General features: G+C 34.3%; 6 protein-coding genes across 8 annotated transcripts in view; 4 read left to right on the forward strand and 2 right to left on the reverse strand.

The window, feature by feature from the left end:
• The first annotated feature begins 14,486 nt into the window (after window positions 1-14,486).
• Window positions 14,487-21,053, forward strand: LOC145568385 (uncharacterized). 2 transcript variants are annotated; one of them, XM_081627810.1, is made up of 7 exons: window positions 14,489-14,783; window positions 14,887-15,079; window positions 15,662-15,771; window positions 15,877-15,955; window positions 16,050-16,117; window positions 19,275-19,341; window positions 20,725-21,053. In XM_081627810.1, the coding sequence occupies exons 1-7, from the start codon at window positions 14,562-14,564 to the stop codon at window positions 20,835-20,837; spliced, it is 852 nt and encodes a 283-aa protein (XP_081483936.1). In that variant the 5' UTR covers window positions 14,489-14,561; the 3' UTR covers window positions 20,838-21,053. The 2 variants fall into 2 exon arrangements, with proteins under 2 accessions (XP_081483937.1, XP_081483936.1); XM_081627811.1 differs by lacking the exons at window positions 19,275-19,341; window positions 20,725-21,053 and adding an exon at window positions 17,350-17,451 and having other exon boundaries at window positions 14,487-14,783.
• Window positions 21,054-23,519: 2,466 nt separating this feature from the next.
• Window positions 23,520-24,843, reverse strand: LOC145568386 (protein JINGUBANG-like). Its single transcript, XM_081627812.1, has one exon. The coding sequence runs from the start codon at window positions 24,787-24,789 to the stop codon at window positions 23,563-23,565; it is 1,227 nt and encodes a 408-aa protein (XP_081483938.1). The 5' UTR covers window positions 24,790-24,843; the 3' UTR covers window positions 23,520-23,562.
• Window positions 24,844-42,055: 17,212 nt separating this feature from the next.
• Window positions 42,056-47,633, forward strand: LOC145567255 (aminoaldehyde dehydrogenase BADH-like). Its single transcript, XM_081626515.1, has 15 exons — window positions 42,056-42,265; window positions 42,550-42,692; window positions 44,237-44,317; window positions 44,402-44,550; window positions 44,998-45,090; window positions 45,187-45,310; window positions 45,401-45,466; window positions 45,545-45,611; window positions 45,759-45,835; window positions 45,979-46,092; window positions 46,174-46,251; window positions 46,658-46,809; window positions 46,948-47,008; window positions 47,111-47,217; window positions 47,319-47,633. The coding sequence occupies exons 1-15, from the start codon at window positions 42,157-42,159 to the stop codon at window positions 47,398-47,400; spliced, it is 1,503 nt and encodes a 500-aa protein (XP_081482641.1). The 5' UTR covers window positions 42,056-42,156; the 3' UTR covers window positions 47,401-47,633.
• A 1,707-nt stretch (window positions 47,634-49,340) lies between these two features.
• LOC145567257 (betaine aldehyde dehydrogenase, chloroplastic-like) lies at window positions 49,341-58,829 on the forward strand. Its single transcript, XM_081626516.1, has 16 exons — window positions 49,341-49,568; window positions 50,052-50,194; window positions 51,451-51,531; window positions 51,621-51,769; window positions 52,299-52,391; window positions 52,488-52,611; window positions 52,739-52,804; window positions 52,892-52,958; window positions 53,053-53,129; window positions 53,258-53,371; window positions 53,460-53,537; window positions 53,627-53,778; window positions 53,887-53,897; window positions 57,301-57,350; window positions 57,441-57,547; window positions 58,488-58,829. Exons 1-16 carry the CDS (start codon window positions 49,466-49,468, stop codon window positions 58,576-58,578), a joined length of 1,506 nt encoding a protein of 501 aa, XP_081482642.1. The 5' UTR covers window positions 49,341-49,465; the 3' UTR covers window positions 58,579-58,829.
• Window positions 58,830-60,983: 2,154 nt separating this feature from the next.
• Window positions 60,984-68,850, forward strand: LOC145568387 (uncharacterized). The gene is made up of 15 exons (XM_081627813.1): window positions 60,984-61,310; window positions 61,741-61,838; window positions 61,939-62,039; window positions 62,154-62,232; window positions 62,377-62,437; window positions 62,518-62,564; window positions 62,684-62,776; window positions 62,909-62,999; window positions 65,538-65,586; window positions 67,119-67,235; window positions 67,315-67,462; window positions 67,562-67,654; window positions 67,745-67,813; window positions 68,435-68,477; window positions 68,571-68,850. The coding sequence occupies exons 1-15, from the start codon at window positions 61,253-61,255 to the stop codon at window positions 68,669-68,671; spliced, it is 1,248 nt and encodes a 415-aa protein (XP_081483939.1). The 5' UTR covers window positions 60,984-61,252; the 3' UTR covers window positions 68,672-68,850.
• A 633-nt stretch (window positions 68,851-69,483) lies between these two features.
• Window positions 69,484-71,501, reverse strand: part of LOC145568388 (E2F transcription factor-like E2FE) — a 3,498-nt gene continuing 1,480 nt past the window's right edge. The window contains exons 6-11 of one of the 2 annotated variants that reach the window (XM_081627814.1): window positions 71,438-71,501; window positions 71,204-71,271; window positions 71,043-71,115; window positions 70,897-70,967; window positions 70,159-70,552; window positions 69,484-70,071 (exon numbers count right to left, since the gene is read on the reverse strand). The exon at window positions 71,438-71,501 is cut by the window's right edge and continues 30 nt beyond it. In XM_081627814.1, the coding sequence (XP_081483940.1) occupies window positions 69,983-70,071; window positions 70,159-70,552; window positions 70,897-70,967; window positions 71,043-71,115; window positions 71,204-71,271; window positions 71,438-71,501 (759 nt within the window). In that variant the 3' untranslated portion in view covers window positions 69,484-69,982. The remainder of the gene's footprint in view (window positions 70,072-70,158; window positions 70,553-70,896; window positions 70,968-71,042; window positions 71,116-71,203; window positions 71,272-71,437) is intronic. The other variant, XM_081627815.1, reaches the window with a different exon arrangement.

The following is a 71,501-nucleotide window of genomic DNA, read 5'->3' on the forward strand; positions in this document are numbered from 1 at the left end:
TTGGTGTAGTATATAATTATTGGATAGTCTAAGATGCGGTTGCAGAGTTGAAAACATTCTTTTTAAGTGTCTCAATAATAATAATCTTGTTATACAAATATTAATTGTAAGAAAAGGCTGTTTATGACTGTATATGCATGCTTTTATTAGAATATTGTTGGGACTTGGGAGTAGATTAGATGCTTTGGTGCTTTATTGGTTTTAGTTATGAACAACAAAATCATGGAACTTAGGAATCACAGAGGCCTTCACATAAATATATATTGATTGGAAAGTGAGAGATTAGAAAGCCTCTTTTTGGTTGTCCTTAACCAAGTTATTTTATGGATTCTAAGCTAGTTTGCAACTCGATCTACTTCACAATTCACCAAATTGAGCAACGCGTAAGTTAATATAACCTTGATCCAGTCGGTTAGAAGATCGATTGTGTTTTTCCTCCTCTATTAGGGTTATTCCATGTTATTTTGAGCTGATGTGGTCTACTATACTAAAATCTGCTCTGCTTTACTGAGTATAAATTAGTTGCTCTGCTTTGCTAACACCTATTCTGCTTTACCCTACCAAAAGCTCAAAAAAAAACACAGCTTATTATGTCTTGGGAAATTGTAATGCATAGCTGCGCGCATAAGTTAATTTTGATCTACTACTTGAAAAATATATTTGTTTTCGATAGTGTCATGACTTGAAAATCACGAGTTTGATTCTCAGCTCTATTATTAGGGACACAATGTCTTGTGGGAGCTAATAATTTTTAATTATTTTTATTGATTTATGTATTTACATCTCTATAATCCATTAATCAACTACTTCTCCCAAATAACTGAAAAATAATGATTAAAAAAAATGGCGAGATAGCCTTGTCCGTAGGACTAATTATCTGGCCATTAAATGTGCTTACTTCAAGACAAGGGCATGTATTTCAACAAGCTTTATTTGACTGCTTATATGTATGAGTGTGGCCTTGACTTCCTAAAGCATGATTAAGCTATTATATCTTTATTAACTTTATACTTCGTTATTCGAGATTATGCGTTCAATATGTCACAGGTACACTTCACTCCAAATTTATTTTACTATATACTTCTCCCTCCGTTACATATTACTTTACAACAAAGAGGTATTATTTGTGAAAGATTAAATATTCCTTAGTGACGAGTAATATATAACGGAAGGAGTATATATTTAGTTCAACTCTTCCTATTACATTTGTAACCCATCCATTTCATTGATTTTACGAATAGGAATAATTAATTTAGAGTAATACAATTATACAAGGATTAAATCATCCAAACTTTTAACATAGCAAACTCTAGTGCTCTACCCTTTTACTACACAATATTGCAGCCCTAATTAAATGTATGGAGTACTATTCTTAAACTATGACATGTTACATACTTACATAAAATAATTGTAACCCTAGTTCGTTGGTAGGAAAAAAAATCTAAGTCGGTCAAAAGAAATGTCATTATAACAAGACATGGAGAACAAAGGAGATCTAGTTAACGCCATTAAAATTTATGTTTTGATCGATACGGAGTATCTTGCATTTAAAATGCTCCATTATATTGAAAACTTCATCTATATGTAAATTTGCATTCGTCTACATGTTTTGATCATTAAGGATTGTATTCTTTGGGCTATGCTCCTAATCTCTCCATCATGGAGACATTGGAAGATTTAAAATTTGAAAGGTAATTAATTAAAGTATGTTTCAAAAATATTTACCAAACTTAATTTGACATTTAGGGTTTGACTCTGATAAAGTTTGATGAAAATTCTAGCCTTTTTGATCAACTTTTTTAAGTTGGTTAGCCAAAAAAGTCATTTTAGTGGAAAGACCACAAAGTAGGCATAGATGTCTAAAGATAAAGAAAAGTTAAGGGATTTTCTAATAAAAGATGGTCTTTTAATTTAACTTACATTACTTAGAGATCCAATTTTTTTATACATCAAAACAAAGTCTAAAATCTACAGAATAAAGATGATTAAGAAAGCTCACCAAATTTTTTATGTTCATCAATTAAATTAATTAAGTTAACTTAAATTATTACTTGTATTAAAAATGTTATTTAAAAAAAAAAAAAAAAAAAGGAAATAGTCTCAATGGAATCTTGAATAAACCTGATGATATCACATGGGCAATGTGCCAATTCATCTGATCTGTGTAAAATTTAGCTTTTCTCTTTTGCAGGGGTTCCCACCAAAAAGATCCCATATATCTTATATGCTAAAAGTGTTGTCATTTGCATCACAAAAGAATATTTCTGTTGATTAGAGTACATCTAATTAGATTTAATCTACCTAAGATTAGCTCTTTAGCAATTTAAAGAGCAGTATTGTTGAGTGAAATTTTGAATTTAATTCTCTAACAGCAAGATTTTGTATAAGGCAAACTAAAAAGAACTTATGTTGGAATATTAAAGGTAACAACTCATTTCCCCAAAGTCTTCAAACTTTGGCAGACCTTATTTTAGCCTAGTATATTCCCACTCGGGTTCTTTAAAAAAAAATCAAAAAATACTGCATCTAAAAAAAAAAAAAAAAAATGAGTAACAAAATTCATGTGCTTCTAACATTTGGAGTTGGACTGGAAACTCCAGCCGTCAAACATGGGCTTTTTTGTTGGGCCAGTCCAGACCACTTTTATAAGGAAGTAATGGCAATTAAACAAATCTCTTCGTATCTTAATTTGTATGGATATAATTACTATAAACTCACTTTGGCATTCCAACATTAGAGTTAGCATTAATTTAAAATGGTATACACCAAATGAGAAATGACTCAAGTTAAGGGGAGGAAAAGTATTTGTTGTGGATCCATACAAAATTCATAAATTCTTGTCTATAATGATTACATATGAGAAAGTTGGGACGTTGGATAGTGATTAGTGAATATCCATGAATACATAATCTTTGTCAAAATATAAACCACACGTCAAATGGACAAGCATTGGACACTTCCTTGTCTTCCTCCATGCAAGACTACCACTTAGAGAACGTGTCGTGTCGGGCCGTCGCGGGCCTCTCTCTGCCTAGTGGTGGCTCGTGTCGTACCGTGCCTGCTTCTTGGCGAGTCATGTCATGCTGGGTCACCATTTGGCACACTCCAACCCACAGCACAGCCTGACATACTGGGCCAGGCAGCGGGCTATCCAATTTTTTTATTTTATTTTTAAATCGATATATTTAAATATTTTATTAATTTTTTTTTATTATTATATTATTCTTCTTTTTTATTATTATAGTTCTTTACTTCTATATTATTATTTTTGTATTTTAAGTATTAATATATTATAATAATATATTATTATAATATTTTAATAATAAAAATAACATAAATAATCATAAAGAAGTAAATAATTTAGAAAAAAGATTGAAGGTTAATTTAGTAAATTTTAGAAGAAGTTTAATCCATCATACTTCTATAAAGTTTATAGCATTTTTGGATGAAAAAAGGTTAAAAGTTAATATTTTTAATTTTAAAAGAAGTTCAATCCATCATTCTTCTATAAAGTTTATAACATTTTGGGATGAAAAAAGATTGAAGGTTATTTTTTAAAAATTTTAGAAGAAGTTCAATCCATCATACTTCTATACAATTTATAGCATTTTGGGATGAGAAAAGTTAAAGGTTAATTTTGTTAATTTTAGAAGAAATTCAATCCATCATACTTCTATGAAGTTTATAGCATTTTGGGATGAAAAAATATTGAAGGTTATTTTATTTTATTTTATTTATTCATTTTTTTCAAAATTTTAGAAGAATTTCAATCCATCATACTTCTTTAAAGTTTATAACATTTTGGGATGAAAAAAGATTTAAGGTTAATTTTTTTTAATTTTAGAAGAAGTTTAATCCATCATACTTCTATAAAGTTTATAGCATTTTGGGATGAAATAATTCAATTAATGAAATAACTTTCACTTCCATTAAGTCCATCCACTTTCACTCTTATGACCTTCTAAACTTCTTCCTTACAAATAGTATGTAGAGTTTTTTATGCATTAAAACCACCACTAAACTCTCAAACCTATCTTCTCATAATTCTTCATTATCTTTAATCTATCTTCTCTCTATACTTCTCCCTCCCTTTCTCTCTCTAATATGTCCATTTTATATAGTGTTTTACCCCCGTCCCTTGGTCATAATTGGTAGTGTTTTTAGCTCTTTAGAGCCACTTTTATTACTAATTGGTGTTTTATAGTGTTTTCGTAGTTTTGGTTGACTTTTGTAGGGATTTGCACCTTTGGAGCATTTTCCCGAGATTTTTATGGAGCAACTATGAGCATTGGAGGAGCACGACCAGTTTTCACGGCCCAGGGCCGGTTAGAGTCATCGAACCGATGATTAGGGGCTTGGTGCATGTGATACCGAGTATTCAAGACCCGAAGAGGAAATCTGGATTGGGCCGAAGAATCGGAGCCCAATCGAGAAGTCCAAGTTGCAAAGGTTGTGGCACGGCCAAGATAGGCTCCGCCCGAAGGCGCGCCCGGCCGGGCGGGGTGAAAGAAGGATAAAGCAACTCTCCGCCCTATCTCGCGCCCGGTCTAGCGCGAGAGACGCCCATGATGGAAAAAGGCGGGCCCGATCGGGCGGTGTGGCGCCCGATCGGGCGCGTGTTTATGAGGAGATGACTTCGGCGATTTTTGTTAGTTTTGATGAGGATTAATTAAGTGTTTAATATAAATACGTTTGAGAGTTTTTTAGTGAAGGTATCTCTCTCTTTTTACTTCTATTACCTCTTCTCTTAGACTTTCTCTCTACTTAGTTTTAGATTATTTTCTCTCTTTACAACCTTGTCCTCTACTTTGTTCTTAATTCAACTCTTTAATTCCAATTATTTTGGTAACGATTTCTTCTACTTTAATCTCAGTTATTTACTTTATTTCTTTCATCATGTCTTGCTTAATTGCTTTGATTAGTTTAGTTTTAATTATTTCTGAGTAGTTTTCTTTCTAGGGTTTATGGGGATCCATAAATAACATGAAGGGGTAAATTATTGTTGTTGACTGTCAATAATTGATTAATTTCCTATTGATTGATTTAATGCTCTGCAACTAGATTAGCGCTGGTCTTTTATGTATGAGTTTAACAATATTAATTCGAGATTCGAGAGATGAGAATTGATATTTAGGCTTAGTTTCAATAGGCAGGTTAATTTATAAATGGTTAAGTCGAGATTCGAGAGATGAGGTTTAATACCAGTAGATTAATTCTGTGATTGTAATACGTAGCGAAAGCCCTTTATGATGTGATTAATTGATGATTGATTATTATGTTTTACCCTGGAATATTGTTTATTGGTGAACCTATACCCTAGTTTTTTATTAATTGATTTCTCCCTATTTTTATCTCCTTTAGTTTAATTTCATCATATCTATAATTTAGTTACTCTATAATCTAGATTATATTAAGTAATTAGGAATAGAAAGACTCGTTTCCCTGTGGATTCGACCCTACTTCCCTATCTATTTTAGTTAGGGGGTTTAGGAATTACTTTTGATTAGGTAATACGACTTTAGCCTGTCTCTCTCTCCATAAAAATGGGATACCGGATAATAAAATTATTTCTAGGAAATTTTGCAAAAAACCATCTTTTATAAGCAATTTTTTGCAATAAACCACCTTATAAATTTTTTTTTGCAAAAACACACCTTAATCAATTTTTTTTTTTTGCAAAACCATACCTTTATGCCGGAAAATAGGATCAAACCCTATTTTCCGACGTTTGACTACCCCAAACCCACCCACGAAACCTCCCTCTCCCCAGCCCAATTCACGAAATAACCCTCTCCTTCGCTCCACCCACGAAACTGCCTCCCCCCCTCATCCCCACCAATGAAATCAAACTCCCTTTTTTCCACCACCTCGCGAAATCTAGATTTAGGGTGGTTTGAGTGTTAATTTAGAGTTGGAGAGTGTGGGGGTGCCAGCGCTGATAATGGAGGGGATAAGGGTGGCTAGGGCTATAGAGGAGGGTTTAGGGTGGTCAACGTCGTTAAAAGGGTGTATTTAGGGTGGCCAATGCCGTGAAAGGGTGGTTTTGTGGGTGGAGTTAGGGAGGGAGGTGGTTTCGTGGGTGGGGCTGGGAAGAGAGGTGGTTTCATGGGTGGATTGGGGTAGTAAATGCCGAAAAATGGGGTCAAATTTCATTTTCAGGCATAAAGGTATTGATTTGCAAAAAAAAAAATTTGATTAAGGTGTGTCATTGCAAAAAAAAAATTATAAAGTGGTTTCTTGCAAAAAATTGCTTATAAAAGATGATTTTGTGTAAAATTTCCTTATTTCTAATAGTTTTTACACTACTATCATTAATACATAATGGGATGGCAAATTTGGAATTAATTGGGGAGCAAACACATTGGGTGGGCTGTCGCCTAAGAAGTCAATAGAATTATTGAAAAATAATCGGATACAAAAATTCAAGTTGTTTGACGTTGAGCGCAATATCCTCCAAGCTCTATGAGGAAGCGATATCGAGGTTATGGTTGGCATCCTCAACGGCATGCTCATCCGCCTTCTTTTTATGCGGCTCATTCTTGGGTTCACCGCAACCTTAGCGCCTATCTCCGCAGCAAAGATCCTGTTGGTATTAGGTAAGACTGTCAATCTTCATTACCTACTTTATACGTAGCTATTTTGTTGATTAAATTAAAACATCTTTCAAAAATTAAGTATACATATTAAAAAAAAAAAACGAACTTTATGGTTTCTTTTATTACTCCTCCCTCTATATTATATTATACATAAATATTATATTGGTTAAAACATCTCTTAATAATATAATGCTAGTACTCCATAAGAGGTTTGATTTTGATTCATAGACACATTCTGTCATGATGCCTTTAGTAATTGTTTATTACCAACATAGTGGAATTGACTTTGAGTTTCAATTGCAAATTTAATCTCTTTATAATTTTACATGCAACAACCTTGTAACATATCATACTAAGATAGTTTCTCTTATATATATCTCTATATTTTTTTTTATAGATATGTACTGTTGGAAATAAGCCATTTCTAAAGAGCTACTCAAACCAATATATAACCCATGTCGTGCCTGCCCTTCTAAACCTACAATGGTCATTGGTTAGGAAAAAGCTTGACGACTCCATCAAGCTTAGCTTTTAGTACTATGCAATGCAGGCACATATGGTGCAAACCTCCCGTCTCATGGAGTATTTAGACCCAAGTTGGTTCAAGTTATGACTCAACTAGTGTCTTTCCTAGTGGCCCATAGTTCTCCCTTTGTGGTGAACATTTACCCCTTCTTGAGTGTTACGTGGATCCAAATTTTCCATTGGATTACGCTTTTTTTTAAGGCACAGACCACCCAGTAATCGACGGGCCAAATACATACACCAACACCTTTGTTGGGAATTATGACACATTAGTCTCGGCCCTTCACAACATTGAATTTGGTGATGTTCCGGTAGTCATTGGGGAGGTGGGTTGGCCTACGAATGGGGTAGATAGAGCAAACCCCGAAGCTGCTAGTTCTTTCAATCAAGGCCTAGTCAATCACATATTGACGGGCAAAGGAACGCATATAAGACCTAATGTGCCACCTATATGGTTTTGTATTTTTTTGGTTTGTTCGACGAGGGTCAAAAGAGTGTTTCGCCCAGTAACTTCGAAAGGCATTGGGGAATTTTCACATTTGACAAGCAGGTGAAAGTATAAACTAGACCTTGGTTTAGGAGGTGGACAATTACAAAGCGCTAAGGATGTTAAGTATATCTTCCTCTTAAATGGTGCATTGCAAACCTCTCTATTGATCCAATGAATAGGCATGCCCGGGGCCATTACTACATAGCGCGTGTTAGTACTGATTGCACTTTGCTAGAGTCAGGAGGTTCGTGTAGTGAAATGGGGAAATCATATAGACATTTTGTCTCAAATCTCAATATTACATAATTAGTAAATGATATTTATGTTAGTTAAACATTGTGGGATCTCGTTAGATTAGTCTCATTAAATATTTTCACAATATTATATATTATATATTATACTTACTTCTGCTTTTTATTTTTAGAATTTTTCATTATTCAAAACTCAAGACGGTTATATTAGTGGATAACAAAAATCTAAGAGGATTCCTTCCTCATTTTCATCTAATAGTCGTTTAGAGATTTGTTTTCAATATGTATGTAACGGATATTTAAAGACAAATAAATATAATTGTTTATTATTGTTGTTTATGTATGAAAGCCAAAAACAATCCGTCATAATGCATTATATTGCTAATTCAGCAATTATATTCACATTTACATTTGGGTTGATTAAATCTTCGCAAAATCCACGAGCACTATTATCAAAATGATTAGATTTGCATCTTAAATCACAGCAAACGTTACTAAAATGTTTGCCACATTTTCCATCAGTTTCAAGACATCTTTTAGCTTCCACATCTATTGCCATATGTGCCATGACAACTGCACAATTCAATAATTATCAACATGAATTATACAAGTATTTACTTCATTAAATATCATACATATTATAAAATTTTCAAGTGGCAACACCAACAATCCTTATAGGAGGAATTCATTTGATTAAAGAAATAGAGAAACATGGATCTATGTGTAAAGCAATGAGATCGTTATCTTTCGTATTACAAACAATTAGAAAGTAAAAGATAAAAATATATTTTTTGAATTAAATTATTTAACATAGAAAAATAATATGACGACTAACCACAATAGGTATAATACCATTATTTTTTTCATTTTCCAATAATTGAATTATTTGTAATTTTGGATGATATTTGAATTAGTAGACATCCTATGTGGTTTATATTATTTTTGGAACGGAACCTATAGGGTTTATATAGTATACATTCATTGTTCATATCTATTAGGAAGATAATATTGTGAATATTGTCAAAAGATATCTTAGAATATTTTGTGATTATCTTAGGAATATTTGGTCTTACCCTTCAAGTATCCTACTCTATATATTTGTATATGGCCGTATTGGTTGAATGAGAATTACAGAACATAATTATTGAGTATATTTTAGCATGGTATCAGAGCCAGGTTCGGTTGTGTTGTAATATGGGCCAATATTATGGACAACTCACATGTGAGTGGGAGTGTCGAGCCCATGAGAAAACCCACATGTGAGTGGTGTGTTGTCCCACAGTGGTTGAGTTTATAAGTGAGTGTTTGTGTTGGGATGTGTATCCCACGTTGAAGAAATAAGAAAGTTGTGTCTAATTTATAAGGCTAAGGGGCCACTCCCCTCATTGTCATATGGTTTTGAGGTAGAACCTCCTTGGTCGTATTAAGTGGACAATTGTTATGGGTGTGGTCCAGAGCCGTTTATCATGATATCAAGAGCCTGAGTGAGATCCAAAAGTTTTTTTTTTTTTTTTTTTTTTTGCGTGATATTCATTGTTCGCGTACAATTTGTGTGAGGGTGAGAGTTCACTCCTTTGCAATTTTTTTTATTTGAGAATACATAAACACATTTGCGAGTTCTTGAGTTCGTAAGGGTTGACAAAATTTTTCCTTTATTTGTGAGGAATTGTGAAACTGATTGTGAGAATTTGTGAGAATCTTTATCTAACTTTACGTGACTATTGTGATGGCTAGAGATAGCATTTGTAGTCACTGCCAACGTGAGGGTCATGATGCGGCTGTGTTATTATTTTCCTGGATTGCCAGATTGGAGAGGTGAGAAAGGAGGACATGGAAAGGGCCAAGGCAGGCATTCCGTTGCCTCCATGCGTGTCTATAACTCCAACAACAGCACCGTTTCTTCAGCAAGAGATGGGGCAGCCCTTACGGGTCTTAATTCTCATCAAATTCAGCAGCTTTTAGATCATTTAATAGTCTTAAATCCAAGACTAATGGTACGCATGGTTTGGGCTGGATTATTGACACGGGTGCATCAAACCATGTGACTTGTGATCTTTCTCTTTTAACGAATGTGATGAATATGAGCCGGCCTAACCATCTATAATGTTCTTTATGTGCCTCAATTAAATTGCAATTTAATTTCGGCGACTCAATTATGTGATGAATCAAATTGTGTCATGCAATTTACTAATAAACTTTGTGTTATACAGGACCTAACGACGAGGAAGGTGATTGGAGCAGGTGAACGAGTAGATGGACTTTATTATTTTCGGGGCGTTCCTATGGTGAAGACCTTGAAGACAGATGGGGATCTATCCACAGAGTTGTGGCATCAACGGTTGGGGCATCCTTCGGGAAAGGTTCTACAACATCTTCCTTTTGTGAGTCGTAGTAGTAGTAAACTAAAATCATGTGATGTATGTCCTCGTGCAAAACAACATAGGTCTGTGGGGACCTTATAAGACTCCATCGTCCTGTGGTGCTCACTATTTTTTAACTATTGTAGACGATTATTCTAGGGGTGTGTGGACTTATTTATTGGACAATAAAAAGGATGTTGAATATATGTTCCATAATTTTGTTGCTATTGTTAAATGTCAAGTTTCTCAAGAAATCAAAGTTGTTCGTAGTAATAATGGTACGGAATTTAATTCCTTGAAAGAGTATTTTTTTTGAAAATGGGATATATTTTGAGACTTCACGCCTCAACAAAATGGGCGTGTTGAGAGAAAACATCAACATATCTTGAATGTGGCTAGAGCTTTACGGTTCCAAGCAAATTTTCCTTTGAAATTTTAGGGGGAATGTGTGCAAGCGGCATGTCATTTAATAAATAGAACTCCTTCCCGATTGCTTAATTTTAAAACTCCCTTTGACATATTATTTGACAAATCACCTTTTCATGAGTATATTCGAGTGTTTATGTTATGCTTATAATCAAAGGAGTAAAGGAGACAAGTTTGCTAGTCGTAGCCGAAAATGTGTGTTCATAGGATATCCTTTTGGAAAGAAGGGGTGGAAGGTGTATGACTTGGAAACCCGAGAAATATTTGTGTCGAGGGATGTGAAATTTTGTGAAATCGAATTTCCATTTATAACTCCTACTGTTCATGAGAAAAGGATGTATGACTCTTGCGTGGATGCGGGAGTTAGTGATGATGAATGGGGTGTGGAGACTGAAGGGGAGTGTGTGAATGAAGGGAATAATCATGAGGCAAGGGAAGAGATTGAACCAGAAAGGACCACGACCCACCCCGTGGCAAGAGGACACAGGTCACGGCCAGGCCGTGGCAGAGCCTGCCAGGCCATTTGATTAGGCTACTGGCTCTTCCGCGGGCACTGATGCTGCTGATTCTTGCGGCAGCTCGCAGGGGGGCCTGGCCAGCACACATCTCCTGCCCAACAGCAGCAAACAGAGCAAACAAATGGGCAGCGTGAGGGGAGTAGCAACACAGCAAGTGGTGATGAGGCCTTGGGTAAAGGCATGAGAACAAAAATTCCTTCGGTGAAGCTCTGTGATTTTGTGACGCACACCATCCGATATAAAAGTCCATCTACATCATCTCAACGTTCACCTGTGATATCGCTTTCCTCAGGTACTGTCTACCTGTTAACACATTTTATTGATTCTCACCGGTTTTCTGTGAAACATAAAACATACATTGCTGCTATTACAGGAGGAAATGAACCCAAAAGTTTCAGGGAGGCCATGAAACACCAGGGTTGGAGGAAGGCAATGGCAGATGAGATACAGGCACTAGAAGAGAAGGGGACTTGGGTGCTAGAAAAACTACCACCGGGTAAAAAGGCACTCGGGAGCAAGTGGGTGTACAAAAAAAAATATGATGAGCACGGGAATTTGTAGAGATAAAAGCGAGGCTAGTTATTTTCGGTCATTATCAGGTTGAAGGTCTAGACTACAACGAGATGTTTGCTCCAGTAGCAAAAATGGTGACAGTTCGAACTTTTCTTGCAGTAGCGGCGGTGAAAAATCAGGAAGTCTATCAAATGGACGTTCATAATGCGTTTCTTCATGGTGATTTGGAAGAAGAGGTATATATGAAAATTCCCCCCGATTTTGAGAAAAATAATTCTGACAAAGTTTGCAGGATGAAGAAATCGTTGTACGGGCTTAAACAAGCTCCAAGATGCTGGTTTGCAAAGCTAGCTACAACTTTGAAAAATTATGGCTTTAAACAGTCATATTATGATTATTCCTTATTTACTCTTACAAAGGGTAAAATGCAGCTCAATGTGTTAGTATATGTCGATGATTTAATTGTTGCAGGCAACGATAAATCTGCTATGCTCAATTTTAAATCATATTTGGGAAATTGTTTCAAGATGAAAGATCTTGGAGTGTTGAAATATTTTTTGAGGCTAGAGGTAGCCCGGAATAAACAGGGAATTTTTGTTTGCTAGAGGAAGTATGCATTGGATATCATAACCGAGGTTGGTTTACTAGATGCCAAACCTGCAGAGTTCCCTATGGAACAAAATCACAGGTTGGCTTTGGCGCAGGGAGAGTATTTTCATGATATAGAGAAATATCGTCGCCTCATAGGTCGACTGATTTATTTGTTTGTTACGAGACCAGATTTAGCATATTCTATGCACATTTTATCACAGTTTATGCAAAATCCCAGGATTGATCATTGGGAAGCAGCTCTGCAAGTTGTTAGATATTTGAAAAAGAGCCCGGGACAGGGAATTATATTGAGATCCGACAGTGCTTTACAGTTGGAAGGCTGGTGTGATTCAGATTGGGCAGGTTGTCCTCTTTCCAGGAGATCTTTGAGTGGTTGGTTTGAGCTTCTTGGTTTGTCTCCGGTGTCATGGAAAACCAAAAAGCAACATATTGTTTCTCTTTCCTCTGCAGAAGCAGAATATCGTTCGATGACTGCAGTGACTTGTGAATTAAAGTGGTTGAAGCGACTTCTTGGTGACTTAGGGGTTAAACATGAGAATGGGATGCACCTTTATTGTGATAGTCAGCCAGCGTTATACATTGTGCAAAATCCAATGTTTCATGAACGAGCAAAACATATTGAGTCAGATTGTCATTTTTTTCGGGATGCGATTACAGATGGGACGATTATACCTTCGTATGTTCCTACGACGGTTCAGTTGGCTGACATTTTTACAAATGCTTTAGGAAAAGCCAAGTTCGAGTTTCTTCTTCGCAAGTTGGATGTCCGAGATCCGTACTCTCCAACTTGAGGGGGTATTAGGAAGATAATATTGTGAATATTGTGAAAAGATATCTTAGAATATTTTGTGATTATCTTAGGAATATTTGGTCTTGTCTTCCAAGTATCTTAGTCTATATATTTATATATGGCCATATTGGTTGAATGAGAATTACATAACATAATTTGAGTATATTTTAGCAATATCCTAAATTTCTTGGCTAAGGAAAAAACTAAGAGATATGCTTAAAAAATAAATTAAAAAAATATATGATCCAGCCATGATTGATGCAAACATAGCTTTATTCAAAAAAAAAAAAAAAAAAATGAATATATACACCTATTGCAATCAGTAGCACAAGAGTGATAGAAATACACTTGAGTGAAGGAGTAGTCATCGTTACTTAGCTATTGAAAGCTTAATAGCAATTGATTGAAAACAATTTTTTTTTTTTTTTTATTGGTGAAAATTGATTACAATATAAGACAGGAAGATAGATGATACAAAGTTGGTGGAAGAATTGGAAGATAGATAATAGTACAAAATTTGATGGAAGATGCCTCTAATTTGGTTCGAATTTATATGGTCCTGGACGACACAAAGTTTGTTGATTAGAAAAGATTATGAAAATCAACATTGATTTCTCCATATTAGAAAAATGGAAAATTTCGAGAATCTGTATTGATATTCTATTTGATATATAGAGTATTAAGAAATTATAGATTTTGAAAATCCACAGTTCTACACTGATCTTTTATTTACATTGATTTTAGAAGATTTGAACAATCACAATGATGTTAAAAGAAAATATGGAATTTTCATAGGCACTTATTACGTTGGAGTATTTATTATAAGTTCTCAAATATATTGTCATATATCTATCCCTTTCAAAAAACATAAAAATAAAATATTGTCATATATCTATCCCTTTCAAAAAAAATAAAAATATAATATTGTCATATATCTATTGTACTAGATATTTTCCGAGTCATGCTCAGTTTTAAAATCAATGGTAAATAGGTTAGGTCTTGTGTTATGCACAGTTATTTAAATTGCTCCATTTTCTTTTGATAAATTAATTATAACATAAAAAATATAATAAACATGGAATATTACGTGAAATTAATTTAACATTCTTTGTTTTTAATGTATAATAGAATCTATATTATCTTAATATAGGGAGGGGTAATAATATAATTTGTTCTACAAAGATTTGCAGAATAGGAATATGTATATATTTAAGGAAAGAATATGAATATTGTTTATTTAATGTTCTTTTTTCACGAATTTGAAATAAAAAAGAGTAACAACGACAAACATTAGACAAGTTAAAGAATCCCACCCCTAAATTATCAGTTATCACTAGTGGAATTGTGACCGAAAAGGCGAAAACTACTGAGGAAGTGAGGATTTATCTTCAATTCTTTACTCCGATATGATAATATTTCACCATCTCCCCCATAATTAAAAAAAAAAAAAAAAAAAAAAAAACCGCAGCGCGGGAACACAATGTTGTGCTTGCGTAGTATGCTCATACTATCCCCATTTTCTTTCAGGACTTTCATCGAACACCTTCCGTACCACAAACCCAATTCCTTCAAATTCACTGCAAACACCCGCAAATCCCTAATTACTGCAACACCAATCAATTCTTCCCACTTTGAAACCCTAAATTCTCATCAAAAACACCAGATTTCTCTATATGTTGATACCCTTCTTGAATGGAATCAGGTCCCTTTTCTCCCTTTTTCTTCTTCAATGTTCAATGTGTTGCTGAATTAGTATTAATTTTTTTGTTTCTGTAATTGAATTGTGTTTTGTTTTTTTATTACAGAAGATGAATTTAACTGCTGTTACAGAGAGGAGTGAAGTAATGGAAAGGCACATTGAAGATTCACTCGCAATTCTGTCGCCTATGAATGAGTCTTACACTTCACATTGTGGTTCTTCGCGTGAAAGTGTGAGTCTTGTTGATGTTGGAACCGGTGCCGGGCTTCCGGGTTTGATCTTAGCCATTGCTTGCCCAGGTATTTGTTAATTTTTACTTATAATTATAAATTGTTGTGAAATTTGTGGAAATTAATGAGCTATCTTAGTGCTTACTTAAATTTCTCTCATGTAAAGTTTAATTGGTGTAAGGAATGCTACGAATGGAGTAATGTAGCCGCCTAGCCGGCAAACCCGAATACATGATTTGATTGCATATGGTCATCATGTATTTATGTTGTATATATAAGGAGTTAGATTATAAGTTCATTGTTTTCAGAGTGATTGTTCTAGTTGGTCTCTCAATTTCATCTTTGAAACATTTTTAAATACTTTGGTTTTGTTAGTATGAGACTATGAGTTGCTACTATTAGAATTTCATAAATTGTTAGTTTTCATACATTGGTAGAAAATTATGTCACAGTTTTGTAAGTTTAATGCTGAAAGTCAAACTATAGAATCATCTGTGTTCCTACACAATAATAGATGTGTTATAGCTACTAGGAAATGTTATTGCGCTAGACTGATGCTGATTTGAATGCCAACCAGTGTTGGGTTTTGATTAGTCATATTATTTGTTTTGTCTTATTACATTTTGATTTACCAGTGTTACTAATGTATAGGTTGGAAGGTTACACTTCTAGAGTCAATGAACAAGCGTTGCTTATTCTTGGAGCACGCAATTAATGTAACTGGTGTGTCCAACGTGAAAGTTATTCGTGACAGGGCTGAGGTATTTCTTTCGTAATTTCTTAGTGTTCTTTGAAAGATATGGGCATGTGTGATTGATTGATTTACTTCTTTATTTGTACACTAAATATCCTTGGTTATAGGGCAGAATTTTGGACACACATTGGAGTACAGAGAATCATTCGATATAGCTGTTGCTAGAGCTGTTGCAGAACTGAGAGTTCTAGGTGCTGATTAGGCTCTTTATTATAGCTGTTTATTACAACTGTGAAGCTCTTTATATCTTCTCATGCAATGTTTTGATTTTCTTTTAATGGTCAGCTGAGTATTGTATTCCTTTGGTTCGCATGGGTGGTCTGTTCGTAGCTGCAAAGGGTCATGACCCTCAGGTATCCAATGTTTCTTTTGCTTATATAGCCCTACTATTAATATTTTTGTTAGTTAATCCTTTTCATAATATGATGTGCTACTCTTGACTCAGGCAATAGCTCCTTTCTCTAGGATAGGGAAGTGAGCTATGTATATAACTATGCTCACAAAGTTTTCTGAAATAATCTCCATGTAAAAGGACTGCAACATTCAATGCTTTTGTTGAGTATGTTAGCATGTGACTGTTACTGCTGTTACCACTTACCAAACAAAATGAAAAATGAAGTATATATCCAAAGCTGGTAACCTTAAGATAAGACTATCCATTAAAGCCAATTATCAAAATTACTTCTCAGGAGTTATAGATGTTATGAACACTAAAATTTCAGATAGATGACTGGCTTTACTGACTATAGATGAGAAGGTTTAAATCATTGTGGAAGCAAAAGAAAATCTGCATCTATATTACAGTAGTATGTAGGCAGGAAAACCTTGCTACATAGCAAGTAAGATTCTGATTTTTTTATTTTATGGTATTATGGTCAATAGCGCTCACAAAAAATGGAGTTAATGGCTTGAAGTTACTGTTACTTTTTCACGTGCTATGATTATGTTTGAACTGCCATGCTCTTTGTGGAACTGTGTAATTTGTTGCTTTGTATTACATAAAAAGCAATATAAAACAAAACATGGTGAAAAACAAAGCCTGTTTATTATGAAAAGTGAATACTCGTAAATTTCCTGGCTTTGCAATTATGTCTGTTATACTGTTCAAGTATTTTTAATTTGTTTTCTACTCTAACTGGTTGTTATAAACAAACAATGATAAAAAAATACTGCGTCTAAAGCTGGATGGTGGAATTTGTCGAGTGAGGGGAAGCCTTGTGCTTTATTCAATCAGAAGTTCACAACATGCTGGGGTGAACTCTAAAATGCATAATATGAAGCTGTCTTGCACCTAAGAAAGAATTGTGTCAATTGAGCTTTTTTTCATCTGATGTTAAAATGGAACTACTCAACTACCCACTGTGTTGAGCCTTATTTTGACTTGATAAGAGCTGAGACTAATCTCTTTTGACCCCTGCACATTACCGAGCTAGGATTAATAATAGTGGGAATCATTTATTTAATGAACTGTACTGAACCAGCTGTCTAAGAGTAGCAGAGGCCACAGGGTGTCACTGTGTGTCTGTGTCAGCTTCTGACATGTGGTTTCTTAAGGTTAACTGATCTAACTTACAATGAACATCAGGGGTTGAAGGACGGTTTTTCATCTCGTTTGTGTGTTACGTTTCTATTATTTTCCTCCCCTGCCCAACATGCACATCCCTGAGATGGTGGCATTATTGCTGGTATACTTCTAACCCAAAAAAAAAAAAAAGAAAAAAAAAGAGTGCTTCTATTTTCAACATTATAGTTGAAGTAACTTGTCAGATTTCTATCTTTCATTTCTGTAATTTACATTTCGTCTTTATTTTTTTATAGGGCCTCAAGATTTGATTGCCAATAAATAGTGCATCCCTTCCCTTTGAGCCGATATTATTGTATAGTTTTTTGCACTGTGTAGTACTAGACAGTTTGAACTTAGTACTATCACACATTGGACATCCCCCCTACGTTTATTTGGCTTTTTGGGATGATTTCATTTGTAAATGTTCAGCTTCTTAACCACAAAATATTTGAGTGATAAAGATCTAAATGGTTATTAATTTAGCTCCTGCCCAATCTTGCTGACTTCCTGTAGCCCTTTGGACATATTGCTGGACCAAATTTTCTCCTTTTCAGCTGGCCCTTATACTATTCAATAAAAGCTTCATATATAAGTACATAACTGACTAATGCAGCATCTAATTGTGAATAACTGAATATGAATGTTCAGATTTGATACAGCACACATAAGACTTTTTAATGAAAAAATAATTGTATTAGCCTTGTTGATCATTAATGAATTTAAACCATAGTTATCTTACAATGAAGCTGATGCAATTGCCAATGCAGCAGTACTCTATCTCAAAGCTTCAAATGTTTGTTATGTTACTATCATTAGAATACTACCTATTCTGAGCACAAAACTAATTGGTGCTTCAACTTTAGTCTATAAATAAACATATGTGAAATATCGACTATATGATTTATGTCAGCTAGGTGTGAGTAGAGCAAACAAACACTGCTAGAGTCTTAACTAATACTCCTCAACAAGAGCATATTTTAGAAATGCTCACACCTATGTTCGTCTACTATATGTCTTTGGTTAGTGACTTATTGTTTGAGCAGCAATATATCTACTTTTTCAATGTCTCTACTTCCCAGTCAACCAATTTCCCTGTCATGTTGCTTTTCTGTCTTAATTTGCTCTTGCTTATCTATTCTTCCTGTCGCCATAGATACAAATACGTCAAATAGCATTATCCATTTAATATCCTTTTATAAGCAGTGATTCGATGACATACCATTAAATTCTAGAAGGATTTTGTTTTTGCTCTTATGCTGTTGTCTTAGGTTGCAGCCGTCTCAGCTGTGCTAAGATTTTTTTTATTTTTTATTTTATTTTTTATTTTTAACTTTACCTACTTAATTTAAATTAAACGTAAATATATAAATATCTTTAGAATTATTTATCAACTGTAGTTGAAATTTGACTTTCCATTCCAAACATAAATCACTTTTCAAAACCGCTGTCCTGCTCCCAAGTGGTAAGGAATTTTAAATTATGATAGATGTGTATACTAGGTTACTCTGGCCGTTACAAAGTGGGCGATGTTTGACTTTTGATAGATTTATAGTTTGTAAGGGGATGTTTATATATAGACGAGAGTTTTGAATGGATGACAAGTGTGAAGTTTGTGTTCCTAATACCTCCCCCCTCTTTCCCAAGGAAAGGGACAAGATAACATACATCAAGAAAGCGAAATTCTATGCTGTTACATATTCTGCAATCTGATCCATGATTTTGTCCTTCGTGTTTTGGGGGCAGTTGTGGCTGCACTCTTTCAGCATGACAGTTGTATAAGTGTATGACATGCCATACAATGAGCTCATGCCAAAAAAAAAAGTCCCTTTTCAAATGTCCTTTTAGCTCATATACTTTGCTTCAACAGAATACATCGATTACTGCATGCTTGTTTTTGTAGTATTCCTAATCATCAACTGATTGTAACATTTGCTATTTCTGAACAGGTGGAAGTTAGAAATGCTGAAAGAGCAATAAATTTATTGGGTGCTACTCTTTTGCATCAGCATTTAGGTATGCTTTCGAGGAACTTATCTTGTCTTTGTAGTATTGTTGCTTATCATTATTCATTCTTACTAAAAAAAATACAGTATAATCATTGCTATAATGTTTTATATAATATATAATAAAAGTTGTTACTATTTATTGATTCGAGAACTTTGTTCATCTGCACTTTTATGATCATCACCACAGTTCTATTGCTATACTACAGACCATAAGTAAATCTTATTGATTCAGACAAACTAATATAGGATTAAGTTTACCGATTTTGACAAACTTAGTCCTGTTATAAAAGGAGCAATTTAACTCAGTTTGATTAAGCCTTCTTATACGTCTTTGATTTAACTTGCTTAAGGTTGCCTTTTAAGTCCTCTTAAAGATATACTTTATATAATGCTAATAAGTATAACTCGAGTTATTTATGTCAAAAATGGGAGATTACAACATTCCCTCTTATTATGCAAGAGTAGCCTATTGTTTTGGCTAACATCCAACTCGTGCTTTACTTCATCAGGTTTTACTGATTTTATTCTTTGTTCCCCGCCTATGTTTGATGAAGAACATATGGTGATTCCTCTTTGACCCTAAAAATGGCGTACATTGTAATATTGTATATTTGTACTAACATCAACATTATTCCAAGGTAGGGTGGCTGGAAATATGCAGTCTTGCCTTATTATAATAAGTGGCACTGTAATAAAGGTTAAGACACTCCAAGGTTAGGTAATAGTGTTAATACAAAGTGCATAGGAATGCCTCACTAAAATCGCCTCACCTAAGAGTTTGTTTCCTTGCGACTCTTGATTGATATGCAACAATTGTTGCTCCTGCATAGCAATTCAAAAGCTGATGAATAAAGAATCTTTGTCTCCTTTTGAACTTGTCATACATCAACTTGAAAATTGTAAGCTTGGTTGGAAAATCTTAAAGTTGTCACAATGCAATTAATAAATAGTGTTCAACTAGTTGGTTTTAAAAGTTTTGGTATCGAGGTTAAATTTAAAACTGAAATTAAAATTACAAACTCCATTTAAGGGGCACAAATAGCTTCCAACTGTTGGAGTATGCTCACTAGTTGACTAGAACTCAGATTTGTTGGGTTATGTGAATGCATGTTTTTAAGTTGATGTCGTTTTAACTGATAAAGCTAGAAGAATTAAAAAAAAAAAATAGAACACACATACATACGTCACGGTGGTTTAGATATCATGCCATGTATTACCTTGATGATTGTCTCATTTTTCCACGTTTATTGAGATGAGAACATCTGTCTATAGATACTATGTTTGCTATTATATTTAAAGCAGATGCACATTGCTCATGTGTAAACAACTTTTTTGCTTTTTAATTAATAAATGAAGTGAGCAAATGACAATTTATTTTTTTCCTATTCAGTGGAATCACATGGCCCTTTTGGACAGCGAACTACTATCATATGTTTTAAAGACCGTCCTACCTCTAGAAAGTATCCCCGCTCTCCAGGTACACCAGCAAAAATGCCCTTATGAGTGATCCAGATGAATGACTTCTAATCTTCTATTTGTTTCTACTATAGTCTGGCAACTTGCCTCTGTATTGCATCTTGGAGTTTTTATTATCATCTATACTGCATAATGTAGCCTGATAATATACAGTCTTTGCGCTATACAAAGATGTTGGCAAGAATCAATGTATCACAAACTTGAATAACTGAAATAGGCTTGGTTTGATTTGGTATTTGAAAATCTATAATGTTGCAATCCACATACAATCCGTGTCTCTTTCCCTCTTCTTTAGCTACTAGTTAAAGTTCTGTTAAGTTAGATAGTGAAAATTTTGGAGTAATTTATTTCAACAATTTCAAGTTTTTGACCATAATGCATAATGTAACATAACTCATATGCTGGAGCAAGAGCTGCTTTTATTAGCTCTTTGAACTCTTTGCAATGTTGCAAGTCATGCGTGACTTGTCTTTTTCTACTTCTTCTTTCTTAACTAAACATTGGGTTCTGGTAGGCCAGTGAGGTTTTGTTTCTCTGGTGAAAGATAAATTCATTTGTTGATGAAATAGTGTCTAGCAACATCTCAAGTAGCACCATTTTGTATAGAATACAGTCTTGTGATCTCTTTCAGAACGTCTGATACTAAATAAAATTTTATCGAGAGAATTAGAAGTTGAGGATTCTGCTCTCGGGTTTTATAAGATAGCATATAATATTTTTGATGTCAAATTTTGATCGTCTATTTCTCACAAAATATATTGGTTGATTCTAATCTTAAGGAAAATAAACGTGAAAGTACTATAAAATAATCATATAGTACAATAAAACTTGTGAAATGTTTTTAATCAAAAGGGTTTAATTTTGAAAGTTTGACCTTCACAACATGCAAGTGTCAGAGTGTTAAATTTCTTGATAAATTAGGGAATACAATTCAGAGAAGGGTTCCCTAATTTTATATAGTACCTTTTTGGAAAAACAAAATCTACATAATAATTTAATTGGAGATCTGTCAGTAGGAATGTAGGAACCATACAGAAAGTGCTTGGACTTCACGTTTTTTTCAGTGTAGAGCATTATATTGATTGCATTAGAGGGCTGATGTGAAGTGCTTCTCAGACTGTGCAATTAATATCTGCAATTTGCTAATGCATCTGCCGTCTAGTGCAAACTTAGCACTATGATCAGCATAAAATTGTTAATCATTGAGTAACTTTTCTGTTTTTGTGCTGAAACAATTGGCCAACATGCTTTTTGTCTAGATCTTTGAACACTATACAATAATACAGAACTTCGTAGATTTGTTGTAAAGTTTGTTTACATTTTTTAATTTTTCTATATTCCCCGACTGTTAGAGGAGTCTTTTTTATTAGCAGTGGTTTGCGAGTGCTTAGAAGTGCTCAAGGGACCATATTATTTTTAAAGGCTTGATTGCTAAAGTGTGTCACTTTTTTTTTTGTTGGGGAAGGGTAGGGGGTGTGCATTTGGCTGCTTCCCTAATATTTTGCTGGTTGACTTTACTCTGGTGGTTGTAGCCAATGAGTGTGGTTATGTGTCCAAACTATGTCTGGGACTTCAAAATAACAACTTTAGTTGTGGCTGTTTGAGTTCTAGCCACTAAAGGTGCTCCCATGAAGGGGGTAAAGTTGATGAATTACACTGTTAATGGTACTAGTAAATGTGACCCAAGTTTTATTTTTGGAAAACAATCAGAAGTTAATTTGTAGAAGATGAACTATGAGTACCAGACACCCACGGGGCCACCTGCTAAGAAAGGTGTCCCTTAGAATGGTTTTGCAAGCAAAACATCATATTCATAGACTGATCTTATCTTTCAACCTTCATAGACTGATCTTATCTTTCAACCTTCCTAGCTGAGATCTGACCTGTCCTAATCTTCTGCTCATCTCCGATAATTGTGAGAGTCAGGTCTACATATGTTTATGAAATATTGGTTGCTTTTTTGTGAATTGCGTAAATGATGTCCAAACTTGTAAATTTTAGGTGGATTGCTGTAGGTAGATGCATTTTCCATTTTTTAAGTTCTAATTGGTCGGAAAATGTAGAAAATGTTGATACAGATTGAATGAATTGCTTCTGGAGACATTGGCCAAGTGAACACATTTTTTCATGTTTTGCTTGAGAATCCTTTTTGTTGTTTCCGCTTCATATGTATACTTTTGTACCTATAATATATTAATAGGTAATAGTTTTAATGCTTTGGTCAGTCAAGATGAACACAATTATGTTCTGTAAATTTTGTATGTTCAATGTTGCACCTGAATCTGCTAGTTTGATAAACTGTTAGCCACCAATATAAAGAAAAAAGTTGTGTTTTCCTGAAACTCAAGTTTTTAGCCTGTAGTTCATTAAGCAAGGACCAAATTAGCAAACATTAAGCTTTATAGAATTCCTTATCCTATAAATATTATATTATTTATCTAAGTGACGTCACATTTGACCTGACTCCAGGGCATTTATGTCATATCATGGTTTAATGTTGATCTGTTTTAGTGCTTGTTTTTTCTCCTCCCCTTTCCTCTTTGTTTGGAATTGTTAAAACCTATAGACTGATAATTACCCTGTTTAGGAACATTGGAGATGTGCAATATTGGAAATTTGCAACATTATCTTAAATTTATGCATCAAACACAAAAGTGCTCATTGCCAATCTGCAATTTGTTGAACTTAAATTTATAACTAGCAGGGAGATACTTTGCTATCTGGTACTAGATTTTTATGCATAGATGATGAATCAATTAGATACCAACACCTGCCATACTCGAATATCACAATCTAAACTACCACTATAGACAAGATAATTAGACGATGGCATGCTATTATGAGGGTAGTAAGCATCAGCTGCTGCAGTCAAGCACTTGACTGGACCCTGGTGTCCTTCCAGTACTGCCAGACAAACATAGCTTCCTTCAACCCTTCTCCAAACTCGTACAGTTTTATCAGCTGAACCACTGAAAATCAAGTCATCAACGGTGGCCAAGCACAATATGGCTTTGGTATGGCCCCTTAGTGCTCCTAAAAGTTCCATGCTATCATCATCACAACTCTTTTCCCACACTAATATTGATCTATCACACGCCCCTGAGTACAGAAACAGCCCATCAGGACTAAGTGCTAAGGCGTTTATTCCTGAAATGTGCTTCTCCAGCGTGTTGACCAGAGTATGCTTCTTGTCTCCTGGGAGTTTCTTCCATACTTTGATTTTCTTATCTGCTGATCCCGTGTAAACATATCCATCATAGGACACTGCGATTGCATTTATTGCATCATCATGTGCATTCGTAACTGACTCCAAACATTTGAAGTCTGATGTTTGCCAGATTTTTAGTGTTCTGTCCCATGAAACAGAATAGAGCAGGGACTGGTCTTGCGATAAAGCTATCGCAGAGACAGTGTCAACATGATGTACCCATGTACATTTCTTATGTCTACGAATCTCAACTTGGTTGTTTGGGTTTAGAAGTTTCTTAGTACGATCACCAAGTGTGGGTAGGGTAGCGACTTTTTCATATTTTATGTTCTTAAATGGTTCCTGGGCTTTTATCTTCCATATCCGGATTTTGCAATCTTGATGTGCACTGAAGAGCTGGTTAGCTAAAACAACCAGAGACTTCACTGCAGTTTTTCCAACTGCCACCACGTTATCAGCTAGGTTCTCTTCATCAGCTTCATAGCTGAAGGGGTTGCGTTTCCATACTCGAATTTCATTGTCGGAGGAGCCTGTGTAGAGATATTTTCCAGCCAAAGTAAGAGAGAATATGTAGGAGGTATGTCCTGTGAGAGTGGTTATGCACTGGCTTAAGGCGCTGGAAAGATGGTTTAGTTGATTGGGATGCACTGTAAGGCTTGGAACTCTTGGGAGGCTTGGGAGTGAAGAGAAGGAAGCTGACCTTGAATCATAGTGGTCATGCTCAGAATCTTCATTCGAGAAAGAACTTGAATGAGATGTTGAAGTCTGCATTTTATTGCAGAAAGAAGGGATTAAGGAAAAGATTGAGAGCAAAGATGGGATGAGTTTGTGGAACTAATAGCTGAATGTGAGAATATTGAATGAATGAATGAATGAATGTGAGAAAGATGAATGATTGAATAGGTTATGATTATTTGGAAATGCATAAAAAAATTGAATATCTGTTGATGGTAAAGAGCGGAGAGAATAGATATCCTGATAGAGGGTATGCCTTATATAGAGGTAGCAATTCTTTGGGTAGAGGGGTCACGGAATTACTAGTTTTTGACGTAGACTGTTGATTTTGATTAAGTAGTTCACACCAAACTTAAAAGTTAAACCCATCTCTAGTAGTAGATTTATACGTCCATTTTTTAAAATATTAGTTACAAAACTTTCCTAAATATCCTTACACATGGCAGTAATTAATTTTTTATGCATAGTGTATAAAAAATCATTCAAAATATCGGTTTTCTTATGTGGATGATTAACTACCTTAATTAGTTTAAGTCTTTAGAAGTGGTATGAAATCAAAAACTCGTTTACATTCTTTGTCTTTATCGCTCTCACTTACTCCCGGAAAAAAAAAAAAAAAAAAAAAAAAAAATATCAATCTTCTTATTGGGAGTAGAAAAAGGCATCCTCCACTATTTTAGTTATACAAATACGCAGTTGTATATTTCTACTTGCCAGTGTTTTAATAGTTTTTCCAAATACTTTAAACCTTTAAGCAGATTATCCATATTGTTAAATTGTAATTGTCTGATCTATGCCTGCTAATCAGTTTTTGTTTTTATGCTTTGCTTTCATTGGATGATTGGTTGGCACAATATTTTAGTTGCTAAACAAAGATTATGACCTTGGTAATTGGATAGAAATTCGACACTTTGTTTGGAGTAGTTGAAACCAATGGTTATTGAAGGAATCTAATCTTTAGTTTAGTCAGATGTATTCTTTTATCTTTTTGTGTAATATAATTTTATTACTCTGTATAAGACTTGGTTTGATAGTTTATATCTACTCTGATACGAGTATATCTTTGTGTGGTATGATTTTTTTTCGTTGAGTTCTGTGGTTTGACTTTTTTAATATATACTTGAATATACATTTTTTATTATATTTGCCATTTGTATAGATTACTGGGTAAGCACCAGAGTCAAGATAAAATATGGTCAGGAAACCAATAGCCAATAGGCATCTTCTGATATTATAAGGCCGAGTTCAGATTAATTTCCTTAAAGTTTGTGAATGGTTCTTTTTTAATGGAGTACAATGAGCCTCAAAATCGATGTCACATTGTTGATATTTGATAAATCCCTTAGGCTACTAGGGGAGCCTTTAGGCGTTCTGGAGTTTCCTAAACCTTGGCATTTCCATTAATTCAGGAATCTGCTAACTGATGGGTTATACTGTAATACTATACTATTCATTCTTCCATGATTGTCTACCACACTCGTAGTGCCATGAACTTGATTATCCTATTAGTATTGTTTTTAGGCAAATTCTCGTGTGAGATCGTCTCATAGTTATTTGCGGTCTACTAGGCTTGTAACTGTAATGTTGTGCGATTTTGCAAGAGTAGTATGCTATCTAAGTTTGGTATAACCGCTTAACCTTTCAGTATATGTTTTGATTTATGCATTTCTATCACCACTTCTTTAGAGAAAATGACCTAATCAGCAATGGAAATTAGTGAAGAAAGGAGTAGAGTTCATAACAGAGTTGATATTAGTATAGACATTCAAAATGGGTTTTTTTTCTTATGATTACCCATATTCTATTGCCTTTCATTACTGCTTACCTAAGAAGTCATTAAGGCTACTTCCTATTTTTTGGGTTAACTTTTAAAGCTTCATAATAAGTTAATGTGCTCGTATATGTAGATGGTAATTTGTTACATAAAGTTATGGCCTAATATTTGAATTTATATTAGTAGTGTCTGGCCAGTTTGCTCTAAAGATCTAGGTCCCTTTTTTAATATTTTGGTGTAGAAGGTAATCTTTTTTTAACCCTAAAAACCCTTAGGAGTTGACCTTTTCTATGGTGCTTTGACAGAATAGTCAGTCATCTCAGCACTAACCATTAGGGTAATGTGGCCAGTTTTGTATTGTTAGATTTTTCTAATCAAGACACATGACATGAAATCAAGCAGCTAATATTCTGCATTTGTTAAGAAGAAAAAGGAAGGAGTTTCATGGATGCCATGATGGCAAAGTGATGCTTTTTAAAAATTTTGTCCTAGCTATTATTATTAAGGCGTTCTTGTAATTAGTTATTGAAATAACCGCATGGGGTCCTAATTGCTCCTCTTTTCTTTTTGCTTGTTTATCTTCTTTACTAGTCTAAAACACATTGATGTTAAAGGCAATTAGTGAGCTTGGAGGATGTTATTTTGAAATAGAATGTAGTTTAGTCTTCCTTTATAAACTCTTTGCCAATCAATTTATAGATGACCATCAAAATCTGATGGTTGAAAATAGATTCTAAAATGTGAATAGAGTCCTAGATCATTTACAATTATTGAGTTTATTGGTCATTTGTAAAATAATTATCATCAAAGAAGTAGATAAAATTTAAGTATTAACCTGTTTCTTAACTCAATTTTAACCATTTACTTGACTTAAATGCCCCTCGAGAATGTATAATTTTGTCCAATATCAAAGAGTGATAAGTACTCTGTATGCCATTTTTCCATCCCACCCCACATGTCTAAGCCATGCCTACCTTCTTTAGGAACCTTGAATCCAGAAGGACAAAAAAAGAGAATCTTTACAATGTCATTGGTTATATGCCACTCAAGTTTTAACCAATGTATCTTTTCTTGATTATGTTAACATGGCTACTTGTGAATTGTATCATTCCCTGTAACAGTGATGGCTATTCTTGTTGTTTTCTCTGGTTTATGTTTATCAGTGATTAGTTTTAGTTGAACAAATGATTTAGAAATTGATTGTATTTAGTGGTTAGAAAGTGCGCCAAAAATAGCAAATAATTTAACTAAGATCCGTTCTACTTATATACGTACTATTAGAAAATTAGAGTAGGCCGAAAGCAGCAGCCTTTGTCACTTATGATGGTCGGTAAAAATTCAATTGGCTACCTTAATTTGATATCAAATTTTCATATTTCTTTGTTTTATTTTGGTAACTGCTGTCTTGTGTTTGGTTGTTCATAAAGTTAACCTTTTTAAGTAATTATATTGTGTTTTTTTCTGTCCTAATTCAGAGCAAATAGGCTATATGAAGGTAGTGGTCCAAACAGCAGCTTTTCTTAAGCATTATATTCCCTTTTTTTTTAATCCGCATTTTAAATTTGTTTGCTTACATTCTAAACTGTTACTTTAAGATCGAAGATGCAATGTGTTATTGTTGCACCTTCCAAGATCCTGGCATTTGGACTAATAAATAATTTTTTCCGGGATTGCCTTGCTTATCAGTCAGCATGACAACATGAATCATCATAATACATTAATACTCTCACATTATGTATAGTTTGTTGCTACAGTTAAAAAGGTGATGACTTTTCTATCTATCCTAAATGACATAAGTGACTATTAATTCCGGACAAAGAGATTATGTTTTAGCTTTTGATTCTTCTTAGAGGATGGTTTTCATTTATTGTGCAGTAAATGCTTTGGATCAGTAAAAGTGTATAACCATATTGCACGTCTTATACTTTTTTAGAGTTATCTGATCACATTCACGCTTTTGATTTGGTGGAAGTCTCTTTCTTGAATAGTTTCTTTTAAAATAAGATGTTTATAGTTTGGCATCAACGCGACAATGTCCTTAGATTAGGCTTTAAGACCCCTAGATGGAAATTCGAATCGACCCATGTGCAATGTAGATTCATAGACCTATTTTTTCATGGTCTTTTTGTTTCATCCTTTAATTCTATTTTTCACAAGATAACTGTTTTTTTGCTAATTTCTTGCATTTGGTGAGAATACCATCATCTTGACCTCACTTGATTAAGTTTCGGTTGGTTTTGGCCGTTGGAAAGTGATCAAATATCAACCGTTGAGGAGTCTTTGAGCTAGTACAATTGGTTTCGAAGTCTGACATCTGTACCACTCAAAATAGCATGGTAGGAAACACCTAACCTGAAAGTCTAATGTCCACAACTAGAGAAATGAATTCTGATGCTGCATCTAAAATCCTTTCTGTTATGTTAATGGTAACATTGCTGTTGCATGTTCTTTTGGTTCATTATTTTCCTGCAAGAAATCAGAAGATTTTCAGGAAATACAAGTGTGGAACTTCACATCGCACTCTTAAGCCCACGAGGGCCATGAACTATTATCAGCTTGGTTTGGTTGCTGCTGTAATGCTGTTAAATGTGCGAGACTGACAGTCATGTTTTTGTATAATGTTAGTGTACATTACAGTAAATATGTTTGCCATTAGGTCTTGTTAAAACTGTTTATCTACGATTCAGAACAAGGGGTGATAAATGAGTTGACCATCGTATAGCTCGAGCTGAGTTTAGAAACTTTTCAGACTCAGAATACCAGGTTTAACTTATCTACTCAACTTGACCTTGAAAATCGTGACAAGTTTATACTCTTCTATATGTTAGAACTTTCCTATGACTCTGATTTGGCTAATGTTTTGAAGTAGTCCTGCTTGGCTCATGAACTTCTTAGGTTGAGTTTTAAGTAGTTCGCAACCCTGCTAAGCTCATTACCAGTTTACAACCGCATGTTAAGGGAAGGCTTCTAGAGTCTGATTGGAAACGTAGCAAATATCTTGCTGATAATCCATCCCTTTCGCTTTATTATTGGTTACTTGTCGTCGTGCAACATACAAAATACATTTGGTAGATTGACATTGGTGACAGGTAAATCACCTTATTATAGCCTGAATCACGTACTGTAATTTAAGGAAACTTGAAAGCAGCCCTCTTTTTACTGATGTCTTTCCATTTTTACCCTTTCTTTTATCCCATACAAGCATTACAGAAGGTGGATGTTGAAGTGCTCCTAACTTCTGATTGAACATTTTTGCTTCAGCTTACCATTGTCGTGCCCTGGTTGTCACTAGAAAGCCAATTTAAGACAAACTGTGAACATGCGCGCGTGTGCTTGTACGTGTACTCCAGACGTAATGAATTGACCATGAATCTTTTATATTTGCTGGTATTCTTTAATGCTACTTTTATTATCTTGTTTAAGATCTTTGTATGGAGATGTTTTTCTGGGACCCTGAAACTCGTTTCATGGGAAAGGAAAGCAGGCAACTTGGTTTTAATTAAAACATTAGTAGCCCAATTTGTTGTTAGCTCTCTTATTATATGGGTGTATTAAGATGATGGAATGATTAGATATTCCAGCTTAGCCTTGATAATAGAGTTGATCATCAAGATATTTTCCCAAGACCTATGTTACTCTTGTGTAATGAGTCCAAGTTTCGGCCTTGGTTATTAGATAAATTTTCATGCTTTTGGTTCAAAATAAAGTGTCACGGATCATATCGATGTGATTACGTGAACAAGGTAGTGAAGTTAAGAATTTAATCTCCTTAAAGATGCAACATAATGATTAATTTGCCAATGTTAATTCACTTTTGTATACCCTAGCTCAATCTGCATTTCTCATGTTTTATGTATATTTTTGATGTTAAACATCAAATATGTTAGCTGTTTATGAGTAGAATTTTCCGACTCAAATGCTAAGTATGATGTCTTGATGTTAAATACTCCGTACATATTATGTTAGGCTGTGTTACTTGTGTATTGAGAATTCATTTGGTAAATAGTACACGGAAATAACACACTTTACTTGCTTCTCTAAGCTTTTATGGAAAGAAATCCTTTTCATTGTTGCTTGCATATGGAACCCTATCCTCCTAACATGTTCTGGACAGCTTTTGTTGGAGGTACTCTTCTATTTTCAATTTTTATTATTAAGTTGTTTTTTTTATGATTAGAAGGTGTTCCTTCCATTTCAAAATTCTTCACAAAAGTTTGTCTTTTACAATATTCATATGCAACATTCATTTTCGAAAGTTATTCCTTTTATTTCACGTTAATGGTGGCAGTTTAAACTTTTATTTTATGTTTCAGAATTTTAATTTCTATATGATGTTTACGAATACAGAATCTATACTTACAAATATTAATGGTCAAACTTATATACTGACGAGTGTTTCAATTAAGTTGTCGCAAATACTCTGAAATGAACGGAGTACCTAGCCAGGGCAATAATGTGTATAGGCTAGGAGTAGGTGTTGAATTCATTGATGAATGAAGATAAAAAAAATGGGAATCGCTCCATGTGCTAACTCAATCATGATTTGATTTCTTAACACAATTGTTGATACTTCTTTTCAGTTTATAAGTTGTATGTTTGTGTATATTTGGCCAAGTTTCAACTTTCTTGAGATGGTGTTTCATTTCTTCTTTCACCTGAATTCTGGAAATAAAATCTTACGATTCATGCCATGTTGCCACGTCTCAAACCTCCTCCAATCATCTTGCAACAAACCTAATTATTAAGATCATCTTACTTTTGTGTAGATTTTTTCTCATTTTTGTTTAGATTCTTTTGAATGTCCATGAAAGGTGTATGTTCTTTACTATAGTATTAAGTTTTCGAAAGTAATTCCTCTCCCTTTGGTCTTTGTTTTCAAAACCCAAAATGTTTTCCAAATATTGCACATATAAGTACGATTTAGGATGTTCAAGAAAAGTTATACAATTTTTAAACTAATATGGACAAACATTTATTGGTTTTTGATTGATTTACCGGTTACAAAAATCATGCATTTCTTACCATAAATTTTATTAATCGGCAAAAATAAATTAATTAAGTTTCAAAGAACTATTAAAAATCCGAATAAGTTTAATCCATAACTATGATAGTTTTAACAAGTTCATATTATTGGTTTACACAAATTTAAATAAGTTTTGATCAAATTGTTTTTAACTCAAATTTAGTTTAATATTTGTAGGGACGTTATAAATGTAATATTTCCCTTCAAATTGATGGTTGATTTGTTAGTGTTGCTTTTATTAAAGGTACTTTGGTGATTTGGTCTTTTTACTTAGAGCTAATCATCTAATAACTAATTAATACTTTTTTTTTTTGTTTTTGGGGGTTTGATTAGGAGATTAGTGAATCTTTTGTAAAGTCACAAACATTGATCATTACAAACATTGAACATGTATAACTTGTGACAATTTTTTTTGTTTAAGTAGTAATACATAAATTGATTTAGATTATTGTATGATTGCCAATGAAATTATTGTAATATTTAATGTAGATAGTTGTATACGTGTCAAATTCAATTCATGAAATTACTTTTTTTTTTTCTATTTTAAATATTGAAAACTCATAAAATTTTCGATAGTTGATGATTGTAAATTGACTCTCTGTATAGGCGTATCATGATTTGTTTGTTACAAGTGTTCAGAATCTTCAGATAATGGATGTATACTTGTATTCATTCAAATTTGTGTATAACATTCAATAGATAATAATTGAATCTAGTTTTTATGTAATGAATGTTTTTAAGGTTCATGGTTGACTAATGCATATTGCTAATATTACTAAGAGTGTCTTTTTTAATAATGTTTGAAGTTAGGTATGTCATCCATTTGATCATATCAAAAGCTTTATTGTGTATATGTGACTACGAAGTCTAATATTTCTAGGATTTGGAAAAAAAAAAAAAAAAAACAAAAAACAAAAAAAGAAGGAAAGATGTATATGTGCTAAAGTGTAGATTGATTATTATAATGATTAATCATCATGGAAAATATGTTGTAAGCTAGATAGCCCGATATCACAATATTTATATTAAATATTTGTACTACTTCGTAACTTGTTACATAAATTAAGAGTATTGATATTTAAGGCAACTCGTGTAAGATGTATGATGATTAAAGAGTTATATATATATTTTTTTTTCTTCTCTATTTCTTCTTTTTCCAATTTTTTTTTCAAAGCTTCCACTTTTTATGTTTTGAGAGTAACATTGTTGAGTTTATGCATGTTACAGACCAAGAAAATAGAATTATATGCTTGTTTTTTATGCAAGAGTGGGGCCTAGGGAGTGGGCATGGTGCACATGCACATAACACATAAACACAAAAATCATATGAACGATTAGAAACCAAAGTTAATAATAGATCGTCAAATCATGTTTGATTAAGTATTACCTATAAACAAACCACATAAATGGTAGTATTAGGTTGATTAACACCTTAAAATACTCAGATTTAACCCTAATTATAATTAATAATTATTTTCCTATTCACAAATCATCCTATAATTGCATGTTTCTACTTTAGGGTGTAGTGGAAGGTTGAGTGTTGCAGCCACTTTTTATTCATGGAAAAGACGTAGTGCAAATTGCTTAGGATTGCACCTTTTTTTTTTATTTCATTTGGTGGGATTTACGCAGACAAATTATTTTAGTTGAGATCTTATAATATATGAATGAACAAATCATGTTATATGACATCAAAAATCTGACATCCAACATGAAATCATTCTTAGAGAATAATTATTTTGAAGAAATAGGTCTATGATAACTGATAAGACGCTCCTCGTTTGTTAATGAAGGTCTAGGTCTCTAGGGGAATTCATGTGATTATGTGATGGTTGGTCGAACATGAATGAAGCAATTACAAGGTGACTCATTGTTTCACAAGCTAAAAAATTTATGGGGTGGAGTCGTGGAGAGGGTACATTTTCTTAAAGAGAGCCACATGTGCCTGTAAATAGAGACCGTACATCAAATAAGATTTCACCTTAAAACTAAAGATCAAGTTATGGACAGGACTTTTGATATCATGTTATGTATGTGTAGGTGTTGCACACGTTATTAAGAGCAAGAGAAAGTGGAGAACTAACATCTTATTCTCACTAAATGTTTAATACTCCTTCCGTTTTTCATATATGCATCATTAAAACTAACACATTTGTCGAGATATAATTTTGACCATTAATATCTTTAATTGTCTATTAGTAAAAATTGTACGTACTAATATTTAAAAAGTCAAAATAGCGCAAATATAAAACACTCACACGTGACTTTTCATGGGAAAAAGTATTAACTTTATGAAGTCCCATGTGAATTCCTTTATCGTAGAGGATATTGAAGTCATTAAAGGTTTCAATTTAACTTTGATACCATGTTAATTATTAAGTAAGCCACACTATCACATGACTTGATTGTCATACAAATTTTATGCTACTAGTTAAGGGAAATATAATATATCTTGGTGAAATTTATATATAGAATTATGTGAAATTATTAGTTGTGTGAAATTATTTAGTAGTGGCTGTAAGAAGCATAGTTAGTTTCTTTAATGTCATAGGTTTCCCTTCTACACAAAAGTTTGAACTTGTAAAAATATGCTTATGATATGATCAAATAAGAAAAAAAAGCTTTACAATCAACCTATTACCCTTAACTTATCATACTTTTACGTCCAAATTTTTTTTTCTTCCAGAGTTTTAATTAATGACTTTAATTTACAAAATGCAAGATACATGTAAATTTAAGAGTAGATATACTTGGGTTTATGAAAGAAGATTCGTGTAATGATAGACCAAACTGAATACATTTATAATTAAGGTCGTCCATTGTTCACAAGAGATTCCAATATATATGGATGTAAATAAGCCAAGTCAAGTCAAACAAGTATTATTTAGATTATAGTAAACTCATTAAAATTAGTCAATGGCTTGAGATTTTAAATCTCTAAAGAGTTTGTTCAACCTATACCACCTATAATAATAGGATATGTTTAAGTGAGAATAAATAATTCTCAATCTTCATTTGTTATTAGCCCATGCATAGAATGAAAGAAACACCTAGAGTAATCAATATAGTTTGAAGATTGAACTAACTTATAATCTCCTAACTTACAAGTTACAACTTTTTGAACAACTTAATATAACAAGAATATTTAAAAATCTAACTTAATTATTTAATGATATTAATTAGAATAAAATTAAGTAAAAACTACAATTATGTTGGATAGATCAAAGATATTTTTCATGTGTGTTGGACTGTTAGTGTGTGCAGTATTCTTGGTCCTAGGCCCATTTTCTTCAATTGGTTTAGTGATTACTTAAATGGGCCAAAGACTTTGTGGGCTAACAGTGATAATCAACATGATCAAAATTAACAATGTTACTTGAACACAAATTACATTTATTGATGTTTTGTGGAAAGATGGCTAGGTTTTGAGTCTATTGACAAGAGCCCATTAGTGAGTCATGAATTATAAAGTAAATTAATGAAGAAAATATGCATTTTGTATGGTGTTTCATTACCATGGACATAACAGTTTATGTATGAAAATATTTATAATATTATTTTATAACTATAGGTCTGTTCTGATTGACTGAATTGAGCTGAATTTATTGGAGCTTAACTGAATTTATTGGAGTTGAACTGAACTAAATTGAATATTTTATGAGAGAAGGAAATTAAGAACTGAAAATAAGCTAAAGAGAACAGACCCTAATTATATTTATCAATGTCTGGCAAACAAGCTTAACATTAATAAGTAGCGATGTTTTTTTTTTTTTTTTTTTTTTTTTTTTTTTTTTTTTTTTTTTGTATTTTTTAAGCGAAATGAATGAAATCTTAGACTACTCACTCATTTTTCTTTGATCATATGTTATTATTTATATAGATACAAAATTTCGCATTACTTCTAGTAATAAACATTAAACTTTGACGACTAAATATTGATCTAGGGGAGAAGTTGCATATGTAACAATATTGCATTTACTAATTCCACAAAAATGACGAGCTTTTTGGGGTTAACTTTGAACCATTGTTGATCACCTCAAATGGTCATGAAGACTTAAAGCTAAAACTTGCATTGGTTGCCGTGGTGAATTTTTCACAGAAAATTGATCAGTGCGACTGAGCACATGCACCTGAGCTAACATTTGGACTGCACGAACGGGTTAAGTTCAACTTTCAAGGTGTCGTTTTCTTCAATCATCGCCAAAATTAACAGATTTCGGTCCATTTGGGTTTCGAAATTATTGTTGGATTCAGTAGCAATGTAACATGCATCGTTCATAAGATATAGTCTCTCCTTTTCATATTGATGTTTGCAAAAATATTTCAAGTAAGAAGAACAATATGATACAATGGAAGAGTATCATCAATTCCTTAATTAGATGTGTTATGTCGAAAGATTACATCATATCGTGTTGACTTATTTGATTAACAATTTTTTTTTTTTACTTTTTTTTTTTTGTGCGGTTCATATTGTGTTATCATATCGTGTTACAGAGTAATTTTTACCAACGCTACAATTATGTTCATTATTGTCCAATATTCTAATGTCACTATTCTCCTTTGTCCAGAAATGTTTAAACAAATAAAGAAAATTATCAATTTTTCTACGGAGTATGTCATAAATTTTTAAATTTAGTTTAAATTTTATCGATAGACATAAAATTAATTAGAAAAGAAAAAATAAAAAACAGATATTAATCTGATAAGTTTTTTTTTGATGTGTTGATGCCCTTGATGGGCAGGTCATGCAGGGTGAAGCTTCTAGAGACCTCTAGAGTGTAGTTATACGCCATTGTATTTTGACTGTTTAGTTTTTTTGAAGGACTTTTGGCTGTTTAGTTGCCGTTGGTGGACTTGTACGCCTACTTCTAAACCTGGACCAACAGCTTCTAGATTTACCAATTTCTTAACACCAAGCTCCACATATTTTTCAATTCAATTCAGAAAAATATTAGTCAAGTTTGGCAAAAACAATTTATTCCGTAATGATCAATATTATATAAGGCCGTAATTGTAATTGATTACGTACAAACCCTGATCATATGGCCAATATTAGAAATAACATTTAAAAAGTTGACAAAAATGGAAAGCAGCTTCCAAGATTCCAAGAAACCTTTCATTCAGAAGGTTCACATTAGTCGGTCTAACTTCTACTCTTCTATTTGACATCTCCTACGCGCTACATCGTAATCCACTCGTGCCGAATCTCAATTTTTATGTCAGTATGACAGCTATTTGATATACATGTTAGGGGTATGGGATATAATAATCAATATAGAAGATAATATCAAGTTAGAAGGTGCTAGGTTTGTTTCCTATAACCGATATTAACTAATTGTAGAAATACAATATAAGAAGTAAAGTATAACGGCGGTCCAAGCAAGGCATTCAACACGGTTGATATATTCCACATTTGCACCATATATATATAAATACCAATCTCGTTGAATTCTCAAACCATGCTTAGAAAAGTGTCATAATTTCTTTGAACACAAAATTTTTACTAACAAACAATTCCTTCTATTTATTCTATCTTCCTTTTCCCATATCATTATTTTCGTAAAATCAAATATTTTCAAGTAAACAATGGCAGGGAACTCTAGTTATGAGACGTCGTGGGCGGACCAATGGGATCCGCAACCAGCTTATGGTAGCCACGAGTACGATGGCAAAACGACTAAGAAGAAGAACAACAACAACGACGACGGATCAGGAGGCGCGAAGAAGAAGGTCGAAGAAGGGCTTAACAAGACTAAGGAAGTTGCTTCAACGGGTTTTAAGAAGGTCAAGCAGGGTACTTCAATGGGTTTCAATTGGATCAAAGACAAGTACCAAAAATCTACCCAAAAACATTGATTACAAATTACGTATGTTACAACTTACTTTCATGTAATTATATGATCTTAATCATCATCTTGATTATTCACATATATCTATACCTTTATTCGATTCGATTTGTTTGATCGAGTTTTTGTGTAATTTGAGATTCCTTGACTCGTCTTTTCTTTCTTTTTTTTTTTTTTTATTTTTATTTTTATTTTTTTGCATATGAATGTATATTACACATTTATACATACGAAATACTCCATAGTGTAAGAAGTTCGATTTTGTATAAATCTTTTACCATTTTTCTCTGTTTATTTTTTTTGCTGCAAATATCAATCCCATGATTCTTTTCTTTGTTGTCCTGACATCTATTTTATGAAAAATATATTAATACTCCTTCCATTTTATATGGTTCAATTCTTGTCACTCTAACACCAATCTTTGTTGTCTCATCAAAAGATTTAAATGGAAGAAGAACAATATTAGGCGGAGGAAGTACGTACGAAAATGAGACTTGTTTATTGCTGTTGTGAAATATGAGATTTTAATTTGTTATAAAACTAAAGATTTATATGTAAGGTATCAAATTATTTTGAATTTTATATGTTAATTTTTATTTATTTTTTCTTTTTTATACTATCACGTATTGAATAGTTAAGGTACATATGATCAAATCTTAACTTTATTAAACAACTCCTAATCACTGTCACTCACAAAAATAATAGTCAATTAGTTTGAATCATTAAATCAAAAGGTAAAAACACTTTTTAAAAAATAAGTTTTAATCGGTAAATATATTCCATAAGTTCATACATACTAATAAACATTGAATTAACATGCATGCTTTAGTTGTCCATGTAAGTATGTAACGAAAAGTTGCGATAAGAATCAGCAGCACGCCAACAACCACCTTCCACTTTGATGGGTCAACTGTATTGGTTACCTTCCTTGCCTCTATTCAAAAGGGAAATATGTTAAGTACGAAAATTCGTAAAAAATAAAATTAAATACAAATTCAAAGGAAGGATAAATTATTCACGCTTTCATTTTTTAATAATCATAATTATAACATCATCATATTATTAGGTGAAGAATCTTTCTACAAAGACTAATTAGGCCTCAATTGATTTGCAATTATATATGTTAATATTAGGTAATCAAGATTCGAATTTCCCATGCAATGACAAATTATTCATGAATTTTGCTTTCACATTATAAACTAGTTAATTGTGTCAATTATATGCTGAATTATTTTTTGTCTTATTGTAGTTGAGCAATTATAAAGTTTGTATTGCTGGTTGTAGGAGATACAACGCTCTTGGTGTTTAAGCTATTTTATTATTTTTTATTATTATTTTAATGAAAGTTCTTTTAATTTGTTTTAATCCAACTAAATCTTTAACCTAAGCAAAATATCGTGTGGTTAGATGTGGAAACATGGAGTTGAGACTAGGGTTGTTCATCGGTTCAAAACCGACCGGATCAACCCGGACTGGACCGAAGACTAAAAAATTGAATTTCAAGAACCGAAGACCAGATTCATTAAGTTATGACCAAAATCGGACCGGACCGAAAAAAATCGGTCCAAAACCCAGATCGGATTGTTTTGGACAGATTATAGAGTTTTTATAAAAAAAATTCTAAATTTTAAATAATTTATGGAAAACTCAAAATAATAATAATAATAATAATAATAATAATAATAATAATAATAATAAAGGAAAAATAATATTTTAACATTTTTTTTTGTATGTTTAGTACAAAAAAGCTCCTATAACTAAAGTTTTTCAAGCTTGTTAAGGATAATTTTAATATTATTAAAGGTTTCAGGTATAATTTAAAGCAAAAAACAGTTTTTATAGGGTTTTGGACCGGACCGGAAAAAAAAATTCTTGACCCGGAGACCGGACCAAATAATTTGGTCTGGTCCGGTCCATTTTTCTGCCCGGACCAATTTTTGAACACCCCTAGTTGAGAGTGACAGAGTGTGTATTAGCTTGTTATAATAATACAAAGAATATGTTCAGATAAAATTAGGGCGAACAGAATAAGACTTAATTTAGAGTAATAATAAGTGAGTGAATTCCTTTAGAGTAGAACATGCCAAACATAGGCCAACATGGTAACATGCAATGCTAGCTCGTAAAATGATGGTTTTAAGCAAGTTCTTTTGAGGTCGACTTTGGGAAATAATTCTTTTGACGTATGTATAAATCTAAGCTAATACACAATCATCAACTCAATTAGATTCTCAATATAATACGCGACTCTCATTTATTTAAGTGAAATGACATGTATCTAAGCATTAGCGATATTAGGTTAACAAAGTAAACCAAAAGACCAGGTAATTTTTACGGTTGTTATGTACGTATTACATTGTAGTAAAAACCTGATATATATATCACAACTTGGTTATTGTGGCTATTAAAGTTTAGCTTAGATTAAAGAAAAAGTAGACATGACTATCCATAGATCGGATGCCCTCGGAGTGGTTCAAGTTGCTATAATCGTCCAATTGTTGGTTGTGCTCCTGTCTTCTTAGTTTATGAGGACATTAGAAGGCTGTTATATTCTTTTAACATCATTGATATTTCTCAACTAAAGAGAAACAACAATATCGTTACCCATCTTGTGACTAGATAGGACATGAAAGATAGTTTGAGTTAATTTGTATGAAATCTTTACCCTAAAATATCAGTAATTCTTTACATTGACGGAGCTTAGCTTGATTTGTAATATAATTGGTTGCTTATTTTTTTTTTCTTCATTTAAACAAGAAGTACTGTTTGAGGTCTTAATTATTTTATTTTTAAATTTTTTTTTTTCTTTTATATTTTGATATGCTGAATATTGATCATAATTTCGTAAGGGGGCCAAGGGGCCTCTCAATATTTTTTAATCACCAGACTACAAAATGACATTCGATTGTTTCCAACCCAAACACGTTGCTTGTCATCATTTGTCCATAAACTTTCTCAGTGAAAAAAAAAGAAAAAAAAGAAAAATAATACAAAAAACAAAAACAAAAAGTATTTTGATTTATGGTTGTAATTTGTAATAAGCCTTGCACCAACATTAGATTGCAACCACTAATATAACCAAAGAAGGTATCAGCCACATACATTAGATATTTCATCTAAAATCTATTGCATTTAAATAGTAACATGTTACTCAACTCTATAATTATTTCTCAAGAAAAGAGTGATTTGGAAAAAAAAAAAAAAAAAATTGTTGATTTCATATAAATTGTAATATTTTGACAAATCATAATGAATATGCGTGTTTTATGAAATAGTGAATGTTTGTTCATATGGAAATATGAAAAGAAAATCAAAGAACAATTGATCTCCTAAAATTTATACAAGCCGATTAATTATATGAGTTGATTAATTGGATAATGCAATATGAACCAATTAATTGGATAATGCAAGACAATTGATTCCTTCTTTATATCAACTTTGCTAAATTAAAATTGTAGCTTTAGCAGTTTAACTAGAGATATTGAAAACCCTGGAGAGGAGATGAAAAGGAAGAGTACAAAAGTATCATTATGAAAGCAATTAGCATATGGGATAAATTATAAATTAGCTTAGATACGCATACATAGTACTCTTTAAACTAGGTCATACTATATATATATATATATATATTCTACAGTATTGTGAAATTGTTTGATGATCGGAATATTCAATATATATTTATCTAGATCAAATTAAGTTGATTGAATAGTTAATATAATACTACGTATGTAAATATGCTTGATTCCTTTCTATATGTTTATAAATTTATATTTATAACAGTTTAGCTTGCAGCTTTCTTCGAATATTAATTCACACTCGTAAGCTGTTTCTTCTTGTTTATAAAAAAAATAAAATAAAATAATAATAAATAAAAAAAAAAAGTGTTTCTTCTTGTAAGGAGGTACAAGTCCATTAACTCTACACAGTATATATATTTGTATAGTATTAACCAATAGCAAATAGGGCAATAGATGTGTGACATTAGCAAAATACAAATTACCACATCTATATTTAGTCATTTACCTATTATGAGCTTGTTCATATTTACTGAAATAAACTGATTGGATTTGAACCGAACTGAACTGATTGGAGCTGAACTGAAGTGAACCGAATAGAGATGAAATGAATATTTTACGATAGAAGGAAATTAGGAGCTGAACTGAACTGATTGGAGCTGAAATAAACTGAAGTGAACTGAAATTAAGTTGAAGTGAACAAGTCCTATGTTTTTCATCCTAGCTTTGTTATCTTAGTGCATATACTCTCTCTACCAATGTTTTTTTTTTTTCAAGTATGTTACGGAGTAATATATAACTTAAACATTATTAATCACTCATAATAAATATGAAATAGCTAACTTTTAAAAATACGGAGTATTACTCAGTGTGTAGGTATTTAAGATTAATCTAAAAAGATTACACACTAATAAAAAAAACAAACATATCAAGATTATAGTAGTACAAAGTCAAAATGTGTCAATTAAACGATAAAAAACGAAACCGAGAAAATAAAATATTACTCCGTAGAAAAGCTCCATTATCAGAAGGGACCCATGAAAAATGGACATATATGCAACGAGTAGCCACGTAGTAATTCATCCCCATCCTAAGAGTCAATTCATCAATGTCCATAAACGTCATGGTTAAATTAAAGTTGGTACTGCCTTCAATTCAATTATATAAACAACACTATTATACTCTCACTCTTTGCTTCCCACTCTTTCTCTCCTCCCCTTTTTATTTCTTGTTAAATCACCTAAAATGGCGTTTCCTATGCCTGTTCGTCAACTCTTCATCGATGGAGAGTGGAGAGAACCCCTTAAAAAAAATCGCATACCCATCATTAATCCTTCTACTGAGGAAATCATCGGTTAGATTCTTAGTAAAATTAATAATTTTCTCAATTTCTATGTAATAATTGAAGTTAATGAGCTAAAAATTTGATGTTTCATCATAAATAGTGCATACCCAAGTGGGTGTTTTAATTACTTGTTTAAGCTAAACATTAGTACGGAGTAAGACCGATTGACACGCGATTTTGACACGGGTTTTAAAATAAATGGTCGTTCAGGAAATGTATTTAATGTTTATACTTAGCGGGTTTGCTAGAGTTCATGTTTAGGGATGTGGGTATTAATTGAAGTGTATTTTCAGGTGATATTCCGGCAGCAACTGCAGAGGATGTTGAGGTTGCAGTGGTAGCAGCTAGAAAAGCGTTTAAGAGGAACAAAGGCAGAGATTGGGCTGCAACTTCTGGTGCTCATCGTGCTAGATACTTGCGTGCTATTGCTGCTAAGGTTTTGAGTTTAGTCTTTGCTTTTGTTTGATAAAGTACTAAATTATACAATTATGCTGTTTATTTTTGTTTTGATGATGATAAATTTGTGTTGTTGGGTAATTTTAGTGCTGAATTATTTGTGGGTTGGAGATGTTGGAATAATTTGCATGTCATATTTTGATTTGGGAATTTGATCTGTAAGCTGTAAGAAGTGTTTTGAATAATTGTCCTCATTTAGTTTTGGAATCAGCTATATGTAAGTGTAAAAGTGTTATTATTGGTTACGATTTTCTCTTTGGATTTTCTCTTTGGTACATCAATGCTTCAGAGTTCTGTATATAGGGCTAATAAGCTCATCAGATGGACATTTCCGGGTTAAACGGTTGTTTTCCTGAATTTAGTCTCTTGTGGTGGTATGCAGAATCAATTTGAATTGTATGAGCAAATAGGCAGTCATGTTTATTTAGCTTGGGTGATATTTTTGGAGTTCTATTATTTCGAATTCATCTTAGTTATTGGACGAAAGTGTGCAATTTTGGTAGTAAAAATAGGTAATTCGACATCATTTAGTTTCATTTTTCATTTTTATTGTCCAAATGGAATGACCCTTCTACCCTCTAAGATAGGGCGGCATTGCTCAAATATGGAGCAATGTTTTCTTATTCTATACACAAAACACAAAAAGGGTGTATTTCTCTTGATCTGAGTTTCACGTATCTGAACTGATTGTATTTAATTGAACTTTCCTATACTTTTTGTAGATGTAAATTGGACTTGGGTAGCCCTTTGGCCCATAACATTACTTATTAGTTCATATCTGAACTTATTTTCATGAATTAAGTGAGAATAAAATGAAAAATATAAAGTTTAACTTGTGGAAATATCATGTTCCTTTATGCCTTTTGGACTCAAGGTTATCTAACGTTTGCAGTTACAGAGGTATGATAGTGATTATATGACCTTATAAACATCAAGGGGCACTGGCATTTCGATGTTCGTATGGTCTACTTTGAGTTGTGGTTCCTGGTATGGATAAGCTGTTGGTTTTAGCAGATCAACAGAAGTAGGATATGTGGTAGTTTGAGCTTGCACATAGCTACATGGAGAAATTTCAGCTTACTTGAAGGGAAAACTGGAAGACTAAAGAACTACAGTGTTTTCTGATCTTAGTCATTAAAGAAGTAAAGGTTGTACTTCAAATGCTGAAATGTGATACTGAGTACAAAATATTCTTCCATCCCTCTCTCCTTTACGGTGATTACTATCTACCATGTATTAGTCCCTACAGAATGACAGTGTTATCTGATCTTAGTCATTAACTATACTTCTTGGACATAGCTTTAAGGGGTCAAGGGCTAAATATTACTGAAGAATTTGAGGGTACTACACTACTACTGGACCCTTATAAGAATTACTTTCAAATTTGGTTTGAAGTATTCAAGTTGTTTTCTATATATATCTGATTCAGGTGTAATTTTGGTTGAAAGTTTTATTTCTATGAGACATGGGAATAAAATTGATGCTTGGTCAAATATATACCTAAGTCTGACTTTTATTTTGCAGATAACAGAAAGAAAAGATCATTTCGTTAAACTGGAAACCCTTGATTCTGGAAAACCATTTGATGAAGCAGTGTTGGACATTGTGAGCTAACAATTTGAATATGCTCTTTTTGATTCTTGACTCCGCATTCCTAGTGAGTTTCATGCTTTGATTGTATTGTTTTAGGATGATGTTGCTTCATGTTTCGAATATTTTGCCGGTCAAGCTGAAGCCCTGGATGCCAAACAAAAGGCTCCAGTCACCCTGCCTATGGATAGATTTAAAAGTCATGTTCTCAGGCAGCCCATTGGTGTTGTTGGATTAATATCCCCATGGTAATTCCTTCTGCCTAAAATTGCAACCACCGCCCCCCCCCCCCCCCCCCCCCCCCTCCAAAGTTCAATGTTTCCAAAATCTCTAATGCACATCTTTGACCATTTGTATGTTTAGATTTATTTAAAAAGTTGATGTTTTGTAATATACACAATGATGCTATTAACAAAGTCCCACATTATTGTTTTTGCTTGTATGTATTAGTAGAAAATTGTGGTCCAAGTTTACAAAGTTTGACCAAAAAATGATAAATGATGCGACCAAAATATCCATTGAATAGTTTGTTGTTGTTGTCGTCGTTGTAATGTCAAGAGCATGGTAGTGAAAATTAATTGAAGAGTCTGAGTAACATAGACTAAGTGCAATGCTTAGGGCCTTAGGCTGTGCCAGGCTTACTGTTAGTCTGTTACTGATCCCCTTTTTTTTTTCCTGTATCTTTTCTGCTGAAGGAATTACCCACTTCTAATGGCCACATGGAAAATTGCACCAGCACTTGCTGCTGGATGCACAGCTGTACTGAAACCATCAGAGTTGGCATCTGTGTAAGTTATTCACCAAAGCTCTATGATATAAAACTGCTTTCTCTATGCAACAGTCAATGCTAAAGTTAGATAACAAATTGTATGGGTCAATTTCAGGACTTGTCTAGAATTCGGTGAAATTTGTAACGAAGTGGGACTTCCTCCTGGTGTGTTGAATATTTTGACAGGATTAGGTCCTGATGCTGGTGCACCAATAGTATCTCATCCTGATATTGACAAGGTTTTACCTTGCCCCCCTCAAGCTTTACCTTTTAAAAACTTTTTGTGATTCATATTGTTTTAAATTTGACCATATTTTCAAATAAAACAGGTTGCATTTACTGGGAGTAGTGCCACTGGCAGCAAGATTATGGCTTCTGCTGCCCAACTAGTTAAGGTAGAGAAGTTCAGCCAAAATTTCAATATTCTTTCTATGTTTTGTGTGCCCCCATTTCTAACCTTAACTTGATTGCAGCCTGTTACATTAGAGCTTGGAGGTAAAAGTCCTATTATTATGTTTGAAGATATTGATATTGATACAGGTTAGTTGATCTAAGATCAAACAAAATTTAGTTCTTTTAGTATCTAATATATCTTTTCATTTCAGAATTAATTTTTTCTGACCTTTGTTCATCAGAGAAGCTTAATTAATTCCATCTTTTAACATATTGAAATTTGTAATTGAGCAGCTGTTGAATGGACTATTTTTGGCGTTTTCTGGACAAATGGTCAAATATGTAGTGCAACGTCTAGACTTCTTGTGCATGTAAGCATCCTATTCTGCGAGAAATTTGATGAATTGACGTTAACTAGTTACCGAGATTGATTTTCATTACTAAGTATGTACAAGTCTGCTAAGAAGGATCCTTTTCTGACTTTGGAATTATCTGTTCAATAATCATTTTACAGGAAAGTATTGCAACTGAATTTGTTGATAGGATGGTAAAATGGACAAAAAACATAAAAATTTCTGACCCGTTTGAGGAAGGATGCCGGCTTGGCCCTGTTATTAGTAAAGGACAGGTATTATGGATTATTTCTTAATGTTAGCTTTTACAATTCTGAGCCTGCGGAACCATCTAATGTTTACTTCATTTGCTTCAGTACGACAAAATTATGAATTTCATATCAACAGCAAAGAGTGAAGGGGCAACTATTTTGTATGGAGGCTCCCGCCCTGAGGTAAAATATATAATTGTTGTTTCTGAGTACAAAATAGAACAATTTGGTGAACCACACATCAAATTAGAAAGAATATAGTTTATTTGGGATCTGATAAGCATCTTGACCTAATTGATATGCTAATGTGATGTTTGGGACACACTCATGTAAACATATTACCCCTAGTAATCTAATCTTCAGAATGCTACTTTTTTTTTTTTTTTTTTTTTTCCATTCATTTTGGTTACTAGAAGCAAAATGGTTTACATGCTAAATCCCTATGCATAAATCTGTTAATGCTATAATCTTGTCAAACTTGCAAACCTAGCTTATTTACTGATAATTTAATAACTAATATTATTGCTTCAAGCTAACCGCGCAATGCTAATACCTAATGAGGCCTGAATCTTTGATGTATTTGTTGCAGCATTTGAAGAAAGGGTATTTTATTGAACCCACCATTATTACTGATATCTCCACATCCATGCAAATATGGAAGGAGGAAGTATTTGGTCCTGTCATATGTGTTAAAACATTTAGTACTGAAGATGAAGCCATTGAATTGGCAAATGATACACAGTAAGTTTGTCGAAAAATGATTCTGCCTCCTTATATATATATATATATATATATATATATATATATATATATATATATATATATATATATATATATATATACTCTTTCTTGTGTTGATCATAGTTGTGTGATTTCCAGATATGGGTTAGCTGCTGCTGTGTTTTCTAAAGATCTTGAAAGATGTGAGCGGGTAACTAAGGTAAGCATAATGCAACAGTCAAGCAAACCATATCGTCTTCTTGGTTGATTCAAGATTTGGCTCTATGATTTTCGTCTATTCCTTATTTGTTTGGTTATGCAGGCTCTAGAAGTAGGAGCTGTTTGGGTTAATTGCTCACAGCCATGCTTTGTTCAAGCTCCATGGGGAGGAATCAAGCGTAGTGGATTTGGACGTGAACTTGGGGAATGGTGAGCTTACACTAACAATAATTGTAGTATCTCTTTTCTTATTTACAAAATTGTGATTTTCTGCAACCATGCTCCCTTCTTGATGCGTACTTTTTGTGCAGGGGTATCGAGAATTACTTAAATATCAAGCAGGTGACTAGCGATATTTCTGATGAACCATGGGGCTGGTACAAGTCTCCTTGAAGCTGTGAGAAAGTTTGAATACCGGCATTGTAACACAGTAAACTGTGGTCAGACTGGACCTTGAACTGATTCACGGATGTCTAGTTTACAGTATGATTGGAGTAAATAAATGTTGTTTGATGCTGGATTCCACTTAGCAAAGCTTAATTTTGTTGTGTGTATTATTACTTCAGACAATTGAATCGGATCAAAAATAAGATGATACGTAGTTTGACTATGAAATTCTTTGTTCATCTACAATTCTACACTCACGAGTCATGAACTCCACGACACTGGTTCTATACTTCTGTTATTCTATTCATCTTATCTCTGCCTATCTATGAATTCCTAGCTTAAGTTTCAACAGTGGAGCTGAATGAGGGTTTATGACTGTATACTATGAGTTTCATTTGAGCTACCATCTCCTCTATGGAACAGACAATTTTTACTTGGATGACGGCAAAATTCAGAACTTTGAGATTTTTGGGATATTGGAAAATATTTATCAGATAAATTTTCATAGTATTAAGTCCTATAAAACCTCATTGGATCACCAGAGATCTCTATTAAGTATGCCCCAAATAGTTCAACCGTGTTATACATATAAATGAAGGTGAATTGAACCGTGTTATGAGAGCCTGTTCTGTACACCCGAGTGTACAACTTAATCATTAAATTTTGCTCACTTTATAAATGAGCAAATAAAAAAAAATTGCTCATTTAATAAATGAGCAAAATTAATGAGCAAATTACCCGGGTGTAAGGTACACCCGGGTGTATTTAACAAATTCTAGCCACCTTTGGGCAAAAAAATGAGATTAATCATCTGCCTGTTTAATTTAAAGGGTAAAAGGGCTAATAGCATAACCTATTTATTCATCAATACGTAGTGTATGTATATAAATCTAAAAGATAGCATAGATAAACACTAAACATACCATAAATCCTAAAGTTAATTCACTAATCCCTACATATTTTTAAGAAAACTAATCACTACATATTTTTAAGAAAACTAATCACTACATATTTTTAAGAAAACTAATCACTACATTATGTTTAGCATATCAAATCCTAAAATATAAAATTTTAAATAATTGTTTACCTAGTATCTCTCACAAGTTCATGACAAAACAAACCATTCCAACCTCTTTTTATCTTTATTTTTTATTTGTTTGTTTGTTTTGAAAGAAGATCATTCCAATTTGTCTCGTAATTATTTAGCTAATAATACTCAAACTTTATGTAATACGAGTATAACTTTAATACTTTTTTTTAAAAAAATATTGCACCCTGTTGACTTTTACATTATTCATATGATTTCCTCTAATACTTATACGCTATGTTACTCGGACTCGGGTCAGTGGCGGATCCAGAATTAATATTTAACGGGGTCAAAATGCATTTGATAAATATTTATGGGGTCCTTCGGTTAAAAATATAGGTAATTTTTATATATAAAAAAAATTAAAAGGATTTTTTTTTTTAATATTCAAGTGGGGTCAAGGGACCCCACTAAATGCCCCTCAATCCGCCACTGACTCGGGTATTCATGTCTGACATAGGTATGTGTCCAAGTGTCCGACTCGGCTATTTTATGAAAAATTTCCATGGTTTTGAACTAAAATGAAGTGTCTAAGTATCCTATCCATATTCACCGTCCGACACGGATAATTGAGGTGAAATGAAGATTTCGAGTAACATAGTTTATATGTAATGAATAATATAGTCCTATTATTTTGTGAATTAGCAAACATAAAAAATTACGGAGTATTACAAGTATAATGCAACATTAAAAGAACAGAAGAAGTATCAAAATACAATTTTTTGTGGGGTGGACAACAAATTTCTTATCTAGGATATTATTTTCAAGAATTTATAATGTGGCACAATTGCCAATCCATTCTAGAATAGTCTATAGTCCATAGTACAAAAGCGGTTATAGTACCACAAAACCTTTTAATACAGACTAGGGAATAGGGACAATCATCATCAACCTCAATCTTCACGTGTTCTTTCTCCTTCAAATCCTCTATATTATTATTTCATCCAACTTTCTTTTTACTCATTTTTCTCTATCCAAGAAAAAATGGCGATTCCTTCTCGTCAGCTATTCATTGACGGTGAATGGAAAGAACCCATCAACAAGAATCGCATTCCTGTCATCAATCCTTCCACTGAAGAGATCATTGGTTAGTTTACTCGAGTGATAGCTTCCCCCTTTTTTTAAAAAAAAAAAGTTTAATGAAAATCTCTTTAAATTTCATGCTTTGAACTTGATTTCTTCATTTGTAGACTTGTAATTGATTAAGATCCTAGCATTGTGTTATTCAACTGCTAAAGATTTGCTTGTTGTGTATAATTTGATGGGATTGTTATTTATTTTGCTGATAGTGTGTTTCTTGGGATTTGAGTTTTTGATTGCATTTTTTGACTTGGGTATTTGCTGAAAATTTTTGTTTCTTTTAAATCATCTCCGAACTTTATGTAGTACTGGTAACATTTTTTATATTGTGTTTGATTGGAAGGTGATAGAATGATTTAATGGGGGATTGAAATTACTTTTTTCTGGATTTGTTGATTGAAGATTGATATTGTTTTTTAAATTTTAACAGTGATTGAATATTGTATTTAATGAACTGGGTATTAATCAAAATGGGGTTTTACTTCTATAGGTGACATTCCGGCAGCAACTGCTGAGGATGTGGAGCTTGCAGTGGCTGCAGCTAGAAGGGCTCTTAAGAGGAACAAAGGGGAAGATTGGGCAGCTGCATCTGGAGCTCATCGTGCCAAGTACTTACGTGCTATCGCTAAGAGGGTATGGATTCAGTGGCTTATTTGATCTGATTTGACAATATGATCATGTTTTGATAAGTTTGTGTAGTTGGAGTACCAGTATTAGTTGTTTGGAGGTTGGAATTGTAGGCGAATCAGAAGTCGGAACACTTTGGTTTTGGGTTTGATGATTCTATTTGATTGAAGTGGATGAGTCATGAGTGATAAACGGATAGCACATATAGTATATGTTTGGCAAACTTTGTTAGGATGTTAGGTGAAAGATGAAAGTTAGCTTGTTGTTAAAAGCTTATTGGAAGTTAATCAGCTAATTGATTGTATTACAAGTGTTGGTTACTTATCTTTAATGTCTTTATTTTCGCTTCTAATGGGAATTTGTAGAAGATATTATATCATTTCTCCTCCATTTGAGTTCAATACTCTCTCTTGAGAAACATTTCAACTTTGATCTTTAATGGATGAAAATACGATGTATGGATGTTTAGTTTTTGTTTAAGTTGAGGTTGTGTTAATGCCTATGGATCTTCTAGTAGTTTGAGTGAGCTTGTTGGTTAGCTATTCAGAGAATTTGAACATTGGTGATAGATCACCAGTATACCACTGAATGGTTATTTACTATAGTGGTGGATATCCCAGGTATAATTTTATAACATTCTTAGACCGTCTTGGCTTTCCCAGCTTTTGGGAAGTAAGGCTGACTGTCCTCACATACCATTGGTGTTATCCTGCAATTTGTTACTACCTTATTATAGTCAGTTTCACATATCTTCTTAAACAGGGACATGGGGTATTGAGAATTTAGTCTGAGTGGACCTATGTTTCATTATCTTAGGGCCAAGTATTCGATACAGATAGATATAAAGGGTCACACAGGAGATTTTAAAGCATTCTTTTAATTTTTGTTTCAATTCAAGTGTTCAATACTCAATTGTATGTAATCCTCTAAGGGTCATACATTGGTTGAGAATCAGGTGGTAGCTTAGTAGTAAAGTTCCCACCCTCCTTGTATCCTTTAGTTGTAAGATGCGTAATCACTTGCCTTTGGCTGGGAATTCTCTTTGGACACCTCCTTCACACCCCACTTCTTCCGCGCGCGCGCACACACACACACACACAAACCCTCATATTGCCTCATTGGACCTGCAAATCTCCAAATAAAATATGCTTTGCGTCTCTTATCTGTACTCAAGGGTACTTTGGTAGAAAATATGTATCTTCTTGATACTGGTGTGGACTTCAGGGATTGCAATATCAAGCCTAACTTTATCTTACATGCAGGTAACAGAAAGAAAAGATGAACTTGCAAAGCTTGAAGCCATGGATTGTGGAAAGCCTTTGGATGAAGCAGCATGGGACATTGTAAGCTCGTAATCTTGTATTCATATTTCTTGATTCTGTGTCTTTCTTGAGCGCTAATTAGTAACCAAAGCTTTTGTTCTTATGTACAGGATGATGTTGCTGGGTGTTTTGAATACTATGCTGATCAAGCAGAAGCTCTTGATGCTAAACAAAAGGCTCCAATTGCCCTTCCTATGGATACATTCAAGTCTCATGTGCTCAGGCAGCCCATTGGTGTTGTTGGATTAATTTCTCCATGGTAAGTTTTGACCTTAGCCCCATCCCTCAAAATAAAAAGGTGAAAATGAAACGACTTTAAAGAAATCTCATTTGTTGGCATCATCAGATTTATCAAGGGAAGATAGTAGTAATGTTGTTGTTTTAACAAGGCAATTAGTCAAATTATTGTGGAAGTACAACATGATACCACGAGACTACAAGATTTCCTCAGTCATTGTCATTTTGTACCACATGATCAATCTTCATTGTCTATATGTGTATTGAGTACCTTTTTTTGGTGGACCATATGTCCATATCATCTTGATAGACAAATAAGACTAGATATGGGCTATGAGATGTAGCAAATTTTCTTTTTAGCATCCTATGCATGTAAATCTTATACTTCCTCCGTCTTTTTAGTCACAACGCTTCGAATTTACACTATTCACACACTCGACTTTGACATCTTACCTAAACCGAGAATACTGTAGCTCATTAGGTATTAGGATTGAGGTCGAGTTACAGCTAAATTTGATGGTTAGTGTTGCTAATCCTTTTCTTTGATGTAGGAACTACCCACTTCTAATGGCTACATGGAAAGTTGCTCCAGCTCTTGCTGCTGGTTGTGCAGCAATACTTAAGCCCTCAGAAATGGCATCTGTGTATGTTTCTTGTCAAATTTCAAGCTAGAATCCCTTTCTAGGAATTGCTGATGCTTCTGTTATACTAATACTTTGTTACATGATTTCTCATATCAGGACTTGTCTAGAATTGGCTGATGTGTGCAGAGAAGTGGGACTGCCTCCAGGTGTGCTAAATATATTGTCAGGATATGGCCCAGAAGCTGGTGGTCCATTAGCATCCCACCCTGATGTTGACAAGGTTCATCCTTGACTCCCTGTCCACTTTAAGCTTTACATTCTTAGTGCATTTGTGTTGCCTCCCGAATATTGATTATGTGGATGTGAGCTCTTCTTGTGCTTCTGTCCATCACATTTCTGTTCAATAGGTTGCTTTTACTGGGAGCACTGCTACTGGTAGCAAGATTATGTCTTCTGCTGCTCAACTGGTCAAGGTATGTCATAGCATGTTTAGTCCATAGAATTTTTTGTCAAATTAATTCTAGTTCCTTTGACGGCATCATTTCTAACATGAATTGCAGCCTGTTACATTAGAACTTGGAGGGAAAAGTCCTATTATCGTCTTTGAAGATGTTGATTTGGATCAAGGTTAGTGGCATTAAGTTCAGGCAATATTGGTGCTTTATTATCTATTTGATCAATACATCTCATAACATGTCAAAATCTATTTTAAATTGGACAGCTGCTGAATGGGCTGCTTTTGGCTGTTTTTGGACTAATGGTCAAATCTGCAGTGCAACATCTAGATTGCTTGTTCATGTGAGTGTCCACTTGCTACAGAATTTCTCCTGAATTTCGATGATTTATTATTTTGTGTTGATATAAATGATATTTGTAGGCGAGGTTTTCTTCAATTTTGTAAAGTTCAATTCTTACAATCTTTTCAGGAAAACATTGCAGCTGAATATTTGGACAGGCTTGTGAAATGGTGCAAAAACATTAAGATAGCTGACCCATTTGAGGACGGCTGCCGGCTTGGTCCTGTTGTCAGCAAGGGACAGGTTTGATAAATGATTTCCTAATCTTTTTGGCTTTATTTATTCTTAGCTGTGTTGTACTGCCCATTAATGTTTACTTCATGTATTTCAGTATGAGAAAGTTTTGAAGTTCATTTCAACAGCAAAGAGTGAGGGTGCAACAATTTTATGTGGAGGCTCTCGTCCTGAGGTAAATTAGTGCGTTTATTTGTTACCAGCCAGTAGCCACTAATGTGGTTTCTATATAACCTAATATTTTATTTTCATGGAACTGTGCAGCATTTGAAGAAAGGGTATTTTATTGAACCAACAATTATAAGTGATGTCTCAACATCCATGCAAATATGGAAGGAAGAAGTTTTTGGCCCTGTCTTATGTGTTAAAACATTTAGTTCTGATGAAGAAGCCATCGAATTAGCAAATGACACCCAGTAAGGCTTTTGAATTATAATTTAAGACTCTTACCTTATGCAGATTATCCCAGTTCATAAATATTCTTCTATGAGCATCCTATTCTAACCATTTTCTGTGTTTCACAGATATGGTTTAGGTGCTGCTGTCAATCAATCAATCAATCAATCAAAGCCTTAATCCCAAAAGTGGGGTCGGCTAACATGAACCAAATTTGATTATTCCGTGTAGTCATCAACATAAATCTTTCTCCTCCATCCCTTACGATCCAAAACTTCATCCTCACGTAAATCCATGCACTTCATATCCTTCCTCACTCCTTCCAACCAAGTCATCTTTGGTCTCCCTCTTCCTCGTTTAATCCCTCCATGGTCCCACTCTTCCACTCTTCGCACCGGTGCACCCTCGGGTCTCCGTCTTACATGTCCAAACCAACGCAGACGATTTTCCCTTAATTTATCTACAATGCCCGCCACACCTACTTTCTTGCGAATAACCTCATTTCTGATTCTATCTCTTAAAGTGTTTCCACACATCCACCTTAACATGCGCATTTCCGTAACCTCCATCTTTTTAATATGCTCTTTCTTAGAAGCCCAACATTCTGTACCATAGAGCAACACTGGTCTTATGGCAGTCCTGTAGAATTTTCCCTTCAACTTTAAGGGAATGCTGCGGTCGCATAACACTCCCGTGGCCGCTCTCCATTTAAGCCACCCTGACTTAATCCTGTGGGTCACGTCTTGATCAATGTCACCATTCTTCTGGATGATCGACCCTAGGTACTTAAAACATTCACTCATGGTCAAATCCTTTCCATCCAAACTCACCACTTCATTGCTTGTCCCCCTCTGAGTGCCAAAACGACATACCAAATATTCAGTCTTACTCCGACTTAGCTTAAACCCTCTAGATTCCAACCTTTGCCTCCATTGCTCCAACTTGACATTAACCCCATCCTTAGTCTCATCCACCAAAACGATATCATCTGCGAACAGCATACACCATGGAACCTCATCTTGAATTGGTCTAGTTAATTCATCTAGAACCGTTGCAAAAAGAAAAGGGCTTAATGCAGACCCTTGATGCAATCCGATTGTAATAGGGAAATCTTTTGTCAACCCTCCGCATGTCCTCACATTTGTTGACACATCCCGATACATATCCTTAACTAGGTCTACATACCTTCGTGGGATACCTTTCTTCAACATTGCCCACCAAAGTATCTCTCTTGGCACCTTGTCATATGCCTTCTCTAAATCAATAAAGACCATATGAAGATCTTTCTTCTTTACCCTATAAAACTCCATCATTTGTCTTATCAAATGGATTGCCTCCATAGTAGATCTCCCAGGCATAAAACCAAATTGGTTATCTGAAATGCTTGTGCATGCCCTCAACCTTTGTTCAATCACCCTTTCCCACAACTTCATAGTATGGCTCATAAGCTTAATTCCTCGATAGTTAGAACAATCTTGAGCGTCTCCTTTGTTTTTATAAACCGGGACCAAGGTGCTCTTCCTCCAATCTTGTGGGATCCTTGTAGCCGTCCATATCTTGTTGAAAAGGTTTGTTAACCAATCAATACCAATCTTACCCAAACACCTCCACACCTCTATCGGTACCCCATCAGGGCCAACCGCCTTCTTAGGTTTCATCTTCCTCAGTGCAATCTCCACCTCTACTCTCCTAATCCTTCGCACATACTCCATGTTGATTTCTTCATCACTCATAGAGGTATCTCCTATCACAACTCCATTACTTCCATTAAATAATTCATCGAAGTACCCCTTCCACCTGTCCTTGATGCCCTCCTCTTGCACTAGGACCATTTGGTTCTTATCTTTGACACACTTCACCATGCCAATATCCTTCCTTGCCTCTTGTCTTCTCTTTGCCATCTTATAAATGATCCTTTCTCCCTCCTTGGAATCAAGCTTTTCATAAACCTCCTGATATGCCTTTTCTTTTGCTTGGCGAACAGCTGCCTTTGCCTTGCTCTTAGCCTCCTTATACGCTGCAAAGGTTTCATCACTCCTACATTTTCCTAAGGCTTGATAGCATTCCCTTTTTTGCTTAATTACTGCTTTCACCTCTTCATTCCACCACGAAGTATCTCTCTGTACCGAAGTTCTTCCCCTTACTTCCCCTAAGACCTCTTTGGCCACTCTTAGGAAACAGTTCTTCATTCGTAACCAAGTCATGTCCGGATCCACCTCTCCATCCCAATCCGCTTCTTCAATTACCTTTTCTGTAAAAACCTTAGCTTTTGCATCCCTTAGGGTCCACCATCTTATCCTTGGTTCTTCTTGTCTAACTTTTTTCTTCGCCTTCTCTTTCAGACGAATAGTCATTACCAATAGCCGGTGTTGGGTGACCACACTCTCCCCTGGGATAACCTTACAGTTTATGCAACTTTGTCTATCTATGCTCCTTGTGAGCAGGAAGTCTATTTGAGTTGCATTTGCTCCATTCCGAAAAGTTATCAAGTGTGAATCCCTCTTCTTAAACCAAGTATTAGCCAAAATTAAATCATATGATTGGGCAAAATCCATAATAGCTTCACCACCGGCGTCCCTCTGCCCATACCCAAAGCCTCCATGGACACTCTCATAGCCATCTCGGCTCGCCCCAACGTGCCCATTTAGATCCCCTCCAATATATAACTTCTCTGAGTGGTGGACACCCTGCACCACCTCGTCTAGGTCCTCCCAAAATTGTCGTTTCTCTTCTGCATCTAAACCCACTTGGGGAGCATAAGCACTGATAACATTCACAATCTCCTTGCCACATAGCAACTTCAGCCTTATCAACCTATCGTTCTTCCGATAGACCTCGATCACCTCTTTTGCCAACCTCTCATCGAGAACCACACCAACTCCGTTCCTAGCTCCACCATTCCTTGTTCTGTGGCTCGTTTCTTGCCCAACATACCATACCTTATACCCCAAAACCAAGCCTCGAGCTCCTTCTCCTGTCCATCTTGTCTCTTGGAGGCACATGATGTTCACGCGTCGTCTTTTCATTACTTCTACCAATTCTGCTGATTTTCCCGTAAGAGACCCCACATTCCAAGAACCAATCCGCAAACTAAATTCTTTTCTCCCACGCTCCCTCCTGATCCCAACTCCAAGCCCTTGATTATTTGACACCACAATTGGGCAATATGGCGCGTCGCTTCTGGGCGACGACCTAGCAACCCTTACATACTTATCACTGCACCCGGGTCTGGGAAGTGCAGCGCGTCGCTCAGTAGGGAACGCCCCAATGGCACGCCCTTGCTCATTTGACACCACACTCGGGCAATGTGGCGCGTCGCTTCTGGGCGACGACCTAGCAACCCTTGCATACTTATCACTACACCCGGGTCTAGGAAGTGCAGCGCGTCGCTGAGTAGGGAACGCCCCCACGAAAATATCTGTTTGGCTCATGTCATGGGATGTGACGAAGTTTTATACTGGCTGTCACTGGCCTACCGTAACCCTCCTCCTTTATCCAGGCTTGGGACTGGCAGCGGGAAACCCACTGGCGGAGTTGTTTAGGTGTTGCTGTGCTATCCAAAAATCTTGAAAGGTGTGAGAAAGTGACAAAGGTGAGAATTATTATCTATTAGAGCTTGTTTGAATGTCAAACCACTTGTCAAACCAAAGTTTTTATACTGTTAATTCATGCTTTGATCCAGGCACTGGAAGCTGGAATTGTTTGGGTAAATTGCTCGCAACCATGCTTTTGCCAAGCTCCATGGGGTGGCACTAAGCGCAGTGGCTTTGGACGTGAACTTGGGGAATGGTGAGACCTTAATTTTTTTGCAGTTGTACTATCAGTTTCTGGAATCCTGATCTATAAATGATGCACAGTCTTTTAACTCTGACGTGCTTATGCTATAGCATCAAACTGTTCAAATTTAGGTATATGCAGAACATTAATATTAGCATATCACCCATAGCAACCTGCTTGCATCTCCTTTCTGCTTTCGTCATTTTTGATATCCTGTATTGTTAAATTTAAGAGGTAGCGATTACGTCCGTAGTGCATTGGTAGACACTGTTTCTATATAGACTACAGAAGCAGCGTATAAAGATTACTTACCCAAATAGATCAGTTACATGGAAAGTTATGGTGAACTTTTGGGAAAGATCATAACTAGGGATTGAGTATAGGATGGATTGATGAGATGAACATTGGAGAAGAGAAAAGGGTTCAGAAAAGAGGAGAGTTTAGAGAAAGTGTTTGTTTGATTTCTTCAATTGTCCAATAAGATCAGTTCTCTCTGTTCTTGCAGCATCCTATTTTAATGATATTGAGTACCAATTCTCTAATACATTATCTACTACTGTGTAACGATTTTCCACTATGGTACAATGCAGTAATTCTTGTAATTTCTTCAAGTTACTTGAGTTATTGTGGTGCTCTTATTTTCTATCTGAAATTAGGCCTGTATTTCAGCATCACACATTATAGATTGTGAATTAGTTAGTTTATGTAACTTTGAAGGGCCTTCATGTTAACAAATTTATGTCTTGGGTTGACTCGAGAATATTTCATAGTATTCTATCAATGTTGTTGTCTGAGTTAAGAGAAGTAATCCTAAAAGGTGATAACAGAGAGGTGTTTACTGGTAAATTTAGCTTATAGATTTTTCTGACAACCTTGTTGATTGTATGAAAGACGTCAACAAATTGCTCTTAGCTCTTGTAAATTTGAGTTTTTTTCTTGATTTTTTCTGCAGGGGTATTGAGAATTACTTGAATATCAAACAAGTGACTGAATATATCTCTGATGAACCATGGGGATGGTACAAGAATCCTTCAAAGCTTTGAAAAAAATTTCGTGGGTGTTATTAAAGCAATGGAGGTATCGAGATATTGAGGAACTTGTCACGATTGAAATAGAGAGCTTACAGATAGTTTGAATAAAGAGGCTGAAATTAAGAGTGCAACTCTGTTATCTATTATGTGTGTGCTGTACTGTACTACTTGGTGGATATAAATTCTTCAATCTTTTAAGCAATGTAGTATGGACTATGTAAACTTGATCCTCTCATATGGACGTACAATTTTTACTGTGTGTTCATTTTGGCTCACAAGGTTGAACTTGTCGTGATTAAGCATGGTAGACTTGATCCTTTCATTATCAGATATACCTCACATATTGGCGAAGACGGGAATAAAAAAAATTGCTTTGCTTGAAGGGTCATTCGTATCATTGGATTTCCAAACCCCCCTAGATTACATATGATTAAACATAGGTTAGGTTCTAGTTATAATTTTCTGAATATTTGGCTTTCGAATATCAGTTTATTTTATATAATATACCTTGTTGATAATTTAATTATATCATTGGTTAAAACTAGACCATGGCAAATAATTTTAAACGAAACTTGACAAGGCTAAAAAAATTCCAAACTAGTCCAATTCAGACTGAATTAGTCAACACCAGATGTCCAGATTAGATCAAAATTGAAAATTTGACATCAATACGCCTTAAACCTATACTTAATTAGACAATACCAGATTAGATCAAAAGTGGAGAACCATAATTAATTAGTCATAATTAAGTTGCAAAAACCCATACTTGCAACAATGCATTAATATTGTCCGCAGCAAAAGGGTCCCCTGGGCCTGCTGGTGGTCTGATTCGAGACCATACAGGTAAACTTGCATATGCCTTTTCACTAATGCCTTTATGGCTGAAGCAAATGCACTGGAATATGGTTTAAAACTTGCAGCCAGAATGCAGGCTACTATGATTCAAGTCCAACTTGACAGTCAATCCCTTGTTCAAGCATATTCTCACTCGATGCAAACAGATGCTTATAATGATACCAATTGGAAGGTGGAAGTACATCATATTTATAGAGAGGCAAACTGTGCAGCTGATTGGCTTGCCAATCAAGGAGTAACGCAGAACAATTCGTTGGAATTGATTCAATCCCCCTTCCCCCCTAGCTTTAGGGCGTATTTTATATGAAAATGTAGTGGGAGTGGCTTGGCCACGGGTAGTACCTTAAATTTACTTTGTTTTAGTTTTTCTTTTCAAGACTTGCCCCTCATTTGCACCCAAAAAAAAAATAAAAAATATTGTCCACACCAATAATCACTCTCGTTATCAATGACAATAACAAATCTATCGGTACCTTTAGATCTTATGTTGGTAAAATATTGTACTAATATGATATTCAAAGGTATTAATAGTCTTATAATGTAAGTATTTTTAAATCTTATATTATTGTTTAAAAATGAGGTTAACTTTAAAGTAAACCGACACTTATTATTTTTAGAGGATTTCTCTATCTCTAATAATTTGAGTTATGAATGACTCTAATAATATGTAGTTGGTAACTTGGTATTGAATTGTGAGGAATTATATTGATACTAACAAAATATTTTTGCATTTGTTGATATTACTGAATAAGCATTTTGGTATTATAGTAATATCATCTAAAGTATAATTTAATATCAACGCGTGTTTTAGGGGTGCTAATGAGACGAGACAACTCGTGAGCTACTCGAGTTCGACTCGGTCAAAACTCGATCAAAACTCGACTCGTGTGAGCTTGACTCGAACTCGAGATTGACTCGTAATGTTAACGAGTCGAGTCGAGTTGCTCATTATTCGACTCGAAAGCTCGTAAGAAGCTCGAAATCCTTCATATAATATAATATTTACAAAAAATGAAAATATTTTGATAAAAAAACTTTTATTTTAGATTATTAATTAATAAATAAACATAATTTACGTACTCTAATCATCATATATATACTTCTCAAATGACAAAATTAAAGAGAATGAAGAGATGTTATAGTATTTACGGAGTTTTACTAAAGATGGATCAAATTTCGAGCTACTCGAGATCGACTCGACTCGGTCAAACTTAGTCAAAGCTCAACTCGGTCAAAGCTCGGTCAAAACTCGACTCGATAAAGCTCGACTCGATATGTTAACGAGTCGAGTCGAGCTACCCCAAACTCGAACTCGACTCGCATCATAAGCACCCCTAGCGTGTTCTTAGAGTCATTAATGAGTCAAATTATTTTCATGCACTGCATTACGCACACGTGCTTACATTTGACATGTTGTGGTTCCAATTTCGAGAGCACGATTCTATGTGCTCGAGTCTTACTTAGATGCATTGCGGATCCAGTATATCCGCCTGAATCGAACATAAAGTGTGACGGTGGAATTCGTTTGGATTCACAAGAAATGCCCGAACTTTAAAATAACGCAAAAAAAAAAAACGTTAAATTACCAACAACCTACCTTCCTCCAGCTCATCAATCTGTCTCTTTGAGTGTAAATTAATCAACCACCTCGTATCTTATACAATATAGATCTCCATTATCTTCATTCTTCGCTCACTCGCTCTTACATCGTACTCTAACTCACTGTATCAGCGCTTCAAATCTTCAATTGCTACCATTAAAAATCACTTCTTTCCATGCTAATTTTAGTCCTTTATTCTTGAATTTTTGTGGGAGTTGCTTGATTTTAACAATGGGGAGCTCAGATGACAAAGTTGTAGCTGTGATCATGGTGGGTGGACCCACTAAAGGTATGCAATTCCCCATCATTCAATTGTGTATAAATCTCATGATTTCAGTTTATGTTGAATTGAAATTAAATGAACCCATTTACCAATTTATAGACTTTGATTGAATTTTGTGGCATGTTTTGATGAATTGTAGTTTTTTATTCTAATTAGGCCATTACCATTTTGTTGATTTTGATTGAATTTTGTGGCATAATCTGATAAAATTGTTTTTTTAATTATTTTCTTTTCATTCTTATTTGTGTAGAATTGAATCAACCCATTAGTTCATTATCAATTTGTTGATTTTGATTTAATTTTGTGGCATAATCTGATAAAGTTGTACTCTTTTTTTTTTCTTCAATTTTAATTTGTGCAGAATTGAATGAACCCATTACCAATTTGTAGATTTTGATGTGCATGATTTGATAAAAATGTAGTTATTTTTGGGCAGGTACTCGATTCAGGCCTTTATCTCTGAATATTCCAAAACCTCTTTTTCCTTTAGCTGGACAACCTATGGTTCATCATCCAATTTCAGCTTGTAAAAGGGTATTTGCTTTCACCAATTTGAAATTGCATTCTTGGATTAATTTTGTAATATGCATTACTCAAAATTTCAATCCAATTATAATTTGTTGGCACTTGGCAGATTCCTAACCTAGCACAAATTTACTTGGTTGGTTTCTATGAAGAGCGTGAATTTGCATTATATGTATCTTCAATTTCTAATGAATTGAAAGTTCCTGTCAGGTGAACGCTTCCTTAGCTCTTACAAGTCTGTTGGATTTTTATCTTGTTGAAATTTGAAGCCTTTTATAGGATCATTGTTATAACTCTTGGAACATTTTTGTCAATGTGGTTCAGATACTTGAAGGAAGATAAGCCTCATGGTTCTGCTGGATGCTTGTATAATTTCAGGGATATAATCATGGAAGACAGTCCGGTTAACCTCTCCATATTACTTTTTAAGATTATAGATGATTGGATTAACTTGATGGCTGTTGATATGTGTAAATGTGTAATTTGAAGTTTGTTTGTTGATCTTGTGGAGCTGACAATGTGGTTGCTTTTCTTCTTTGTCCTGCAGTCACAAATATTCTTGTTGAATTGTGATGTTTGCTGTAGTTTTCCTTTGCCGGAAATGCTTGGTAATTTACTTATTGTGTCACAGTCTATCATATCATAACTTCTTCAAAGTTTGTAAGTCCATTTACTTTATGATATTCAGAGGCTCACAAAAAATATGGAGGAATGGGGACTATATTGGTCAGCAAGGTTAGTCAGCTCTCTTTGTGACTCATAGATGGTGCATCTTCCTGTTTGGGAATATTTCTTGCACATATTATATAATTAGTGCTTCAGTATGTTGATTTTTCGTTAGGTGCTCTTGACAGGTTTCTGCAGAGTCTGCCAGCCAATTCGGTGAATTGGTTGCTGATCCTGTCACCAATGAGGTTTTGCATTACACCGAGAGGCCTGAAACTTTTGTATGTGCAATGTCCTGAGCTTTCTTTTTTGTATCTTTACGTTTAACTTGGTCCAGCTTTACATCATGAAGCAGTAACATCTTTGCATCTCCTTTTATTAGTACTTGAATATGTTATGCTTGTATCATGTAGGTTAGTGATAGAATAAACTGTGGGGTCTATGTTTTTACACCAGACGTATTTGCAGCCATTCAAGATGTTTCAAGACACCGGAAAGATTCAGGTGATTCACCCAAATTTATTTATTTATTTTTTTTTTTTTTTTCCGGGCATGTCCTAGGGGTTTTACATCATTGCACTTCTTAACTAAGTTGTCACCACTTACATGAGTTACACCAGTATTCCTGCAAAATGATATGTGATCTTCTATTGTTGATTTAATTGTCTCCAAGTCTTGAGTATATAACCACTTGTGTCACGTGTAAAATTCCCATGCTTGTACATTTGAAGATAATTGAATCGTTCTCTTATATATTATGTGCAATAAACTTATGTTCATGTGATTACATGTATGTCATGTAATATAGCAAAGTCCTTATTTTCTTTTTTTCAGTTTAGTTGCTTGAACTTGGCAGTTTATTTATTCAAATTAAAGCCTAAGTTAAGAGTTATAAAGAGTTTGAAATTTTCCTTATGGAGTTTTAGAATGTAGACACAAGGGAGAATTATGGCAACAGGGACTCCTATAAATTGAAAGGTCTTACAGAACAGTTTATAATTCTGTATCAACTATGTGATATAATTAATATTAGAATCAGCCCATAATCTCCATGACGCAAAATCATATATGGGTTTTAAAAAAAGAAAAAAAATATATAGTTTATTTTTTTATTGTGTGTGAGAAAGCCAAGGACAGTTGTGTGGACGGCATTTGTTCCCAAGTTTTGGGTGGTTCTACCCCTAAGACTCTTATCAAACTAAGCTATAGGCAATTTGGCATCCAATGTAGATACCTGAATGTGGTGGTTTTATAATTTTGATTGCTGTAGTAAAAGGAATTATTAATGCATAAGAATGACTAATTTGGTTTTGTTCATTAAGTGCATTTCGGGTGAAAGTTTGTTATTGACGGTGTAGATTTGAAACATGAATGCCTCATCCTCTAGGGCTGAAACCCCCTTGTTTACCTCTATCTCTTCTTCTATCCTACAAGTATCACATACAGGTTTAGATGAGTGGTCAAAACATGGTATCTTCTTCTCTTTCCTGTTTTGTTTTAGGTGCTGGCTTGCCAGGTAGGGGTGTTTCTCTAGGTTTAAAGTGCTAATATTCATTTGATTACTGGGGAAGTTTTTGTCAATATAAATATAAGTCAACATTTTGAATTTTGGGTCATATCCAAGGCAATAGGTCTTCTCTTTGATTAAATCATAGTGTAGATTAAGTAGACCTAGAAGCAAACATAGGGAAGAACAGAGAACCCCTCCACTAAATAAGGGCTGACATAAGGTTCTACCACAACCTTAATGGCTTTATCTATAAAGGAGCTCTCGGGATAGAGTATAAACAGTTGAGAAGTCACATGTTGGGGGATACAAAATGAAGAAAAAGTAGTTTAGATGTCAAATAAACAAATTCCAGTTAGTGAGGAGAAAATTATGGCAATGATATAAGTTGTAGCCATCAAATGCTGGAGGAGGTTTGTAAGGCTTATAACATTGTTTCTTAGAGAAAGCTAGGGACCAGATAAGTTGTACGGATGGTTCTTGGGCTCAGTTAATTATTATGTGCAATACCCCAAAGTTGCACATTAATGGAGGTAGTATAATTATAGGTTTCAAAGTGGGGTCATCTAGGAATAATTTGGGTCCAGTATAATCTATTTACCATATGGCTCCCAATAGTATATCATAGACCCAAGAGGGATCAAGGAGGCTAGTAGGGAGAGAACGACAATATCCTCCATGCTCAGTCTGAGGTTGAGTCATTTAATACATGTTAGAAATGTGTCTCCTTGGCTTTACTTAGAATAAAAAACCTTGGTCTGATGATCAATTGATCATAAAAACTGACGAGTGTGCACTTCAACAACCCATAAGGTTTCTTCCAAGATGCTGTAGTTTTTATCTCATGAAGCACACAAAAGGCATGATTTGCTTACAGCCTTTTCAATAGGATACTGTTGTTCTCATATCAAGTATAAATCTGCTCACTTATGATACAGATAGCCAATATGGATGATGGATGGAGACCGTGGAAAATTCTTTGGATGTGGGAAGCTTTAGTGTTACAATTTCTAAAGTGGTCTTTTAAATGAGATTTAATCACCTACAGAGTGTAATGCTGTCTAGTATGTCATTCAGTCATTCCATCAAGTTTAGAACACAATCATTGATTAAAAAAAAGCTGCAAATATTTTACTTTGTACATCCAGAATTTATATACATTTCTTGTGGTGAAACTTTTCTGTGTCTTTGAATTCTTTTTTTGTCAATTAGCACTAGTAGAGTTTTGTAAGAGAAATATTTTACACGGTGACTAATGTGACATAAGCAAAGGCAATGTCTAGAAATATGCGAATGTTGAAGAAAGGATATATGATATTTAACTGTCATCTAGTCCCTATTGTCTTCTTTCCTAACCCAATTCACAAGGCATTCAGGTTTTATAGGGATGGAAACTTGTAGTGTTTGTCTAATAAACCGATACATGTTCCTTTTTTTTCATGGGAGTGATGGCTAGTTATGTCATTGAATAATCTTGTCAGTAGTCTGATATTGATTGAAACTACTAGCATCTGATTCTGATCTTTTCCCTGCAGCTAATATGAGACGTGTATCCAGCTTTGAAGCACTTCAGTCTGCGACAAAGTAATGCTCTTCTTACTTTCTATAACTTGTTTTAGCTTATAATGACATGTAGCAGCTACCAGAGCACGTCCTCTGTCACCCTCCACCATGATCATTGCTGTATGTTCTTTATTATACTACATTTGCTGTCTTAAATTGATGGTAATACACAGACATGGGTCTTTGACAAACTCAGTCACTGCCTACTTGGGGCTTCTTAAACTGCTATCCTTAAGATACTTGGAATTGGAATGGGGACTAAAGTCCAGAGCTCCATGTAGCTTTAAGTAAATGTCCATGGCTTGTCGTTGGTCCTCTATTGTGCTACAGGCAACTGAACAATTGTGTTATACTTTATTGATGTTGTCTGCTTTAGTTTGTATCGAAGCTCTACATCTTAGTACAATTCAGGAAGTATAACTCTGCTTCTGTTACCTGTTCCAGCAAGTATACATTTGTTATACTTGTAGGATTTTAGGCTTAAGGAGTTGGGTGCCAAAGATTAGAAAAAAGATATAGTAGATATGAAGCAATTCGATAATCTTATTGATCATAGCATATGCTAATTTTGTAATTTATTGACCTATATTAATTTCAAACTTAATCAGAAATTGAAAGTTATCTTTCAAAATTTGTAACTTCAAATTGGCTGAATCTATCACCCGTAAAACCTTGAATATCACTATTTGGAGAATGGGTTAAATCAGCTGCAATCTAAAGTCTTGTTTTAAAGGTCAAATTTCTGGTTATACCACAAGTTTGCTAATTGAGGGTTAATCTTGTAAGCTCGTGTGGAGAATATAGTTTATATTATCTTCTTTATAAAGAAGGAAAAAAGCCATATTCCCCTTTTCCTGAAATAGTAGTATAAGGTAGATTTGCAAATATGTTCCACTCTCTACATAAATGTGACAGAGGATGTGAATGAAACAAGTACCACATGGTATTTTAGAGAAGTATTATAAAGTTGAATTCCTATTTGTCTGATTGTCATTTTCAATGGTGTCAGGGATACATTGTGTTGTGTGTTTTGGATTTTAAGGGACTTGGGATTAAATTTAAATGGTGCATTAAATACCCATGCTTCTTAATTTCTTATTCTTGTGAAGTAGCATATGGTTCTGTTTTTATTTTAATGAAATTAGGACTAATACTCTTATAGCCATGGTGCATTAAACTACCCTTAGTAGCATATGTTCAGCGCTTGTCAGATCAAGGGACAATTTATTAAAAAGTTTCTTTATTACGGTGAAGGGCTAAGGCTTTAGCCGACCTCACTTATGGGATTAAGGCTTTGATTGATTGGTTGATTACGATGAAGGGCTAAGGATACTCCCACCCCACCCAAAGCCAGCTCCTTTTTATAGGCATTGGAATAATGCCGATGTTTACCTTAGTTGTGTTAGATAAGACGGTAATTTTTTGGTAGGTGTATGTATTCTTATATAAGCCTATGTAGCTATTAGGGTACTTTGATGTTGATTTCGCATGTAATTGATCGTCAATTTTAACAAAATTGCTGGACTAAATAGACCTTCCTGTTTCTTTCACAGGAGTCTGCCCTCAGATTTTGTGAGACTAGACCAAGATATTTTAACACCGCTAGCTGGAAAGAAAAAATTGTATACGTATGAGACCAGGGACTTCTGGGAGCAAATCAAGACCCCTGGGTAAGATGGATTCATATAAATATCAACTTTTTGAGTATAATTTCTTCTTCCCGCCATCATCAATTATTAATTATTGCAGAATGTCTCTGAAATGTTCTGGTCTCTATCTGCACCAATTTCGAGTGACCTCCCCACATCTTTTGTCAAGTGGTGATGGCACAAAGAGTGCAACCATAATTGGCGATGTATACATTCATCCCTCAGCTAAAATACATCCCACAGCAAAGGTATAATTAATGCTCCTTGTTTTGATGAGTGATCTGAACAAGAACTTTTGTGGTGCTACTTTCTGAATTCTATACACGAATTCTCCTGAATGACAACAGATTGGTCCAAATGTTTCAATCTCTGCAAATGCTCGTGTGGGAGCTGGTGCGAGGCTTATCAACTGTATTGTTCTAGATGATGTTGAAATCAAGGTGATAATTAAAATGTTGAAAGATTTGAAATGTGCATTTAATTCTGTGAAAAAGTTATTGACCTGTAAATAATTGTGATTGATATTTCAGGACAATGCAGTTGTTATCCATTCAATTGTTGGGTGGAAATCAACAATTGGAAAATGGTCTCGGGTCCAGGTAAGGATTTATATCATGTTGCTTCAAATGTGACATTGCTTAGAATATACCAATGTTTTCTTTTGAATATCAGCTTCTAATATATGCAAAAACCATTCCATATAAATCCTCTTACTGAAATTAAATTCATATCAACAAAACTTTCTAAGTTGTTATGCACTCAACTAGGGATAGATTACCTTAGCCAGCTTGCGAGCTACTCAAGCATGATCTAAGTATTTACAAGTTGAGCAAAAGTACGGCTCAATTTGAAAGGCTTGTGCGCAGGCTCAAATTTCTATTAACTATTGTATTTTCATATTATATATTTTGACATGCAATTAATGGCTAAGATCTTACACAATACTTGTTAGAATGTTGCAAAAACTTAGAATTAAGAATGTTGTAAGCTTGTAACCTAAAAGGGCTTTTGCTTTGTTACGGTTTTTACACTAAGAAACAAAATTAAAATTTATCTAAAATTTTAGCTCGGGTAAGTTTAATGAGCAGTCATCCAATGCTCAACAACTATGAGTCTGAGGATTATAAACTCTTTAGTTTGGAATTATAGGCTATATCTCTCCTGTTTGTACTTTTGTAGGGATTTTAAGATTTCTGATGTTATTTGATGATTCTTAACAGGCGGAAGGAGAATACAATGCGAAACTTGGAATCACCATTCTTGGTACTTTTACTTGCTCGTATAGAATGTGTTGTTTTTTGTCTCTTCCGATATATTTTTCCTTGCCCTGATTGCTTGGTGCTTTTTTTGATGCAGGGGAATCTGTAAATGTAGAAGATGAAGTGGTGGTGATCAAGAGCATTGTGCTTCCAAACAAGACTCTTAATGTTAGTGTCCAGGAGGAAATCATACTGTAGCCAAGATGCTGATACCTCCATGAACACCTTTTTTTGTCAGCCTATTAATACTGTTTCTTCCCAATGTATCAATTTCTCTTATACTGACAATTTTCCATCATTTTGTACCATTAATGCGTAATTGTATATGTTTTTCCAAAGAGAATAATTTTGACTCAATAAAAGTTTACCTTTGTCTCCTCTAATATTTGTGTATGGCTTTATCTGTTTAAATTTATCAATTGTTAACAATGTCATAATAGTAGGGGCAATTCAGCAAAATACAATGATTAATATGTCATAAAAAGAAACATATCAAGTTATAAAGAACAGAGGAGGTATGTAGCAATTAATTGAGAACGGAAAAGGTACTCTGTATTACTCGTACTGTATTAGGTATCACACTATCATGTATTGGTAGTTTCAGGTTATTAACCAAGGAAATCTCCTTGCCCTTCCAGCTGTATTCGAGACATTTAGTCACCAAGCTGTTATATTTGGAACGCTTTTCCTTGAATTGTATGTCTGAAGCTCTGAGCCTGGACAACTTGTTACTTCATACTACAAGTCCAACAATCAAAACCCTTGAGCTTGAGTGACCATGAAGCCGACCTTTGATTCCATATTTCCATATGATTTTTCATAATTAATTCAAGTTGTGATAAATTGAGAAATTTAAACAAATTAAGATTAATTCAAGTGAGAAAAGATTCACATTAATTTGCAGTCATTATTATTACAAAAATTCCAAGGCATTCGTTCACATGTTAAAGGTGTTTGTTATTCAGATTCTCAGTTATGCAAAAGTTGAATGTTCAGTGGATAAGTTACAGCATAAAGGCAGCACAAATAATCTATTGCAATTATCTTGTCAAATTTCTTTTCAATGAGTTATATAGTTCTACACAATTGTACTAAGAAAAACTCCCAATACTCTAGGACACTTTCCTGCATACTGGAAATAGCGCTATTCTTTGGTATTGAAAGAGCAATTCCTAGTTAGCAAAGACGCATTGGATGGCTCATGAAGGTGCATATCATTAATCCACTCAAATAACCTCAAGGGAATTTGACAACAAATCCATTTACAATGTTGAGTTTCTTCCCAATCCTTACAATTTTTAGCTTCGCCCTTGTTTGTCCCGTGAAGAAACAAACAAGGGATGTGCAAGCTCTCCCTAAATTAGGCATGTTGATTTGGTGCATTGAGAAAATGCATCTGAGCCATCTGCTACTTTGTGTTGGACTTCCAAATGTGTAGATAACAAGCAAACTCCCGCTGTTGTGATTCAAGCTTTAAGAATGGCCATTGTTTGGTGTTGGTTAAATGTATCAGGAAACCTGCTCAAGTGACTTCCCGGCTACTTCTGAGTACCAAGATCTCCATGCTTCCGTATAATGGTCAAACAGATCTCTCAAAGCTACAAAATTATAGGCAATATACTTGTTAGAGGCATGAAAAAATCCAAATGTACAAACAGAATAAAAAAAACGAGTTTACATTGTACCTTGATTGTGATACTGAGGGCGATAAACAGAGGCAAGACTTTCCAAATCGTGGACACGCTTAGTGTCTTTCTGATCAGCAACACCTGCTTTAGCCACGGTGACCGGAGCAAATGGACCGTATTGGTAGCTTCTTGGTCTTGCATTCTGCTCAGCAGGGTTTGTATGAAACTCGCTTTCAACCTTTTCTGTTTTTACCTGCAGCTTGAGCTGCTTTCCTTCCTCATTAGCTGAAAAATCAACCTTGCTCCTTTTGAAACTGATGTTTGTAACATCAGTTCCAAATGCCCTTTTCTTAGTCTCAGTCGACATAGGCACACTACATATAGTATTCTCCCTCCTTTCATTTAAGCCCAACCACCTGAAGGCTGGCTTTCGGGTCTCTGTTTGATGAGTCTGGTTATCATTCAACAAAAAACTTCAGTATGTAAAATTTGCTTTAAAAACACATGAATGATAAGCTCTCTAATGATTTTTAACCCAAAAGGTCCAGAACCTGGCTCAAACTATCATGAATAAGATACAGACAATGTTGGTCTAATGTCTAGCATTTCACTGATTTCCAACTATAACAAACTCACAACAGGATTTTCTGATTTTTCTCAATATAACAATAATACCTTTTCCAAGTAGCAACTATACATCTAATTGCACAGTAGAGATAATTATGCAAACACCTAACATGAGCATGGTGTGAGTCTTAAAGACTATATTTGCCAATGTAGTATTAATGTTCTTACCTTTTCAATTAGTTGCATGGAGGACAACACATTGGCAATATCATACAACCGTCTGACTTTGGCTGCATTATCTTATGAAGAGTTAGATACTGATAGTGTGTTATGAGTAACCACAAAACTAAAGAGAGTGGAATAGAAAACCCTACTTCGCATTACTGTACTGTTGTGACCATCACCAAGCAAGATCTTTGCAGCTTCATCCAACGAGATAAGATCAACCTAAAAATTAAAACCATCACAAATAAGTTTAGAGGTAAAGAGGGAAAATAATAAGGTACAAGAATATGAGTTCTGCAGTTATTCATACATTAGAGCATATGAACAGCTTGACAAAGTTCTGTGTCAAAAGCCCCAATGACTTCTCCCTTCTATTGTCTGCGAAATTATCAAACAAATGATATTAATACTCACTACTTAACTATGAAACATTGATCTCTATTCACAAAGTATCATGGAAATCCCATAATACCTTAATAAGAAGAATAAAGAACAACAAATGAACCATTAATTGTAAGATTACAGCATAAAGCGAACAAGTTACCAGGCTTTGAATTAGCATTGTTGCTTGGTGCTTCTGGCTGACTTATAGTATCAGGATTAGAATT

The sequence above is a fragment of the Chenopodium album genome, chromosome 11, assembly GCF_948465745.1.
Source record: "Chenopodium album chromosome 11, dcCheAlbu1.1, whole genome shotgun sequence".
NCBI lineage: Eukaryota > Viridiplantae > Streptophyta > Magnoliopsida > Caryophyllales > Amaranthaceae > Chenopodium > Chenopodium album.

Coding starts and splice junctions, on each gene's coding strand:
- LOC145568387 (XM_081627813.1), top strand. CDS start 61,253: ATGGGGAGCTCAGATGACAAAGTTGTAGCTGTGATCATGGTGGGTGGA. Junction 61,839..61,938: donor CAATTTCAGCTTGTAAAAGG/GTATTTGCTTTC, acceptor GGCACTTGGCAG/ATTCCTAACCTAGCACAAAT. Junction 67,655..67,744: donor TAGATGATGTTGAAATCAAG/GTGATAATTAAA, acceptor TTGATATTTCAG/GACAATGCAGTTGTTATCCA.
- LOC145567257 (XM_081626516.1), top strand. CDS start 49,466: ATGGCGATTCCTTCTCGTCAGCTATTCATTGACGGTGAATGGAAAGAA. Junction 52,805..52,891: donor CTGCTGCTCAACTGGTCAAG/GTATGTCATAGC, acceptor CATGAATTGCAG/CCTGTTACATTAGAACTTGG. Junction 53,538..53,626: donor GTGGAGGCTCTCGTCCTGAG/GTAAATTAGTGC, acceptor GGAACTGTGCAG/CATTTGAAGAAAGGGTATTT.
- LOC145567255 (XM_081626515.1), top strand. CDS start 42,157: ATGGCGTTTCCTATGCCTGTTCGTCAACTCTTCATCGATGGAGAGTGG. Junction 44,551..44,997: donor GTTGGATTAATATCCCCATG/GTAATTCCTTCT, acceptor TTTCTGCTGAAG/GAATTACCCACTTCTAATGG. Junction 45,091..45,186: donor CCATCAGAGTTGGCATCTGT/GTAAGTTATTCA, acceptor GGTCAATTTCAG/GACTTGTCTAGAATTCGGTG.
- LOC145568385 (XM_081627810.1), top strand. CDS start 14,562: ATGTTGTGCTTGCGTAGTATGCTCATACTATCCCCATTTTCTTTCAGG. Junction 15,080..15,661: donor CTTAGCCATTGCTTGCCCAG/GTATTTGTTAAT, acceptor ACTAATGTATAG/GTTGGAAGGTTACACTTCTA. Junction 15,956..16,049: donor TGCAGAACTGAGAGTTCTAG/GTGCTGATTAGG, acceptor TTTAATGGTCAG/CTGAGTATTGTATTCCTTTG.
- LOC145568386 (XM_081627812.1), bottom strand. CDS start 24,789: ATGCAGACTTCAACATCTCATTCAAGTTCTTTCTCGAATGAAGATTCT.